The 72,089-nt window shown below is 32.7% G+C and overlaps 5 protein-coding genes, 2 non-coding genes and 1 pseudogene across 7 annotated transcripts; 1 reads left to right on the top strand and 7 right to left on the bottom strand.

Moving 5' to 3' along the window:
- Positions 1-2,174: 2,174 nt before the first annotated feature.
- LOC124911960 (putative protease Do-like 14) lies at positions 2,175-4,573 on the bottom strand. The gene is made up of 11 exons (XM_047452503.1): positions 4,440-4,573; positions 4,235-4,352; positions 4,052-4,159; positions 3,786-3,947; positions 3,577-3,701; positions 3,293-3,504; positions 3,118-3,199; positions 2,892-3,034; positions 2,699-2,819; positions 2,533-2,625; positions 2,175-2,393 (listed from the first exon to the last, which is right to left on the bottom strand). The coding sequence occupies exons 1-11, from the start codon at positions 4,455-4,457 to the stop codon at positions 2,274-2,276; spliced, it is 1,302 nt and encodes a 433-aa protein (XP_047308459.1). The 5' UTR covers positions 4,458-4,573; the 3' UTR covers positions 2,175-2,273.
- A 25-nt stretch (positions 4,574-4,598) lies between these two features.
- On the bottom strand, positions 4,599-4,669 carry TRNAG-CCC. The gene has a single exon. It is a non-coding gene; the product is annotated as a tRNA-Gly (tRNA).
- Positions 4,670-15,221: 10,552 nt separating this feature from the next.
- LOC124913182 (protein ANTAGONIST OF LIKE HETEROCHROMATIN PROTEIN 1-like) lies at positions 15,222-16,431 on the bottom strand. The gene is made up of 3 exons (XM_047453787.1): positions 16,156-16,431; positions 15,742-15,973; positions 15,222-15,673 (listed from the first exon to the last, which is right to left on the bottom strand). Exons 1-3 carry the CDS (start codon positions 16,429-16,431, stop codon positions 15,222-15,224), a joined length of 960 nt encoding a protein of 319 aa, XP_047309743.1.
- Positions 16,432-21,532: 5,101 nt separating this feature from the next.
- Positions 21,533-23,153, bottom strand: LOC124913181 (annotated as a pseudogene).
- An 11,060-nt stretch (positions 23,154-34,213) lies between these two features.
- TRNAG-CCC lies at positions 34,214-34,284 on the bottom strand. The gene has a single exon. It is a non-coding gene; the product is annotated as a tRNA-Gly (tRNA).
- A 3,188-nt stretch (positions 34,285-37,472) lies between these two features.
- On the top strand, positions 37,473-41,083 carry LOC124911918 (26S proteasome regulatory subunit 6A homolog A). Its single transcript, XM_047452450.1, has 10 exons — positions 37,473-37,691; positions 37,762-37,878; positions 38,234-38,341; positions 39,034-39,225; positions 39,327-39,518; positions 39,642-39,760; positions 39,877-39,964; positions 40,051-40,170; positions 40,616-40,756; positions 40,831-41,083. The coding sequence occupies exons 1-10, from the start codon at positions 37,575-37,577 to the stop codon at positions 40,906-40,908; spliced, it is 1,272 nt and encodes a 423-aa protein (XP_047308406.1). The 5' UTR covers positions 37,473-37,574; the 3' UTR covers positions 40,909-41,083.
- A 916-nt stretch (positions 41,084-41,999) lies between these two features.
- LOC124911817 (serine/threonine-protein phosphatase PP1 isozyme 9) lies at positions 42,000-43,778 on the bottom strand. The gene is made up of 4 exons (XM_047452339.1): positions 43,437-43,778; positions 42,805-43,364; positions 42,344-42,529; positions 42,000-42,246 (listed from the first exon to the last, which is right to left on the bottom strand). The coding sequence occupies exons 1-4, from the start codon at positions 43,624-43,626 to the stop codon at positions 42,223-42,225; spliced, it is 960 nt and encodes a 319-aa protein (XP_047308295.1). The 5' UTR covers positions 43,627-43,778; the 3' UTR covers positions 42,000-42,222.
- A 9,054-nt stretch (positions 43,779-52,832) lies between these two features.
- On the bottom strand, positions 52,833-57,138 carry LOC124912040 (malignant T-cell-amplified sequence 1 homolog). Its single transcript, XM_047452596.1, has 8 exons — positions 57,033-57,138; positions 56,271-56,352; positions 56,085-56,152; positions 55,910-56,007; positions 54,531-54,667; positions 54,322-54,389; positions 53,586-53,649; positions 52,833-53,253 (listed from the first exon to the last, which is right to left on the bottom strand). The coding sequence occupies exons 1-8, from the start codon at positions 57,041-57,043 to the stop codon at positions 53,236-53,238; spliced, it is 546 nt and encodes a 181-aa protein (XP_047308552.1). The 5' UTR covers positions 57,044-57,138; the 3' UTR covers positions 52,833-53,235.
- Positions 57,139-72,089: the final 14,951 nt, after the last annotated feature.

The following is a 72,089-nucleotide window of genomic DNA, read 5'->3' as shown; positions in this document are numbered from 1 at the left end:
CGATAAATAAAATTATAATTAATTTATTTTTACGTTAATTCTCGATAAATAAAATTATAATTAATTTATTTTTATGTATGTGATTTGATTAATTGATATTTATGTGTTTTAATTCTATTATTAAAAAAAACTCAATGCTTGTTATATCCATTAAATTTAAATATATTAATTTGTTTTTCATATTAATTTGTTTTTCTTTCTCATATGAGAAGAATATTATGAAGTTAAAAAAAATTATGTTAAGAAAAATGGAATAATTATACTAAAATGTTCCTAAAAGGAAAAAAATGTATTAACTAGTTTTTATCTTGATAATTACTTTTAATGAAAAATAATTGTTTAATATTTTATATAAAACAAATGTGATTAAATTAAACTAAATTAAATTTGTTATACAATTTATTATTATTATTATTATGTTAATGTTAAATCAAACCAAGAATAAATTGAAATCCTCAACCCAAATTATCTATAATTTATAAAATCGTTCAACAAAATCCAAAAGTTGGATTGAATCGGTAGATTTGAATAATGGTTGAGAGCCTAGGGGTGTTCAACCGGCTGATTAACCGGTTCCGGTTAAGACTGATTTTATCTTTTATTTTACAAATCGGTTAACCGACCGTTAATAGTATCGGTTTTATCGGTTCTGATTCTACCAGTTTTGGTCGGTTTCGGTCAGTTAACCGGGTTTAACCAAGAACTAATTAAGTAATAAATTATGAAATAATTTTTTTTAAATTATTGTTTGCAATTTCCTATTATATTATTTTCCATGGTTTATATTATATTATATTATAATATAATATATTATTATTATAATATAATTTATTGATATATTTAGAAATATATTATAATATATTTTAGAACTATTTTTTATAACTATTTTTATTTTGTTAACTTATAATTCTACGCTATTTTATCATTATAAAAATAATTTTACATATTTTAATGAAATTATTTTAGTTTAATTTTAATTTATTTTTGTAAAACATTTTATATAAATTATAGTGTTTTTAAAAATTAATTCTATAAAAATTAAAATTTAAAAATTAAAAAGATTTATAGATTATTAAATATTATTTATAAAATAACTAATACAAATTATAAAATATAAAAATATATAATTAAATTATTACCGGTTTACCGGTTAAACCGTTAGGAAAATAGATAAACCGAAAACCAAACCGTTTAACCGGTAAAAAACCGATAAACCGAAACCGCTAGAACCGGTTAACCAATAAACCGTTAAAATGAAACCGGTTAACTATCGGTTCGATTGGGTTACCGTTTTTTTTGCACGGCTCGACAACCACGATGATTCAATAAAAACCCTAAATAAAGTCCAAGAATTCTCTGAGCCCTAGTCTAGTCGAGTCGTATTGAACGATAATAGTTAAAATAAAAAAAATATACCTAATTTAATTACAACTTATAATTTGATATCTAAATATTTATGATAATAACTAAATTTTGAACTAAATTATAATATACATAGTTATTATCTGTTTAAATATAGAATTAATATTTGTATTTTCAAACAATTTTTAGGTTTGATTGTATTATTTTATCAATATTCTTTTGTGAAGAAATAAAATAGATGATCAAATGAAAACTACAATTTTTTTTTCTTTTAACCGATTTGAATAGTTTGTGGTATATTTTAGTATACAAACTAATAAAATTGATCATATATCCTACTTCATTTTTATAATCATTATTATTATATTTTTTTTCTGAAGTCATTTCTCTTTATTTTTTTGATTACAAGTGATTTTTTTATTATTAGATTATTATAATACATTACACAAGGTTATTGTACTATTTATTAGTATTATTATATATAATTTATTATTATATGATAAATTAAATATATATTAATAAAATATAACTAATTTTAATATTTCAATAATTTAATTAAATAAAACTATTTATTTATATTATATATATATGTATATTATTATATTAAATTTTATACAATCATTCAATAATATATATATATATATATATATATATTATTTCTGTTTTTATTTGAGTTATATTTTTTTTTCCATTAAGGTGAACTAGTTAATTAAAATCGTGACATTTTATTCTCTCAGTCATCTATATCCACTATATTGCAATAATAATTCTTTTTAATTATTCTTTTGTTAGCATAAAAAAAAACAAGGATAGAAGTATCAAATCAATATTCCTTAAAAGTAATTGTTGTAATCTTTTAGTTTTTCATACCAGACTTTTCTTTGAATCCTTAAAAGAGAGACAAACAACATTTACACACTGGGATTTGCCTCCTCAGGGATAACAGTCAAAGTAATAGAATTCTCACCAGCTCTTCTCATTACAACTGCTTTTAAGGGTATCCCAACTTGATCTCCCATCAGGTCAACAATCTGCACCCATCAAAAACCACACCCAACCAAACATCGTGTTTAAAGAAAGACCAACAAGTAATAAAAGTGGAGACTCGTAGGCTGGTAGAGCACATGAAATTCATGTCCTCAAGATTATGGGTTTGAGTCTTCACAATACCTCTTTGATGCTTCCAACAGGCTTGCCATTGAATTGAACAACAACATCACCTGGGAGAAATCCCGCTCTGTCAGCAGGTGAGCCTGGTGTTACCTGTTCACGCATTTCCAAATAAACAACACCAAATTGGAAGAATATTATGAAAGCTCCAAAGATCCATACATACCATAGGTACAAGGACACCATTAGTCACATCTGGGAAAGAGTCGTCCCTTTCCTTTAGTTGAGCAATAATCATTTCATTAAGATCAATCATTTTCAATCCAAGCCAAGGTCTCACAACCATCCTATAAACAAACCCATCACATTAATCTATTTGATCAATCAAAACATGTTTAAAAACTCTATACACATTTTACCCTCTTTTCTTGAAATGTTGAATAATTGTCACAACGGAATCAATTGGTACAGAAAAGCTCAATCCATCAGCAGCCCTTATTTTCATAATGTTCACACCTACAACCTCACCATCAATGCTTACAAGAGGTCCACCCGAATTACCCTATTCAAACACAACATGTTTCTTAACTCTTTAAAACTGTAATCAAATCATATATAATCGATGGACATCAAAGTTACACTCACAGAATTAATAGCACAATCAGTCTGTAAGTATTCCCTCCGCATTCCTCCAATACCCAAGTCGCTGCTTTTGCGATCAACACAACTAATAGGGAAACAAATTTTACAAACGAATCCTCAAAAAGAGTACCAGCAAGCCAAATGATGAACTACAAATAGTTAAGATTCATAAGAATACCTCACAATACCAGCTGTAACAGTATTCTGAAGGGAAAGAGGACACCCCATTGCAAGCACCCAATCTCCAGGACGAAGGTTGCTTGAAGTGCCAAGTTTTGCAGATGGAAGCGGGGTTTTGGAGTCGATCTTCACTATTGCAATATCAGAGTGCAAGTCCGCGTTGATCAATTTTCCTTCAAATGTCCTACCATCTTGTAATGTTACATCAACCTGTAAAAGAACTACTCTTAAAGCTCATACAAAACCAAATTAATTAATCAATCAATCTTTACACTGACTGACCTTCCCCACTTTGGTTGATAAGCCATGATGACTCACAACCAAATGAGCGCAAGTCAATATAGTACCATCAGAATCGATTATGGTACCAGAACCAACACTCTTTCCCAAGGTAACTCCGTGTAAATCTGTAAAATGAGAAACCCTTTTAAAGATCAAACACCAAAAACTGAAATGTCAACTTCTTCTTTCAACAGGTTCACTATAAACACCTTGTGAGACAGACAAATTAACTACAGCAGGACCAGTTATCGCAGCAGCATTGGCAATTGAATCTCTACTGAAGCACCCATTACAACCTTTAGCTTCTTTGCTCGTATCTGCAGGTGGTGGAATATCTCCTCCAGACCTAGAGAAAAACAATGGCACATTTCCTGCCATTACAGAACCATGTATACATATTGAAGATGAAAAGGGTTGGCTCAAGATGAGTACAATAATTAAAAAAAAAAAAGATAACCTTTTTGAAGAGACCCACCTGGGGAATTAAAAGAGGGATGAAGAAACATTGGTCCCCAAGTTCTCCATGGCCACCAAGATGGATGATCATGCTTTGGGATAGTAACAGAAATCCATAAGGATGGTCCTAAATGAGCAGAATAGTGTCACTGTCGAAATTGTAGAATGGTGAGACAGGTGAAGATTAGAAACAAGTATTTACTTGTTGGGTCTGTGTCAATGTTTGAATAGAAATAAAGACCGGATCCAGCAGCAGCAGTAGAAGCAGACAAAACGAGAGATCGAAGAAGAGAGCTTTTGTTGGATGTAGGAAACCACTTCTGTGAGTTCAAACAAGAAACAAACACTTAGGAGGAATAGCGAAAAGCAACAATCTATGAAAAGAAGAAGAAGAAGATGAAGCCTACCAGAATAGTATTTCTCATGGTGAAGAAGAAGGATGAATCATGAATGGGATTCGATTCTACCAGTGAAGAAGAAGAAGCCCTAATCAGAAGTTCCGCTGCAAGAAATTTAGTTCCAAGGTTTGGAATTTGGATTGATATTAAAAATGAACAAAAAAGAAATGCGCATCCGGGGAATCGAACCCCGGTCAGTACCGTGGGAGGGTACTATGATACCACTACACCAGATGCGCTTGTTGGAGATCATTGATTCCATATAATTATTATAAAATTATAAAATATTATCTTTAAATATATTATGTAATTAAAGGCTGAGAGGGATAAGAATTAATATTATATATTAATTAAATAAGTCATTAAAAATATGTATTTAAAATTGGGGGTAATGGTAGGTGGAAGCCCTAATGTAATGACATAACTACCCTATTGGGTTAAATATGTGTTGCATTTATAATTTCTCAAAATAATTATAAAATTTGAAAGATTGGAGAATTAGTTTATTAATATAAGTTAAATGGAACCATCCAAATGTTTGACAATGTTTTTGATGTAATAAATATTCTTATTAAAAGAAATCTAAGAATTCCTAATTTTTTGTTTTTTAATTGGTTATGGCAATTTTAACTCATAAACATTTTGTAAACATTTCATTTCATTGAAGGTAAACATGTTATTAAGATATAATAAATTATTTGTTTTCTTTTTAAATTTGGTTAATTAGAGTGTTATAATCAAATAAATTAGACTAATTTAGTGATATATATAATTATATTAATTAATGATTTTTTACATCATTTAATTTATACATCAATTGTGACCGGACAATATTATTTTTATAGTATATATAACATAAAATCTTTTATGCCCTAATTTCAAGTGAAAATTTATCTCGCGCAAAGAGAGTAGAAAGTTGATACAAAGAGATTGATGAACAATGTTGACTACTTGGTCATGCTTAATGAATCGTAAGGTTAGAATGGATCTATGTATCATTGATGAATTTGTGTCTATATCTATTTTATTTTCTAATTTCACTTATTTTTCTTTTATTTTATAGTCACTTATGTTCTGGATAGACATTTTCACTAATGTGACGGATTTATTGAGATTCAAGAAGACTCTCTTCTCAAAAAAGAGTGAACCAACCTTTAGGTGTGAGTTTTCTTAATTTCTCCCTCAAGTTGATAAAACATAATAAATTCTCCTATTTCTCAATAACTTTTTTTTTATTGAATTGCAATTCATATTCATATTTAAAAAGTGAAATTATAAAAAATCATACGAGAGAGTTTGAGATCATATGTTAATTAGATAAGTGAATGATGACATAATAATTTCACATTTATGTTTCATGTGCTCTTAAACTATTAAATTGTTGAGTGTTAAAAAATATCTGATGATAATCATCTTTAACTTAAAATTGTATATTCATTCTTATAAGGATAACAATGACATCATTTGCAGGTTTTGAACGGAGTCAATCATGGAAACTCATTAATGAAAAGTCAAATACAAGATACAGGGTAAGAATATCAAATCTTTATTTTTCAATAGTTCTATGTATTTTATTGTATACATCTTTATTTCTTAAATTGTGTTACATTAACTTTATTATTCTTAAGATCAATGACTTTGGAGTTTGGTATAGTTTTAGTGATCAATGTTTAGAAAATACATAGAACTGTTATAAAATATTTTAAATTAGGCACAATCGATTAAGCATATAGCCTGCAAACACTTTAACCAGGCACAAAACTTGCGTCTAACGAGTTTAAACCCAAGACCTCTGAAGCAGGCTGAGGATATCCACATTTTGTTGCCGCTAAACTAGAAGAGGGGATATATATAATTGCAAATTTATCTTAGGACTTAAGAAGATCATTGCTAATCAAATTACAAGTAGTTGATCACAATGTAAATATAGAGATTGTATTATATTAAACCAATCCAATATATATCTTTTATGTATCAAACTTTTAAAATTAATAATTTTTGTATTATTAATTGTCTAAGTAGTTTTTAAGATAAACATATATTCATTCATCTCGGTTCAATTATCCCGAGTGCACATATCCTAACTCTAATTTCTCGCTCATATGAATTTTAGGTACTGTGGTTATGACTTGAGAGGAATATCTTCCCTCCAGTCTTCCTTAGGTTCCTTCCATATATGTATGTATGTATGGCGGGTAGTAAGAGTCTCCTTGACTCCACAGAAAGACACATATCAATGTGAACATATGTGAACATTTAAAGTGTTGATTGACAAGATTGAAAACATATTACAAACCGGTCACACTTTCGAAGAAATCACTTACTTAGTTTATAGTATTTCTTAGACCCTCTATAGTACTTGTCTTTTAATTGAATCACCTTATAATCTGCACAAAATCAGAAAGGGGAGAGATTAGACTATCATATCTCTAGACAGATCGATCCATTTGGTTATTTTATGTTATCAACAACAACCTGCTGCATGGATAGAAAGGTATGTTGATTTCTCGTTGTTTCTCAAAAAATATTTACTGAGCTACTTATAGTTTAATAATATATCCGTTACTAATATGATGTTAGAACAAAAACATTTTTGTTAACTGATGCAGGTGGAATTGAGCATTTAGAAGAATATGGAAAACGTAAAATCAATGAGTTAATGATAAGGTGTGAGAGATAAGAAATGCTACAAAATAATCAAACATGATAATCCCTAAACAATAACAGGCGGACAAGTGAAGGAATTGTGTCCTATAATTTAATGTGCAATGACTAAACTTGGATAGGACAAATTAACAGATATAATTTAATCCGATTATTTTAGGAGTCGTAGTGCTTTGCTAGAAGCCAACTACGATTAATGAGGTTAAACCTATAACTATTATAATCGGGTCCTATGAGGTCACACACTTAGAGTTGACAGACTAGATAAACGAGAAAGATGGTTAATTATTAATACATATTAGATATTATTAATAATAAGAAATATTATTTATTTGTGAAATAAAATAATATATAATTAATGGTTAATTATGGAGCTAAGACTAATTAATAAGAGAATACAAAAGGTAATAAGGCCATACTTTTTTGTTTTTTGTTGCCTTTTGATTCGCTCTCCTTAATTAGGTAATGAATTTTATTTAAGAGATAAATATTCACTGATTTTGCAAGAGACACGAGAGACGTGATAATAGAGAGAATTGTTCCTCTTTCAAAAATGTTTTTTTTGCCATATTACGGTGGTAACTTGTAAGAAGAAAAGAAAGAAATCATCTTTTAAATCTAGCAATTGGATTGCTTCTCCTTTGTCTCTTTCGTCCTAGCAGTCGAAAGTAAAGAGATCTAATCGGGCTCGTGTGGACCAAGTAGAGGAGCAACACGTGGGGCTCTCGATTATTCATTACTACCAGATCTGATCCGGTTCACGCATCAAAGGTATATTACTATAATCTATATATCATGATTCTATAAATTATGCATGGATCATATGATTAGATGTTTAAATTAGATCTATAAATTATTCCGCTGCGCACATCTAATTTACAACAGTGGTATTAGAGCGTCAGGTTGCATATATTGATAGGATCAATAAATTAACTGTTAATTTTGATGCGGATCTATATTGGTGATATAATTTTACATAGATTAAGATGTAAAACTATCTTAAAACTTAAGTCCCTTAAGAAAATTGGGGCAATGCCTTTCCGTGTCATGACCCATGAAGTTTATGGTTTTAGTTGGATAGGTTTCGCAAAAGCGAGGGTGTCTTTCCTCAACCTTAGGCTCCTAAGGATGAATCTATACGGGGATTCATAAACCTTGATACGGTTGTACCCAACAAGAGACCAAAAGACAAAGTTTTGGATCTTGAGGCATGGGGATGAATCCTACATTGGATGTGGATCATCAACCAAGAATTATAAGAAGTTATAATTAGTAATTGTTACTTACCTTGAACACACAAGACCTAAGGCAGTGCAAAAGTACGTTGGGGATTGTCTGTAATGGGATCTTGAAATCATTTTATTCATAAGGGACTATAAAAACTTGAATAAAATGTGCATTCACTTATTTTAAATTATTTAATTATAAGTATTTTGCAATTTTCAAACATAAACTGATTTGTATGTCATTTATATTTCGAAGAATATGTCGAACGATAATTTGAAATTCTCTCTACGCTCAATTGTTGAGAAAAACAAGCTAAATGAAACGAACTTCCTTGATTGGGAAAGGAATCTGAGAATTATTCTCAGGTCTGAGGGACGTGAGGACGTCCTAACTACCCCTATCCCTACTGTGACCGAAACCTCATCAAATGAGGAGAAGGCAACATCAACTCAGGTGAAAACTGAAGCATTACCTGTTACTTGCCTCATGCTAGCTGCAATGGAGCCTGAATTGCAAAAGAGGTTTTTGCATTCTGATGCTTATACTATCATAACTGAACTGAAAACGATGTTTCAGGATCAGGCAAGGATAGAGCGATATGAGACTCACAAGGCTATACTTGATAGCAAACTTGTGAAGAGAAAACCAGTGAGTCCTCATGTGATTAGCCTGACTGGGCTTTTCAAGAGGATGGAAAATCTGGGGACCCCATATGACCAAGAGTTGACCACTAATATTGTTCTTGGATCCTTACATGATGGTTTTGCACCATTTAGAATGCAATACCATATGAATGGTCTAAAGCATGATCTGAATGAGCTCCATAACATGCTTAAAAATGCTGAAGGCAATATTATTGATGACAAGAAGAAGGAAGTTCTAAATGTCAACAATGGGAAGGGGTTTAAGAAGGTGGCTAAGAAAAGGAACAATAACCAAGGGAAAGGCAAGCAAGTTGCCAAACCCAAGGGTGGTGAGAAGCCAAAGGTGGCTGTTAATCATGATTGTTTTTACTGCAAGGCCAAGGGACGCTGGAAAAGAAATTGTCCCAAGTACCTAGAAGACAAGAAGAACGGGACTGTGAGTTCCACTTCAGGGACTTAGAAATAAAAGACAAGTGAAGAAAGGGGAGATAGACCTGCGCGTTGGAAATGGAGCAAGTGTTGCTGCACTTACCGTATGAGATTTAAGTCTATCTTTACCTTCTGGTTTAGTATTAGAATTGAATAATTGTTATTATGTTACTTGCATTACTAAGAACTTTGTTTCGGTTGCTATATTACATTCTGAAGGTTTTGAATTTAGCATTAAAAATGGAAGTATTTCTGTTTTTAAGAATGATATTTTCTATGCGACTGCTCCAATGAGTAATGGACTCTTTGTATTGGATCTCAAATCAGAATTGTATAACATAAATAACAAAAGACAAAAATTAAATAGTTTGAGTGAGGCCTACCCATGGCATTGTCGATTGGGTCACATTAGTGCGAATCGCATGAAGAAGATCCACAAAGATGGGCTTCTAAAAGACATGGATTTTGAATCCATTGATACATGTGAATCATGTCTGATGGGCAAGATGACAAGGTCACCTTTCAAAGGAACGTTTGAAAGGGCTATTGAACTACTGGGCGTAATACATACTGATGTATGTGGTCCAATGAGCACTGAAGCTAGAGGTGACTATAGATACTTCATCACATTTACTGATGACATGAGTAGATATGGGTATATTTACCTTATGTCACATAAATCAGAGTCCTTTGAAAAGTTCAAGGAATTTCAAAACGAAGTAGAGACTCAAAGTGGCAAGAAAATAAAAGCACTTCGATCTGATCGTGGTGGTGAGTACTTGAGCCACGAATTTGATCATCATTTGAAAAAACTGTGGGATAGTAACACAGTTGTCTACCCCAGGAACACCTCAGCTAAATGGTGTGTCTGAAAGGAGAAACAGGACTTTGTTAGACATGGTCCGATCAATGATGAATTTTGTTAATCTTCCGGTATCCTTCTGGGGATATGCCCTCACTACCGCTGTACTTACACTAAATAGGACTCCGTCAAGAACTGTAGACAAAACTTCATATGAGATATGGACCGGAAAGGTTCCAAAGTTGTCTTTTCTGAAAATATGGGGACGTGAAGCTTATGTAAAACGTTTACAAACAGAGAAGCTTGCCCCAAAATCAGATAAATGCTTTTATAGGGTATCCAAAAGGAAGTTTTGGATATTACTTCTACAATCCAACTCAGCAAAAGGTGTTTGTTGCAAGGGATAGTGTCTTTTTGGAAAGAGAGTTCCTTTCCAACAAGTCAAGTGGGAGAAATATTCATCTTGAAACAGTTCAAGATGATGAAGAGCAACAAACTCAACAACAAAATGACATGGATGATGTCGATGCAGAGATGATTACTTTTGAAGGCTTAGGGCCTCATATCATCCAAGAACCGAAACAAGAGGATCTACAAACAGTTGTAGATCATGTTCCGGATTTAGTTATTGAACAAGTTGAACCCACTCGTAGATCGGAAAGGCCAAGGGTACAACCAAGACGTTATGATGATTTCATCTTAAATGTAAGCCTTGATGTTCTTATGCTAGAACATAGTGAGCCTTCGACCTATAAGCAAGCAGTGACGGGTCTAGACTCCAATAAATGGCTTGACGCCATGAGGTCTGAAATGGATTCGATGTTTGAAAATCAAGTATGGGACTTGATAGATTTGCCAGATGGGGGTAAAACCCATAGGAAGCAAATGGATTTTCAAACTAAAAAATGACAAGGATGGAAATGCATCTGTTTACAAGGCAAGACTAGTTGTCAAAGATTTTAGACAGATTCATGGTATAGACTATGACGAGACATTTTCACCAGTTGTCATGATTAGATCCATTAGGATAATCCTAGCTATTGCTGCATATTATGACTATGAGATATGGCAAATGGATGTCAAAACCGCTTTTCTAAATGGTTTTTTGGAAGAGGATGTGTACATGACACAACCTGAAGGTTTTTAAGATCCAAATCATGCTGGGAAGGTATGCAAGCTTAAGAAGTCTATTTATGGACTTAAGCAAGCATCCAGGAGTTGGAACTTTCGATTTTATGAAAAGATCAAAGAGTTTGAATTCATTAGATGCGAAGAGGATCCTTGTGTTTACAAGAAGTTTAGTGGGAATAAGGCAGCCTTCTTAGTCTTGTATGTGGATGACATACTACTTATTGGGAATGACATTCCGATGCTAGAGTCCGTAAAAGAATGGCTGAAGAAATGTTTCTCAATGAAAGACTTAGGAAAGGCCAAGTACATACTTGAAATTAAGATCTATAGAGATAAATCTAAGAGGCTTCTTGGATTAAGTCAAAGAACTTATATTGATAAGATTCTTAATAGATTCAAGATGCAAGATTCCAAGAAGGGATTTTTACCCATTCAACAAGGTGTATATCTCAGCAAGACGCAGTGTCCTAAAACACCTGCTGAGCTTGAGAAGATGAACAAGATCTCATATGCTTCTGTTATAGGATCTATCATGTATGCCATGGTATGTACACGTCTAGGTGTTGCATATGCTTTGAACATGTGTAGCAGATACCAATCAAGTCCTGGAGAAGCACACTGGAGTGCAGCTAAGAATATCCTGAAGTACTTAAGAAGAACAAAGGATGATTTCTTAGTATATGGGGGAGATGAAAAATTGATCGTACAAAGCTATACTGATGCAAGCTTTCAGACTGACCGAGATGGCTTTGAGTCTCAATCGGGTTATGTCTTTATCCTTAACGGAGGAGCTGTGAGCTGAAAGAGCTCCAAGCAAGGTACTATAGCAGATTCTACAATAGAGGCTGAGTACATTGCTGCTAGTGAAGCAGCAAAGGAGGTCGTTTGGATGGGGAAGTTCCTAGATGAACTTAGTGTTGTTCCTAGCATTTCAATGCCTATCGACATCTATTGTGACAACAATGGTTCCATAGCTCAGGCAAATGAACCGAGTTCGAGCTCCAAATCCAGACACATTATGAGAAAGTATCACCTTATTCGACACATCATCACTATGGGTGACATTAGGATGTGTAAGGTGCATACTCTTGACAATATTGCAGATCCACTGACCAAACCTATGCCTAGGCCCAAGCATGAGAGTCACACTAGGGCTAAGGGTCTCAAGCACATTGGAAAATGACTTTGAGTTTGCTTTTGTATTACATTATATATTTATGAGTGTTAGACACCAGTTTTATGTTTGACTTGATGATTTTATGATATATGATATTTCATCCTTATTTATATTGTTTTATCGATATTGAATAATATGTCCAAATAATTCATTATTAACAAATGGGATCACCTTAAGTGTTCTGGTGAATAAAACCCCACTAAGTGAAATGAAGTTTTGAATTATTAAAAGTCTATAGTTTGAAATCATCAAATGGACATAGATGATTTTATAAGTTACTATATTGTAAGTTGACTGATAGCGTCAGGTTTCATGGGCTATAAGGACATGGAGATGTCTAGTCAATTACATATATGTGTATGGATGATACATGTAAGACTCACCCACCTTAAGACTCTCCAAAAGAGATTGTAGAGTTTTAAGTTAAACCATGTTTAGTAGATTCCTCAGACATGAGTATGTTGTGGCCTCACTTGATGATTAGTATTTCTTTGACACTGTTAAACGCTTTCCGTAAAAGGGAGTTATAAAGGCAGTAGTTGGGATTGCTAAAAATTGAGTGGGAGCCATAGTCCTACAAGAATGGAGAAGTCCTCCTACTTCATGTATACTGTGATACATTGAACAGGAATGGTGTCTCGGCCACTTGAAGAGCGAGAACTGAAAATGCATGGCCATGCTCGGATGGATTAATATGAATCATCCGTTTAATTGACAGTTCAAACTCAGAGTTCAAGAAACATATTTGATAAAATGTATGAATGTCACCATATCATCAAATAAGACATTAAGAGACAAAGGTATCTTATATTGCACACTTGTTTAAGGACAAGTGGGAGATTTAAGGATTGTGTCCTTTAATTTAATGTGCAATGACTAAACTTGGATAGGACAAATTAACAGATATAATTTAATCCGATTATTTTAGGAGTCATAGTGCTTTGCTAGAAGTCAACTACGATTAATGGGGTTAAACCTATAACTATTATAATCGGGTCCTATGAGGTCACACACTTAGAGTTGACAGACTAGATAAACGAGAAGGATGGTTAATTATTAATACAGATTAGATATTATTAATAATAAGAAATATTATTTATTTGTGAAATAAAATAATATATAATTAATGGTTAAATTATGGAGCTAAGACTAATTAATAAGAGAATACAAAAGGTAATAAGGCCATACGTTTTTGTTTTTTGTTATCTTTTGATTCGCTCTCCTTAATTAGGTAATGAATTTTATTTAAGAGATAAATATTCACGGGTTTTGCAAGAGACACGAGAGACATGATAATAGAGAGAATTGTTCCTCTTTCAAAAATGGTTTTTTGCCATATTACGGTGGTAACTTGTAAGAAGAAAAGAAAGAAATCATCTTTTAAATCTAGCAATTGGATTGCTTCCCCTTTGTCTCTTTCGTCCTAGCAGTTGAAAGTAAAGAGATCTAGTCGGGCTCGTGTGAACCAAGTAGAGGAGCAACACGTGGGGCTCTCGATTATTCATTACTACCAGATCTGATCCGGTTCACGCATCAAAGGTATATTACTATAATCTATATATCATGATTCTATCAATTATGCATGGATCATATGATTAGATGTTTAGATTAGATTAAAACATTTTTGTTAACTGTTGCAGGTGGAATTGAGCATTTAGAAGAATATGGAAAACGTAAAATCAATGAGTTAATGATAAGGTGTGAGAGATAAGAAATGCTACAAAATAATCAAACATGATAATCCCTAAACAATAACAAGCGGACAAGAACATCCAAGAAGGAGAAAGAAGGTCACTTAACGAGAACAATAAAGGAGGAAAGTCACTTCAAACGGGATACCAAGAAAGAAAAAAAAATCGCTGTAGAAAATATCACCGATCATTGGTCGAGAACCACTACTCATGGGGAATAACAGCAACACCGAAGAAGGAAGTCCGCACCTAGGTAAAAGAAATAGGTGGTGATGAATGTGAAAGAAGTGGTCATTTGAGTACTGAAATAGAAGTGAGAACAATCCAAAATGAGAATATGTCTCATTGGAGAAAAATTAAATAAAAGAAAAAGAAGTGATGTGTTGTTGAGACATCCTTACACATAGTTTAGTTTGATACTCTTGGGCCTCATTTGATCTTTGGGTTATTGGGATAATACCCAGGTTTTATCCCAAACCCCAACAATCCCATCACAACTCAAATCAATCATTTTATTAATTAAAATACCAAAACTACCCTTTAATTAAATTTAATATTATTTTTATTAATTATCTTAAATAAAAATTAAAACCCCATATAAATATAACTATAACATATCATATTATTTATCATAACATTTAAATTTTAAATAATTCAAATAAATAATTAATTATACTAAAAAATAAAATTTATATATTTATCTAACAAATATTAATTAATTTATAAAAATATCTCATCTAAATTAAATATTTATAAACAAATTTATTCTAACTTTATTTTTTATATAAACTAACTATAAACCATAATTTTAAATAAATATATTAATTAATTTAAGTTCATATTTTTTCAATTTAATAAAATAAAAAAATATTAGAATGTAATTTTAAAAAAAAATATTGCAACTCTAACAATCTTATATAAACTCATTTATTATCAAAATTTTATTTGTATTCATATAATACACGACATTCAAATAAAAAAAAGTAATGACAATAAAATCTTAAACAACCCATATAAAATTATCATTTATTCATGTCTAATACAATCATACACTTTTTTAGAAAGCTTATCTCGAAATTGATCCATTTCATTACGAGATAAAACATTAGGCGACAATAAAATATCATCGTCTACTAGTACTTCAGTGTCATCGTTGGGGTTATCATCCACTATGACTTCTATATTATTCTTCCGAACAAAATTATGTAAACCTGCAGTTGCTTGAATTATTTGAAGTTGTTTCTTAAGATTAAATTCACGTAATGATTTTCCGTTTGAGATAATTCGCCACTTATTTTTCCAAATTCCGAATGTCCTCTCTATGGTTGATCTTAGCGAAGAGTGTTGCATATTGAACATCTCTTTTCTCGTAGAAGGAAGTACTCCTCCGAAATGATGAGGATGGTAATTTGTTCGAGGATATGGGGCTAAATACCCTATTTGATTTGAATATCCAAAATCAACTAGATAATATTTTCCTGTAACAAATTAATAATTAGTTATAGTATTATTTACAATAAACCTGGTATGTGTTTAATTAACGTACCCGGGAGTGGATGTGGAAAAAGATATTGAGGAGTATGTCGTGCTATATCAAGCACCGTTGAGTCGTGCATTGATCCTTCTGCACCAGACACAAAATAAGTGAACATGAGATCATGGTTACATATTGTTATTACGTTAGTGGTTGTGTGCCCCGATCGTCCACGCCAACAATACGAATTTTCTACTTTAGGATACACTTCCACGTGAGTACCATCTATAGCACCAATGCAATTCTGCACATATGACAACATAAATTTGATAATTTCTTACATAAGACAACACATATAAAATTTAAAAAATAAATTGAAACCTTAAATTTTTGACGTAATGGTGTTGTTGTAAACTTTGGATGTATAATATTTTGATCAATCGGTTGTATCTCAGCAATACTTAGTCGATGAAGGGAATTTAGTACCATTGAAACGTATCGAGATACTGTTTGTTTAGAGTGACCAAATGTTATTCCCACACAAGACATATTATGACCATGTGCTAAATATTGTAAGGTCATCACCACTTGTTCCTCAACTCGAATTGAAGATCGTAAGATATGCAACCCATACACTTGTACAAGTTGTTCTATAAGTAGTCTAAGACAATGAGTCTCCATTCTAATCATGTTTAGACATTTCTCATTGTCAGACATTATCACTTGTACAAGTTCCATACCTCGAGTAGAAGGATCCTTCATTGGGCGTGTTAATAAATAATTGAACGTGTCTCCCAATATCTCCATCAATAATGTTAAGAAAGATAGATCATATTCGTCTAACTCTTATGGAAAATTAGAATGATCCATTTTTTCCTGCAATGTAATGAAAATATAAAAATTAAACTATATAATTATAAAATACATTCATAGATTAACATATATTATTAATAATAATATATTAATTATAAAGGTGACACATAATTAAACAAAATACTTAAATACCTTAAAAAAACTCATACATAATTAATACGATAGTGGTTAAATAACAAATACAACAGATCAATAATCCGGTGGTGGTGGGTAAGGATAGTATGGTGGAAAATTAAGGTCACAGGGTTGATGACTTGGGAGATCTTTACTCATTGTTCCTGGACGAATATGTTTATTTTCATCAACTATGAACCGAAGATAGTCTAATTGTTCTTCTTGATCATCAATTTCCAAGAAACTAACCATTAGATCTGGAAGGGCACTGAAAAAATTCACTCCAACTCTGTTGAGCTTTGATCTGCTACTAATTTTGTGTACTTTAAGCATTGTGTCTATACACTTCTTTATAGAAGGTTGAGACCCCACCGATGGATTTACAGAACCGTGTGCAAACTGCATACTATCATTCGTGTATTCATACGGTTCCGATATATTCATGTAGTCAGATTTCTCTTTATGCTTATCTTTCTCTTGAAAGAACATAGAAATTACTTTTTTGCAAGGAGATAATCATGCGTTCTTCTATTGGGGGTGCATTGGATGAACTTGCTTTTCGTTTGCTCCCTGAACTTTCATAATTAGACTCCGTACCTTGGCTCTGGTTACCAACAAGTGGGTCATGAAAACCTTCATCAATGGTTTTATCAGAATCGCCAGACTACTCGTCTATATTTAATGCATGTTCCATATTTTCACCAGTAGCAGCACGATGAACCCCCAATTTTTTTTCCAACAAGTCATAATCTGCTATTTGTTTGTTTTTTAATTGTAATAGCCCTTTCCAATTCTAAAAAAAAATCCAATAAAATTAGAATCCAATAAAAATTTATTGTGGATTGACTTTCTAATTTCAATTGAAATATTATTACCTTATGTTCTGCCCACCATTCGTTTGAGGCCGTAATCTCTTTTGTGTCGTTGTTAAATCCGATTCCAGTTGATTTTCTAGCCCGGCATATCAAGTTCCATATTTTTTTTTATTCTTGAATTGGTTTTTGAATTATTCATTTGTGTGATAAATTCGAAATCTCTCCCATAATCTTTCAGCCAACATTTCACATGTGGGTTTCCGAAGCCCTCCTTCTACAAGTTTTTTATTCTCTTTTTCAATGACTAATAGTTCAAGAAAGTAGGTTGCTCTTTCGGGACATGCTTCCCTCTTCACAGTATTTGGAGCAATACCTTGCCACTTTGACAAACTCATTTTCCTAACTGAAAGGAAGTTATTATTATAAAATCCAGCGGGTAATATTATCTTCATATACTATCATATCTATTGTACCATATATACATCATTTATATAACTTAAATATTCTACCAAATAAATACACCGATATAATAGATACATGTATTATTCTTTTTCTATAACTTAAATATTCTACCAAAACAATACACAGATTCATATTCTTTTATAAATTACTTCATTCATAGACTATATTCATATTCTTTTATAAATTACTTCATTCACAGTAAGTCACAGACAGCAGTATAATTATATATAATAATAATAATTATAATTATAATTTCAATTATTATTATTATTTTTTAATTAGCTCATTCACAAGCAGTAACTAATATATGTTTAAACAAAAAAACTCTTTTAACGGAAATCTTACTGATCAGCATACAAAATGAAATGAAAAGCAGCACTAATTAGTATATGTTCAAACTAAAAATCTCTCTATTTAAAGAACGGTACTAAACCGCATACGAAATGAAAAGCGGTACTAATCAGTATACAAAATAAAAAGCATATGAGAACAGAACAGAAGACTAACCTGGAGTTGCAGCCGTTCACCTGGAATTAGGATGCGACGAAGATCTTAGATTTTTTTTAAATGAGTTATTTCCAGGTAACTACAAAGTATCAATGATCAAGTTTATATAGGGTTGATGAATGATGAAAATTGATCATGAAGGATGAGAATGAATCTTACCTGCTTCATATTCGCTGAAAATATTCGCTAAAAATATTTACTGATTTCTGATCAGATTCCTGATAAAGGTTGAGTTGAAAACTGATCAGGTTGAGTTGAAGGAACTAATCGGTTGAGTTGAAGGAACTGATCGGTTGAGTTGAAAGAACTTATCGGTTGAGTGAGTGGAAAAATCAGAGGAGAAAGGAAGATCAAATGGGTTAGAATAGAATCAGAATTATATCTGATTCAGATAATGAGATCAAATGGAATCAGTGGAATTGATAATTGATTTGGGTTAGAGAGAGAATCTGAATTATCTGACATTTGATAATGTATTAGTGGAAATGAGATTTGAGAAGAGAGGAGAGGATAAGATAAGATAGAAATAAATAAATAATTAGAAGGGTAAAATTGGAAGAAAAAAAAACTTAGATTTTTACCTAATTTGGTCAAACATGGGTTTTTAGAAGAAACCCAGTCAATATCCTGATAACCCAAATATCAAACGAGGCCTTGAATCAACCATTTTAATAATTGGATTTTTTTAATGATTTTATTTTTTATTTTTTTGGTAATAGTGTTAATTATTTTAATTTTATTTATTTAAAATAAATCAAAATAAATATTTTAATATTATAAATTGGGATGTAAATTTTTAGTGCGTACAGATTCATTGCACCAAAATTTTAAAATAAAATATATTTTTTTTTAAAACGGTATCTTATCGACATAAGAAGATCACAAGCGCGTGACTCTTGACACATATCACCAATGTGGCTGCCAGTAGGACAATTTCTTTAGCGAGTCCTCCTTTTTCCTCGGCTAGCCAAAGAACTAGATCCTCAAGAACAACAAGCACAACTCGATTTTCAGGAAATCCTACAATTCTTTTGGATGTATTGTCTCGCGATTGGAAAGAAATTAAATGACCACCTCGACATTGAGATCTCATTGGTGCAAATAAGATTTTACAAAGGACAACAACAAATCATCGATTTTAGATGGGAAGATCGACGAACAAAATAATTAGAAAAATCAAGAAATCTAATTTTCGATTAAATAATCTATTTCTACCACACGAATATTCTAATGACCGGAATTGGACAATAAATCCAATGACCCAAATCAATTGATCTAAACACACTTGTGGATCTCCAATTTCATTATATATGAAGTTCTTGTAGTCGCTGAAAAGGGGGAAATCAATTTATTGACATAGTTAAGGTAATAGGCTCCCCGACTAGTATAAATAGACTCATACATTCTATAGGAATCGTCCCCTCAAAAGACAACAACTAAAATTGCCCTGAGAACAAGCTGTCATTTTCGTGTTCTTAAAGTGTTTTTTAGATTTTTCATTTTTTTGTGAGAGCTTGTTTGATTGTTTGTTAGGCTTTTCAAAAGTTTTATATAGCTTCTAGGAAACATTTGGAGTTCAGTGTAAGTCTCCATTCAACCTGTAATTCAATTTATGAACAAAATTTTATTTTGAATAAACTTGAGTTTGTGTTTGTTTAATTATCGTCATTTTCTACCATTTCTTGATTGTAATATGTTCCTTGCATGATTTGAAAACTTTCGATCGAATTAGATTTCTTCAATTCATCATAAGTAAAAAAACGCTCAATTTTTGTTTTCTCAATTTTTGACTGATAACTCCTTGTTTGCAACCGATGTCGGAGACCCACTCCCGCTCTGGTGACTCATGACCTGATCTGATACGCCTTAAGCGGGAAATTTGATCAAATGACCCTTAACTCATATTTAACCTCAAAAATATCAAATTTTATTTTTAACCTTTTTTATAAAAATTTCCCCTTTTTACTCTTACTAACATTTTTCTTTTTTTTTTCTTCTTCTTCTTCCTTTTCATTTTCCTTTTCCCCCCATTTCTCCTTCCCAATTTCTCCCCATCTCTACCCGACGACATTGCTCCAGCCCCAGCCGCCGTCCCCCTATCTTCCCCGGTGACCTTGCTCCAGCCCCAGCTACCGTTGCTCCCTGAAATCACAAACAGGCCGACTCCCGACGATCGCCAAGCTCCGGAGACGCTGAGCCCGACGTTCGCCCAGCATTACTGAGGTTAGTAATGCTTAGTTAGTTCTACTCCCCAATGATTTTTCCGTTTTTTGCATGTTGAGTATGAAGTTTTATGGTTTAGGGTTTTAGTTTAGAATTTAGGCTTTAGTTAGGGTTTAAGGTTGAAATGCTTAGTTAGTTTTATTGTTTTGGTTTGAAATGTTTTGATCCGAGAAGTGTAGTTTAATCTGAATGATTTGTGAATGGGGCGTGGATCGTGGAGGTGGGCGTGGGGGTTGTGCGAGGGCGTGGGGTAGTGCGTGGGTGGGACTTGGGCGTGGGTGGGGCGTGGATTTAATTGCAATTTAATTGCGTACTACGCAATATGTAAAACGAAATTAATAAATTTATTAATAAGTGGGGATAGCTGAGTTGGGTGTGTATTAGTGAGGAAGAAGAACAAAGGTTATTGCTTCTCTCTCTTGGTCCTTTTGTCACAAGAAATTCATTTGACCCTGATGAACTTCTTGACTCTTCCGTCGAAAAGATTGGAGATCAAACGGTATATTATCCTTACAACAACCCCTAATCTCATGTTTATCAACAATGTGTTACTAATTACTACCTTAATTTTCATCATCATGATGCAGTATTACAAATATACCCTGGAGACTCCATATGCTCTGACTGGCTCCCATAATCTAGCTAAAGCAACTGCCAAGGGTAACACTGTCATTCTGTTTGTGGTCAGTGCAAACGATAAGCAGTGGACGCCGACCAATCAGAATACACTCAGAACCGTGCTCGATTCTTTCCTAGTCTAGGGTCGGTCAAGGTGTAATATTGATCATCCATCCAAATACCAACTTAACTAATATATATATATATATATATATATATATATATATATAATGAGGATTTTATTTTTCTATTCACAAATAAGCAAGATAACAAGAAAGCAAGTTTGTATTATTATTATTATTATTCTGTAAAAGTAAAAGAGAACTCTAGATTTTACATGAAAAAATTATAAGCTAACCATCTAACTCTAAGTATTAACATAATTAAAAAAAATTAACCTTGAAATATGGAAGAATACAGGAATAGGTGATGTGCTTTAACACTGTCCTTCAACACTACAACAAATATCCGAAATTGGGTCTTGAATCCTTCTGCATTGGCGGACTCCCAAAGGTTGACAAGCACAGACACCACCATTGTCGTGTTCGAATTGAAACCCATGTTTGGTTCTTTCATTATGTTAGTAATGTTGTTGTTAGTCTCTAAGAGGGGAATAGGAACAGTACTACTGAGGAGAATTCTCTTATTATGCAATGTCTCAAGCTGTTTGGAGTTGTTATGGCTGTAGCCTGTGGACGAAGAAGAAGTATTTACAACAGAGCTAGCAGGATTAACCATGGCACCCGGGACTGGAGCTGCATCATACTGGAAAACTTCTTTGCACATTCCAGAACTCAACAAAGGCCCTGCTACAATTCAACCAGTCAAAAGTTTGCGTTAAGACTATTCATGTAAAGGGAGGGAGGAAACCAGCAAACAAAGCAAAATTAACCCAAAGCCAGTTTATTAAGTGGAGTTTAGAAGATAAATATTCATGAGTTTTCTCAGTAAGTATTTATATGTTGATGAGCAATGGCTTCAAAACTAGTCATGCCAAACTAATACTTTGAGGATTGATGGCACAACAGACACATACATGCCAGAATTTTGGCCAAAATCTGTAGTGAACACTAAATTTTGGGATGAAATTTGAGATACTCAACCCCAAATGAGATGACTCAAACCAGATATGACCCAAAGAGTTCCTTTTTAGGGTCATTGATTGAGCTAATTAATACCAAGGAGACTACAATATAAAGACAAAATAAGAAGTGTATACACTAATTATTGATAAAACTACTTACATAAACATAAATAAGCTTTTCTTGAGATCAACAACCCAACCTACAATTACCCCAATGGAGTAAATAATTCTTGAAAAGGAAAATGAGGCATTGGAATGAGCCTAGTTTGATATTTCCACGATAACCACTTGCATAAGGCAAATATAGTAGATCAATTTACATGTATTTCAAATTCATGGCATAAAATATTACCAAGAAGGTGGCGTCTAGAACTAAGTAAGTTATGGCCGGTTACAATCGGGACCATGGAAAATAAATATTACAAAGAGAAAGAAAGTTCACTTGTTCCGTTGGGTTTTTCAAAACCCCCAACTATAATCAAACATGATTTCATCTATTTTCCCATAATTACATGACTCAATTCATCAATCAACAAGTATTAAATATCTCATATTTATTTAAAAAAAAAAAACCCCTCTTTTAAGACTTTTTTTACCATAAAAAACATATCCTCAAAATCTCCCACATTTTAAATACTTGATGAATTGTTAAAAAAACTGATACTGAACTAGGTCTATAGACAATACTCACAGAGAATAATTGAACAAGGAAATTTTAGGAATTGAAGCACAAGGATGAATGATAGTACCTGAAAGGTCTTCTTTGAACCACTGTTGCAATTTACCATCGGCAGTTTTTGGCTTCAAATGGCTCTTCACTGACCTTCAGATCTTCAGTCTGACGCTCTCCCAACTGAGCTATCCCCGCTTATTAATAAATTTATTAAATTCATTTTACATATTGCGTGGTACGCAATTGAATTGCAATTAAATCCACGCCCCACTCAAGCCCACGCTCCACGCCTCACCCACGTCCAAGCACACGCCCACGCCCAAGCCCACACCCACGCCCAAGCACACGCCCAAGCCCACGCTCCACGCCCCACCCACGCCCAAGCCCACGCCCCACCCACGCCCAAGCCCACGCCCCACCCACGCCCAAGACCCACGCCCCACCCACGCACTACCCCACTCCCTTCGCACAACCCCCACGCCCCACTCCCAAGATCCACGCCTCATTCACAAACCATTCAGATTAAACTACATTTCTCGGATCAAATCATTTCAAACCAAAACAATATAACTAACTAAGCATTTCAACCCTAAACCCTAACTAAAGCCTAAACCCTAAACTAAAACCATAAAACTTCATACTCAACATGCAAAAAACGGAAAAATCATTAGGAAGTAGAACTAACTAAGCATTACTAACCTCAGTAATGTTGGGCGAACGTCGGGCTCAGTGTCTTCGGGGCTTGGCAATTGTCGGGAGTCGGCCTGTTTGTGATTCTAGGGAGCAACGGCGGCTGGGGATGGAGCAAAGTCGTCGGGGATGATAGGGGGACGACGACTGTGGCTGGCTGGGGCTGGAGCAATATTGCCGGAAAGATGTTGAGAAAATGGGAAGGAGAAATGGGGGAAAAGGGAAAGGAAAAGGAAAAGGAAAAGGAAGAAGAAAAAGAAAAAAAAAGGTTATTAAGGGTAAAAAGGGACATTTTTTATAAAAAATGTTAAAAATAAAATTTGATATCTTTGAAGTTAAATATGAGAATGACCCTCTTTCTAGGGTCATTTGATCAAATTTTCCCTTAAGCTCTATTTCTTTTATAGGTTTGATTTATTTTTATTTTTTTTGTTTTAATGCCTTTAAATCTCAAAAAATATAAAAAGTTTTAAAATAATAATTTTAACAAAAATATTTTTTTTAAAGGCGTTTGGCTCATTTCAAAATTTTAATTTTCTTTTTATGTCCACAGTTGAAATTTTAAAACCCAAAAATTATGAAAATAATTTTTTGTGTTCACAAAATTATTGCGTGACCATACAAATTTAATGTTCTTTTTTATAATTATTTTTTTGATTTTCACTTTTTTATCCATCATTCAAGGCAAACATTTATGTTTTCTAATTAAACATTTTTAGACCGGATAGGGTATTGATTAAAGTGCTAAAATATTTTTAAAAATAATGCCAAAATATACGAAGGAGAGACCTTTATTTTGGGATGGGCACGTGAGACGTAGTGTTAAGGCTCTTCCCCACGTGCAACTAAACACTGAATTCCTAAGATTTTTTTTCTTTTAAAAGTGTTATTGTTTTATACACTAATTTTTATTTTCTCAATTTGGTGAGAAAATTAGGTAGCTACTCTTGAAGTCATTTTTTCTAAAAATTCTGATTGATTTATTATTTCATTTTAAAAATCGAAGATGATTTATTATTTATTTTCTTTTTAAAATACATATTGGGCGGGTGATTTTCAAACGTGTACAATGTTGAACATGACAAGTTTTGATAAAATAAATGATGGAAGTTCATCTTGAGTTCCCATAGTTATAATTGGTGGAAGGTTTTAAGAAAGTAGACAATAAAAATTTATTTAGGGTTTTTTCGGGTTAACCGTTGTTCTGAAAGAAGAACACACTATGTTTGTGACAAATAAATGTAACAATTATGTTGAAGTAATAAATAATTGTTAATTTTGTTGAGAAAAAATTTAATCTAAATACACGATAAAAGAAGATATAGAGATATAGTGGTAATGAATAATAAAAGAACACAAGATATAACGAGGTTCGACCAGCAATGCCTACATCCTCGGGGAGTCGTCCATTCTATTGATTTTCCATGAAATAATGGTTCAAGTAACCCTATGTTACAATGTCTCTATTTATAGGAGTCTATCAAAAGCCAAAAAAATTAAACAACTACTCCTAAGCCCATTAAATGTTTAAAGTCAATTACAATATATAAACTCTAATAAAATATAATCCCAAAACCCAACAATCTCCACCTAGGGTGAATACCGCGCTTATTGGGATGTGATGAATAAATTACAAATTCAACAATCTCCACCTTGACGAATTTCATGTCCCTTAGGAAATACACGATCTGTACTCATCAATCTTCACCTTGACAAAAGTCAAGCCATCAAGAAATAAGTGGGATCAACACTTCAATCTTCACCTTTGCTCGAGACATTCATGAGATAATTTTCCGTACCTCCACTTTCACTCAATATCCCTTAAAAGAATAACAATATACATCATCACGTATATCGCGTCATCAAAAAAGTTATAAGGCACACATCAATCTTCACTACTCGAGCCATTCACGAGATAAATCATTATACCTCCACTTCCGCTCAAAAACCCTTAGAAGTTAAAGTCATAGAGTTTATAACACCAAATAAATTTGGGTAACCACGTTATTTCAACGACGAGAGACATTCAACAACTCTTCCCAATCTTTGTTCATACCAGTTGACATATGCGGAAACTAGAATTAACAATTCTTTATTATGTCAAAATAATCTTTACCATTGTTTGCCACAAACTGAGTGTCTTATTTTTCAAGTCCAACAATTGATTGAAACCAAAATACCGAATAGACCCAAGGCAAACTTTTATCGTCTACTTTTTCAGTATCAAATATCTATCAAAAACTAAGGACACCCAAAATAAACTTCCATCGTCTACTTCCTCAAAATAAAATATCGATTGAAAACGAGAAGACCCAAGACGAACTTTTATCGTCTACTTCATAATAAATAAATTAGGCTATCACGAAATCTCTTTTCTCTAGTTTAAGATCTGACAAAGTATTTGTCACCCATCTTACTTGAACGTTGCATACTCAACCAACTTGAATTTCATACTTATCCTTGAACAAATTAGCTTGCAATCTTCTAATTTCTTGAATCCAAAAACGCCTAGCAATCCAAGAATATTATTTCAAGATTCACTTTCTCTCTTCAGTTGTCTTCATCAATGCTTCAAATGATCATCTATAGTTTCTCTGAAAGAAATCGAATATCCTTCCATTTGAATTGATCAAACCTCTCACCTAGCCCCTTTTTCATGACTAGGAATCTCATTCAAGATCTCAATCATTTATCAATAAGATGACAAATCAATCATCTCATTCATCTAAACTATAATCCTTAATGTATAGACAATTAAGATAGAACAAAAGAAGTAACAAAATCGTCACCTTCGAATTAACTGAGTCTCCCATCTAGCCCCTGTTTCATGATTAGGAATCTCACTCAAGGTTTTATTTATCTTCTTACATTAGAAGATAATGCAACGATTTCTTCTTTATTCGTTTGAGAGTGGCTCTTAAGATGTCTCCATCTCAACTTATAAGTGTCTTTAACTAGTCTTCCTCTTTTTGGTCGTTTAATCATATTGAGTGTTAATTGGAATTGTGTCAATCCTTAATCACCCACCAACTCAATGCATTCTTGCAATTTGGCCCGAAGAATTTCCCTATCAACATGTCGACAATGTTATCATCAATAAACATCATTTTGATAACAACTTTTCATACTCGATCATATTTTTGTCAAATGTAAAGCACATAATCTCACCACCGTCTTCATCTTGATTAGCTTTTCCAATAAGATAAAATGTCATAACCAAAAAGATACAAAAAATTTGTCCCAAATAAGTCAAATAAAACTAAAATAGGTAGACACTTTAAGCCCTAGAAAAATAAACTTTAAGATGTCCAAACCTTGATCCGACCGTTGAAAATATAGAGGAATGAGTTACCAACCCTCTCGATAAAATCTCAGTGTAATCGGACTCCGTTTGAATTTCCAATCGTCAGTTTGATAAACCATGCGCGGCTGTAGGCGAAAATCTGCTGCTAGATTTTCTCTCTACATCTCTTTTTAATTTTGACTTCTTCAATAACCGTTTTCCAAAGAAAAATCTATCCAAAATTATTTTAGCCGAGAATTTCTTCAAGTCAAAGCCCTCAACATAGTGAAATAATGTCATTCATGTATGCCAAGACAATAATTGGTTATAATAAAACCTCAAACTAATTTTCAACAAGCATGAAGATGTATCGTTTGTTCTCCACATTCTTCTAGCCAAATCCTACATAGAAAGAATCTAACAAACCAAGTATATGATTAGTGCACCATCAACTCATACCTTAGAAATTATCATTCTTAGTAGCATCCTTGATGCATCAACACTCACTTGACAACTTCGCACCAGCACTTACCGAAGTTACCAAACAAACCAACTCACAAGGTTTGATGCAAATCCAAAATCGGTCGTTATACACACATATCAAAACCGCACTCTTGCAAACAAACATTAAAGCCATCCGCTTTAATTAGAAAACACTTACATGTTGCATCAACTATCTTCCATAACCTATAACAATGAATAAACACTCCACCTTCTTTTTCAACTCCAATTTTCAATCTCCATATTGACGAATATCAAATCTCTTAGTAGATAAGTCACAAATCTCAATCTTTTAGAAATTTAAGTCAAATAAGCCTCAATACAAATCCAAGATCAAAGCATACAAAACTTTGAGAATTTGATTAAAATTAAACAAGGCTTTACTAATGAAAATTGGAATTAAATAAGTCTTAAAAACCTAATTTATGAAATCAAACGAGACTTAAGAAAAAGTCTTAGTTGAAAAAGTCTAAATTGTTGACCGCTTCTTCAAAGATTCTTGGCTCCTTCTCTTTATTTTATTTTATATTATATCATAATATAATATATATATATATATGGAATATATATTTTTTTTTTCCTTTTATATTTTAATAGACTATATGTTCTAAATTAAAATAAGTCAAAAAAATATAATTTATCTTCTTCATTCTGGTGTCGATGTCTACACGACGACTTTTCGTCACTTGCACCCATTGGCACATTCGAGAAGAACAAAAGACGCATTGTCTTCTTCTCTCTTCTTCTCAAGACATCATCACCCAAAATAAGAAATATTTTAATGACAGTTGATATCTCACTAGGAATTGAAGATTTCGACTTAAATCTTAACAGCAGCTAATTCTTCTGTAACCAATATCATTGTTTCAAATAATCAACAATATTCAACAAAAGCACAAATATCCAACAATTTCTTCAATGGTGGTTAGGGTTTCTATCATATCTTCATAAATAGATTAGAATAAATATTCTCAAAATATGCTCCGATACCACTTGTTAGAAAAAAATCTAATCTAAACACACGATAAAAAAAGATGTAGAGATATAGTGGTAAAGATTAATAAAGAACACAAGATATAATGAGGTTCAGCCAACAATGCCTACATCCTCGGAGAGTCGTCCATTCTATTGATTTTCCATGGAATAATTGTCCAAGTAACCCTATGTTACAATGTCTCTATTTATAGGAGTACATCAAAAGCCAAAAAACTAAAAAACTACTCTTAAGTCCATTAAACGCTTAAAACCCGTAACAATATATAAATTTTAATAAAATATGAGTCCAAGACCCAACAAAATTTGGTTTCCACGTATGTCAATCGACATAACCAGCTATTGTGAAGAATTGTCAGAAGGATCACACCGCTAAAATATGGTTGTTGTCCAAATCATTTTGATGTTATAAACTCATAGAAATTGTAATATGATTATATTATTCAAATACATTGTCCACTATGTACATGAATAATATAATCACCTTAAATATCTTAATACAAACCAAGCAAAATTCTATTGATAAAACTTATCAAATATATTTATTTATTTTTATAAAAGATTGTATAGTTAATTGGACCAATAATAAATATTAGATAATGTTAAGACTATTTTTTTTATGAGAGTGTAAATGATGAAAGTTTTTGTTTTGAGTATCGCGGTTGCAATTAGTAGTTGGTTTTGAAGAAATAGACTAGGAATGTTTGTCTTGGGTCTCCTCGTTTCAATCAGACGACCATTTTGAGAAAATAGACAATGAATTTTCGTCTTAATTCTCCTTAATTTTATGATCTTTAACTAATGGGAAATGATACAAAGCGGTAAATTTGGGCGGAAAAAACATAGGGAATGACATGGCATGGTTACGTGTCAATTTTAATTAAATTCTGTCTTCATTCTTCCATTACTTTTTTCTCTCTCCTAAACCCGGTTATCTCTTCCCGTTTCTTTTTTTCTCCCCTGTTCACACAAAGTGATAGCTCAAATCCTTAGACTCACTAAAAATCATTTTTGATTCATTCTTCGTCCGAAATCATTTTCGATTCATTCTTCGTTCGATTCGTTCGTTCTCGCACCCGTCGTTTATCCCTTATTTCTGACTTCCGCTTTCGACCTAACAGAAATATTCATCCACCGATTCTACCGCTTCAATGTCTTCCGGCGCCGACCGATCAGAAAGGTTACTTTTATTTGGTAGATATATTGTTTTGTATAAATTCTTTGTTTTTTCGTTCGTTTTGTGTATATTTGAAAGGTGTATCGAATGTATTGATAATCTGAAATGATTCATTGTAAGGATTTAGCTGCTTTTGTGTGGATTTTCTATATAAATCATTTGTTTTTTCTTTGTTTTGTATAGATTTGAAAGGTGTATCAAATGTATTGATAATCTGAAGTGTTGATATGTTTGAGAAGATGATGCTCCTTCAATTTTTATGTATTAATTGAAAACTATTGTTAAACTTCATCTTAAACCTTTGATATTAGATGAGATTGTTATTAAATTGAGAAATAAAAGCAGACCTACAAGATTTGAATAATAGAGAAGGAGTCAGCATTAAGTAGTTTTATCGGTCGGTCAATCTGAAGGATTCAATGTAGCTCCGACCATCAGCACGTACAATATCAAGTGTTAAAACTCAAGAGAGATAAAGTCAAAAGAGAGATGAAAAGATATTGTTAAAAGGTGGAGCAGTAATAAATTTTTTTTTTTAATAATTTTGTTTTGAAATCGATCTCACTTGTTGTTAGTAGAGCTTTCCAGATTCCAATTGATAAATAGCATTGCAAAGTACATGATCCTTAAGGGGGAATACAAGACATCTTATATTTGGCATGACTACTAAACTTGGAAAGTACTACCCATTATTTGCACCTTAACCTCAATATCAACAAACAAAAAATTACAAATATTACGAGGACATTAACGTCATGATGGACATTCAACAAATCAATCAACCTTTTAATGGTGGACCAACAGAGAAAAATAATATAAGAACCCATGATCCCAAAAGACAAAAGACCTCTATTTACATCATTCCAATCCCAATTACTGAAGCAATATAGAATATGTTGACATAAACAATCCGACAAAGAACAGTCTTACAAGAATTCAAAACCATAAACAATGTTATCTACAATTTAATCGCAAAAACTTCCTAGTTAGATGAATAATTGAAGATAGATGAATCAACAAAGGTGACTTGAGTTCACCATTCCACTAACATCTCCACAAATAAGGATATATGAGTCTATTACAATTGATTTTGGGCACATTCAACTCTGATTTGTAGAACATACAACTGGTTCTATTACAACCTAACCAAAAAAGAGTAGATTAATACAATTATAAGCAATAGATCCTATACAGAAACAATAGGTCTACCAAATAAAAGTAACCTTTCTGATCGGTCGGCGCCGGAAGACATTGAAGCGGCAAAATCGGTGGATGGATATTTTTGTTAGGTCGAAAGCGGAAGTCAGAAATAAGGGATAAACGACGAGGTGCGAGAACGAACGAATCGAACGAAGAATGAATCGAAAATGATTTTGGACGAAGAATGAATCAAAAATGATTTTTAGTGAGTATGTGGATTTGAGCTATCACTTTGTGTGAACAGGAGAGAAAGAAAGAAACGGGAAGAGATAACCGGGTTTAGAATGAAGACATAATTTAATTAAAATTGAGACGTAACCATGCCATGTCATTCTGTTACGACTTGTTTCGTAAGGTGTGTTTTGGGTTCAAGAATCAAGTTCTTGATCTATAAGACCGGTGGAAATTCTACAATCAAATGGCAGCGGAAGGTTTTCAGTAGAGAATTTGGGGGGGAAGGGATAGAAGAATCAAGGGTGCGAAGAGAATTACTGTTGGTCTATACCAAACAGTCCATAATAATAATAATAATAGACGAATAGGGGCGAAGTCACATCTTCATCATTCTATTCATTGTCCTTGGGGAAGAAAGATCAGCCTTATATAGGTGATGTCTTGCCCCAAAATATTCAGTTACAACAATAACTAGAAAATAACAGAATTCGGTTTGTAAAGTAGAAAATGAAAGCAAAACAAAATAATAAAACAACAAAACAGAAATCTGGCCCATGTGCACCATAGGACCGAGACCGGGTGTCGAGAAAGGTTGCTGGAATTTATTCTAGGACCGAGACTTGATTTTAGACCCTAGCATTATCTCCCCCTGTCGCCCTCGACGAAAAAGACCGTGGTCTGCAGAGCCTCTAATGCGCATGCTCAATATTTCAAAGAATTCGGTAGTCTAGGACCGCATTTCTTAGAAGCCTTCGGTCTTCTTGCTCCACGGCCAGTCCTTCCTTCGGCCCAGCACGCCAAGTGCAGCAAAAGGGTCATCTTTTTCCGGGCATACTCTAGAATGTCTTCAAACAACCAAGCCCAGTCATTTATCCAGACCAGCAACACATGCTCAACAACATAGCCATGTCTTCCGACTACCTTCCTGGCTGGTGTTCGGTTGTTGGGTTGCTGGGTGAGCCCTTTGAATATTTTTTGGAAATTTTCAGGAGCGTCTTCCAAAACAAGTGAAACAGTTTGGCATTCGTTTTTGCTCTTTATTTGTACCGTGGCAGCAACATTATGATTTTCCAAGGCCTTTTCTAGCTGGTTGCCTTGTATTATATTGACCCGCGACCGAGGGGCACCTTGCTGGACCGAGAAAGTGTGCAAGATAATGACACGTTCGTCCCTTGTCTCAAACACCAAAGGTGGGTCATAAAAATCTGATTCTTGGACGAGTTCTTGAATGCGTTCTTGGACTTCTTGATGATTAAATGGGGCCATGAACAATCTGGATTTGCACCTATAATTGGGCTCCCAATTATCATTGCAAGTGTAGCGCTGGTCTTCCTTGGGATCGGTCGTCCGGTTTGTGCTCGGCCAGACCGTGTTAACAATGCAAGGCGTGGGCAGCAGCGGCGGTTTGGCGCTGTACAAGGGCCTGCGACCGAATCGCAGCAAGAGATCTTTCTTGAATTTATGCCACGTCACTACTTCCATATGGTTGTGATTCCGCAAATATGATTCATGCCACGTTCTTGCCTCTTTTAAGAAGTGAGTGCGGACAATGTCCAGCTTTGTGGCATCATTCGTCTTGCTCTCCCTAAATATTTGCTCGGCAAATAAGAGCCAGCCCTCCAAATCAGTCCCATCAAATTCAGGAATATCAATATTTGTGAGCCGGGTTGGAGGAAGGTAGCAAGAAGCAATATTATAGGGTCGGGTGCGGGGATTTTGACCATTATTAAACGCACCTTTTTCAATGGTTGTCAAGCTTTTTCCAGCAGCATACCTTCTGTCCATATTTTGTTGAAAGGCATTGTGCAAGGCAGCCTGTTCGGTCATATGTTGTTGCTGCAGGGCAGTATTCATGGATGCATATTGTTGGGTCAGCCCTTCGAGTAGGGTTCTAAGATCATCCATCTTTGCTGCTATCTGGTTTCTTTCATTTGAGAATCGTCTTGCTCTGATACCAAGAATGTTACGACTTGTTTCGTAAGGTGTGTTTTGGGTTCAAGAATCAAGTTCTTGATCTATAAGACCGGTGGAAATTCTACAATCAAATGACAGTGGAAGGTTTTCGATAGAGAATTTGGGGGGGAAGGGATAGAAGAATCAAGGGTGCGAAGAGAATTACTGTTGGTCTATACCAAACAGTCCATAATAATAATAATAGACGAATAGGGGCGAAGTCACATCTTCATCATTCTATTCATGGTCCTTGGAGAAGAAAGATCAGCCTTATATAGGTGATGTCTTGCCCCAAAATATTCGGTTACAACAATAAATAGAAAATAATAGAATTCGGTTTGTAAAGTAGAAAATGAAAGCAAAAAAAAATAATAAAACAACAAAACTGAAATCTGGCACATATGCACCATAGGACCGAGACCGGGTGTCGAGAAAGGTTGCTGGAATTTATTCTAGGACCGAGACTTGATTTTAGACCCTAGCACATTCCTACGTTTTTTCCGCCCAAATTTACCGCTCTGTATCATTTCTCTTTTGAAAATATAAACTGTGATTATTCGTCTTTGATTTAATTGATAGAAAATATTAAAGAAGTAGATAAATGATAGTTCACATTAATAAATTTAAGCTGTTTTTTTTTAGATTAAATTTGTTTAGAATCTTTTCAGATTTAGTCATTGTTATTATTAAATAGTAAAACACTCCATTAATAGAAAACAAATAAGATTATGTTAGGTATCAAAGAATTGTAAATTCTAATATGTTAAGATGTCAAAACATAACATTTGGATCAGTTTTGCTATAAAGCAACATGATAGTCCAAATTCATTTGTTTTGTAAAGGATTAAGAGGAATGCACTACATGGAGAAATATTAATGGATGAGAAACTTAGAAGAAGAAATATTATGTGGGCTAACACATGCCATTGAAGATGAAAAGGAATGGCTCAAGATCAGAACAAAAATCTCAAAAAAGAAAAACAAAACTAAGATGATAACCATTTTGATAAGACCCTAACAGATTTTGTTTTCTAAAGGACTAGAGGAATGCACTATTATGTGGACTAACATATTCCATTGAAGATGAAAATCAGTGGCTGAAGATCAGTACAAAAATCTGAATAGAAAAACAAAAATGATAACCATTTTGATAAAGCTCCCTAACAGATTTTGGATTGACTTTAAAAAAGAAAGAAAATAGAATTGCGCATCCGGGGAATCGAACCCCGGTCAGTACCGTGGGAGGGTACTATGATACCACTACACCAGATGCGCTTGTTGAAGGAAACATTTAAATCTATTCTTTTAGACTTTGAAAATTAGGTGATGGTAGAAGGAGATGAAGGTATTTTTTTATGATGAAAATGTTGTCCAATAGACGTGGTATTTGTTTCATATTGGTTATTCTATAAATTTATTTTAAATTTGTCTCTAATGAAATAAAAAATAAATTATTTGAGTTTTTAATTTATTAAATTATTGTAATATATTTTATTTAATTTTTTATAAATAAGTCGAAGGTATTTTATTTAATGAAATAAGTGATTTGATGATTAAAATAACAGTAATGTGATAAAAAAACAAATTTATAAAAAAAATTGAATAAAATTCTAAAATATTTCAAAAAAAAAAAAAGCTCTCAGTGGTACTACTCTTAGAGTATGTTTGATCTCGGAATTTTTAAAATTATTATTATTTTGTTCCAAATATTTTTTAAGGAAAAAATAAGTTATTTTATATTCGTTTAAGATAAATTATTAATATATACACTTTTTATAGAAGATTTCGATGTTATGTCAAATGTTTCCTCCAATCTGAGGATGTCTTACTTTTGTGAACCTTCTAGAGCAATATACTTAATTTCAGGGGCGGAGCCAAGATGAAAAATTATTTGGAGCTGACTCCAACTTGCATATCAGATTTAACTTTTATGCTTCAATAAAATTTCTACGATTATTAGAAGATGGAGACTCGTCATGCCCTCTCAATGCACACGCTTGCAAAGTGAGCCACCGAGTGCTTTCAATAGTTGCTGTAAGCCGTAATCTGTTATTTTGTTTTTCATCTGAAGACTATGCATTCAGTACTTTGTCAATATGACAAAGATATTCATTAGATTATTAAGATATTCAACTGCCCTATTATGTGGTGAAATATTACATCATATATGCATAACAAAAGAGCATCTATCCCCATCATTAACTCGCTTTCAATTTTTGAATCCATCTATTGTAAATGTAGGTTTATGGGGTTGTTTATGTTCGAACAAAAAACATAGGAAACAAAAAACAACATCTTTCAAAGGAGAGTATTCTAACCAAGTAAATTTCTTAAACCAATGACTTTGAAATCGTCGATTTTGATTTCCAAATTTGGTCGGCAGGTACTCATCCTTAATAGGTTGATATGACCTCATCTTAATATAAGCTCGTCTAATTTCATCCCTTTGATTAAAAGGATATTTCCATATCGGAATACGTAATGCTGGATCAAGTTTAAGAGAACTTATATCAACATCAATTTTAGGAGATTTGTTAGATTCTTGAACAGGGATATCAAATTCTTTATTTAAATACCGAATCAAACCAATGTAACTATTTTAACTTGTTTATTAACATTAATTTATATTTTTTTATAAATTTTTGAAATAATTTAAAATTAATAAATATAAAACACTATTATTATTTTAATTTTTATATTTTACCTTTATAAATAATTTGTATTATTAATTATATTGAAATAAATAAAAAATAATGTATAATTATTATATAATATAATTTTAAAATAAATAATATTATTATATGATTTACATTATTTTATTTTATATTTTATTTATATAAATAAATCTTATTTATATATTAATTAAGTTAATTTTAAGTAAAAAATTTAAATACGCAATCTAACTATTTTTTGGCTCTAATTAGAGAAGTGTACATGGATTTGGATCATTTGAAAATCTGATAAGGCTAGAATTTGAGCCTCCAAAGTGCTTATCTTTCATTTCTTAGCACAACCAAATTAAAAATAAACAAAATCTCATAGGTGTCTTTTTAATAAACTAGTATGTAATCCGTGCATTTGCACGAGTAATGATATAAAAACTAGAAAAAAAATATTTTACTCTCACATATATATTCAAATTAACCACAACTCTCGACCCGAAACACTTAAAAAATTAAACATCATTATATATATATATATATATATATATTAGTTACAAAGTTGAACTTATATGGTTAAAATGTACCGCGTTCATTAAATTTGGTATTAAATTTAGAAATAAAGTCTTATTAACCTAGTTGGTTAAATGGTTGTACTTGATTTGTTATGTTGCAATTTCGAAATATACTTGTAACATTTTTAATTTTATTTTTAACCGTTTTAAGTATGTAGACGGGTCAACTCATAATCCGACTCAAATATCAATTTACTCTCATATATATCTAAATTAATCAAAGTTCTCGACCGGGCAATCTGACACTTTTAAAATTAAGCATTATATATATATATATATATATATATATTAGTTAGTTAAAATGTTGAACTTATATTGTTAAAATGTTCCACGTTCATCAAATTTTGTGGTAATTTAAAAAATAAAGTTTTTTATTAGCACATTTGGTTAGAGAGTTGTACTTATTTTTGTTAGGTTGCAAGTTCGAAATACCTATAACATTTTAAACTTTATTTTTAACCGTTTTAAATTTATGAACGGGTCAACCTGTGATCCGACTCAAATATTCATTACTCTCAAATATATATCCAAATTAACCACCACTCTCGACACCGGCAATCCGAACACTTTGAAAATTAAGCATCATTATATATATACAGGACCGGCCCTGGGTAAGACAACATATGCTGCATAGGGCCCCCAATTTTATAGGTACCCCATTTTTTAATATTTAATAATATTATATTATTAATATTAATTTTCCTTTTTTTTTATCTCCTTTAATATTAAATATATATTATAAAATTAATTTTTTTTATCTCCTTTTTAATTCTTCCCTCCCTAAGATATTAATTATTTATATCTCATTTTATATCATTAAAATTATTATTTTTTTACTATTTTAGGGGCCCAAAATTTAATATATATATATTATATAACTTTTTAAATGTTTAATTTTGTTATAATAACTATAGAATTGTCATCAAAAGATTTTAGAAAATCAAAAGACAAAACCATTTAGTTATTTTAAGGCTTAATTAGACCAAATCTAATTGCTAAATGTATTTTAAGAAATCTTTTATATCTATTTAAAAAGAAAATGAAAAAAAAAAATTCATATCTAATTTTAAAAATTAATAAAAAATTGAAATAAAATTAAAAAAATACTATTGATAATTTCTCTTCTTTCTGGGCTGGGCTTGAACACTTGTTATCCAAAAGAATGAAAGCCCAAACCAAAATCAAGAATTGTTTTCTTCGGCAACAAGAAGAAAGAACTCACTTTGTTGAAGTTCCCTTTCGTACTCCTTCTTCTTCTTCCCATCTCCATTTCTGTGGAACTTGAAAGGAATCAGGTGTTTTTTAACTACCCATCATCTGATCGATTAACATGGCCACCGCCATGATGGAGGATAGCAGCTTCGAAGAAGATCAACTTGCTTCAATGACCACTGAGGATATCAATAGGGCTTCTCGTCTGCTTGACAACGAGATACGAATTCTCAAGGTGGGTAATCATTAATGTTTTTACTTTCTCTGAATCCAACTTTTTTTTTTCTGAATTTGCTTCGTTACAGGAAGAATTGCAGCGAACAAATCTCGATTTGGATTCGTACAAAGAAAAGATTAAGGAGAATCAAGAGAAAATTAAGCTGAATAAACAACTTCCTTATTTGGTCGGCAACATTGTTGAGGTAATGTGATGCACTGGGTTTCTTTCCAAAAGATGATAGGACTTATAGTAGATGATTTAACCTAGAACTAATTCTGACTAGATTTACTCTTACTGTTTGACCAAGTTTATGTTGTTGATTCATGCTCGAATTGGTATCATGTATCTTATAAGGTTTTGCTAATTAGATTGGTGGATTCTTTTAGCATTTTAATTTATCACTGTTTGGAGACCAAGGTCTATGATTTTCATGTTTATGAGTTTCTTCCTTTGCAACTGGTCCATTATCTTCTTATGAGGTGTATATTGTGCAGACCCAGTTCTAGTTATTTTTGATGTATTTAAAGGTTTGACTAGATTGTCTTGTTTTAATATAGATTTTGGAGATGAGTCCTGAAGACGAAGCTGAAGAGGATGGTGCTAACATCGATCTTGACTCACAGAGAAAGGGAAAATGTGTTGTGCTCAAGACATCTACACGCCAGGTAAAGAAACTGCCAGTAACAAGCTTATGGCATTAACTTGTCTCTTCTATAGCTTTCAGGCCAAGAATGAATATATTGGTCTTTCCTGTCTTGGCTGAAAATATGCGATTCAGGTTGATGACTGATAAGTTTGTTCTGGGTACTACAGGCAGATGCATTTCAAGGTCCATTAAGTTCAGATCTGATAAAGAATGAGTTAGAATACTTGTAGGAAGTTGGAGTTTCACTTTGCTGAGTTGCACTAAGAAAAATAAATCTTTACAAGGCATCTAATAAGAGGTTTCAGCAAAATATTCAAACCTAATAGGGAAAACTATAAGTTTTAACTTATCCATTGGATATTATATTGACCCCTTTGAAATACTTCTTATTTTTTATTCTATTTCTCAATCATGATTCAGATAAAGAATCAAAACTGGAATATATTTGTGAATGAAAATAGAGATTTTAATAGAGATAAAAATCAGTTGATAACATAAGTGTTTTGAAATGAGGCATTATGCATGTTGTACTAGTATCGTGTTTACATAATTTTTTATGCCAATGGTGGGCATCTATCATCTTCTTTTAGATTTTACATAATAAGAGAAGGGTGTGTATCTAATTGTGAGTTATCTATTATGTTTTGTTTATTCTCATATTGGCAACCTACTTACTTTCTTGCCAAACGATTTGTTCTATATTGGCTGCAGACAATCTTCTTGCCTGTGGTTGGTCTAGTCGATCCTGACAAGCTAAAGCCCAGTGATCTGGTCGGTGTAAACAAAGACAGTTATCTAATATTAGATACATTGCCATCTGAGTATGATTCAAGAGTTAAAGCCATGGAGGTTGATGAAAAACCAACTGAGGATTATAATGACATTGGAGGACTGGAGAAACAGGCAAGTTTCTAATTCTTTGAATTCTAGAACTGCATTAGGATCTTATCTGCTTGATATTTATTAATTAACGACTCTTCCCTTCTTCTTTGAAATTTCTATAGATCCAAGAACTCGTGGAGGCTATAGTTTTGCCATTTACACATAAAGAGCGTTTCAAGAATCTAGGAATTAGACCACCTAAAGGAGTCCTCCTGTATGGACCTCCTGGAACTGGGAAAACTCTAATGGCACGTGCCTGTGCAGCCCAAACAAATGCTACATTTATGAAGCTAGCAGGTCCTCAACTTGTCCAGGTGTAGTTTTTTTTTGCTAACTTCTTCCTTCTTCATGAGCTTTTGATCATCTTTTTTCATCTCATTGAGGATTTATTTATGACCATGTCAATAGATTCAGGCTAAGTAGTTTTCTTATTACAGATGTTCATTGGAGATGGAGCGAAGCTTGTTAGGGATGCTTTTCAGCTTGCAAAAGAGAAATCTCCTTGTATCATTTTCATTGATGAAATAGATGCTATTGGTACTAAACGTTTTGACAGGTAAAAGGGTTTCTTCGATTAGAGAGTTTTTAGTCCTGGTAAATTTTATATGTGGATCAAGTTGTATTATAGAATTATCATTTCTGATGCTTCCCATCTTTTAATATATTTTTCAGTGAGGTGAGTGGTGATAGAGAAGTCCAGAGGACTATGTTGGAGTTGCTTAATCAGCTTGATGGATTTAGTAGTGATGATGGTATTAAGGTCTGTTATTTTGTTTTGAAGAACTTAAAACACATATTTTTTTTGTTCCCTTTTCTTGTATCATGCAGATACTTCATTTTGTGCAGGTGATAGCAGCAACAAATAGAGCTGACATTTTAGATCCTGCACTTATGCGTTCTGGTAGGCTGGATCGTAAGATCGAGTTCCCACACCCCACCGAGGAAGCCAGAGCTCGAATCCTACAGGTCTGTGGGATATGAATATAGAATACTAATGTGTATGATGAAGCCCATTTGAAAACACTTTCTGGAGCTGGATCTGAGTTTGGACGAGAAAACATTGATAAATTTATTTGGAAACACTTTTTTTTTGGTCAAAATGAGATAATATTATGGAACATAACTTAGTTAGACATATATTCATAAATTTATTGACGTTTTCTCATCCCAACAAGTATTTCCAAATGAGCATGATTCTGGATTAAAAAATGTTTGGAAATTAAATTTAGTTAGATACACATTCATATATTTAGATAAGTGTTTCCAAATGAGCATGATTCTGGATTAAAAAATGTTTGGAAATTAAATTTAGTTAGATACACATTCATATATTTAGATAAGTGTTTCCACATGGGGGATTAATGTATTGACAAACGAGTTCTATGCTTATTATTTACTTTTGGAAATGTAGATCCATTCAAGAAAGATGAATGTCCATCCGGATGTTAATTTTGAAGAGCTTGCCCGATCAACCGATGATTTCAATGGGGCGCAACTCAAAGCTGTGTGTGTGGAAGCAGGCATGCTTGCTTTGCGACGTGATGCCACTGAGGTGAGTTTTTCTCTATTGTATTATTGATGGCTATTGTTAGCGAAAAGGAATGTTATGTGAATTGCAATTTGTAGGTGAACCATGAGGACTTCAATGAAGGCATTATCCAGGTGCAAGCCAAAAAGAAAGCAAGCTTGAATTATTATGCATAGAGAGAGGTCTTATGTTGGCTGCCTTTTTGGTGGAAAACAACTACTCTTTTAAAGTTTATGCTTGAATGTTTAGACTATGTGGTATCTTTCACTATGTACTTGTGTTTCTTTCCTTTTGTTCACTAATCAATTTGGAAACAGTATGCCATTTCTTTAATTATAAGGTTGGTTTCACATATATATTATTACATTCAATTACTATCTTCAAGACATTCAGTTTTTGATATTATTTGTTCTTAAACAAGCTCATAATCTTGATTTTATGTAGTGGTGGGATTGGAGTAGTAACCTTAGGATTGAATGTCCAATCCATAGAAGAAAATGAAATCATGGTTAAAATTGCTTATCAGAAGGCTTCATTTGGAAGTAATTTTGTATTTTTATATATGGATTTGAATGATAAATGATTTTGAGGAGAAATGTGATTTATATTTGATAATGATGTTTTTAGTAGAATGTTCAAATAATTAAGTTGAGCTTGGTTTGATTATATTAGATGATGATGGTGTGATGATTGTCATTAATTTTTTTTTGTTTGTCAATTTTTGATTATGAATTATTATTGTTAAAAGATAGTGTTGTTATTATTATTATTATTGTTATTTTTATAATACAATTTTCTTAAAAAGTATTTTTATTCTTTACTAAACTTCTCTAAATTTAAGTTTTGTTTCACAATATCTCCCATTTCTCTTTTGTTTTTCAAGCTAAATCTTTCTTTACTGTCTAGCTGTAACTAGGAATGACATTCTGACAGTTATTTTTTCTACTACCATATTTTTTTTAATCTTTTTTTATTATATTATTATATAGTATAATATTTTTAAAATTCATATTATTTTTAAAAATTAATAAAAAGAAAAATATATTAATATTGTTATAAATTTAGTTGTATTTATCAGTATTTTGTACCCTTATACTTTAGTTATTAAGTATCTCAAATTTTGCCTTTTTAATATTAGCCTATTGAGAATATCTAGTCAACCAGGTAGAGAAGATGATTTTTCATGATGATACAAGAAAATATGTTTTTTTAAGAAAAAAAAGGATAGAACATGGACATTGAAAATTATAATCAAAATAAAAAATGATTTACAATTATACTTGAACAAAAATTGAAAAGTTAGTAATGATAAATTGAAAATCAAGAGCAAATCGAAAAGGAGAAATTAATACATCAGATAAGATACAAATCATCGCGACAAGTTATTTTAAAGGGGTGAAATTCTTACTTATATATATTTTCTAAGGTAATTTCTTCAAGGGATTGTGGAGGTACTGTTGTGCTTTTCCTTCCTTCCTAATATAACATGTTTAGGCCTTCCCAATTTTTGGAGGCTGTTTAATGAAGGAATGATGAAGAAATCATTGAAATAGTCAAAAACAAAGAAACTGAAATTTGTCATCTAAAAAAACAAAAGAAAAAAAGACTCACCTTCTTAAGAGGCTTAGAACTTGTGCCTGGCTTCACATCTGCTTTGAGTATCTGAAATGCGCAAACTAACGACTCGTCTACGCTCAATAGCGCCCCAACGTTATCAAATTCTCCACCGTAGTTTGGAGCCGAAAATATGGTCACTAGCCTTCTTTCCGCGAAAAACTCATATCCATCCTCAACCACCTGAGTTCACTTAAATGCATCCTAACATTATTAATCAATTTGTTTTCTTTTTAACTCTATACAAATATTGTTTATAAGAAAATAAAGACAAAAATGATCATTAGGTCCAAAAATAGTTTTAAAATGTGAATTTGAATATGAATAGGATATCAAATATACCAATGGTAAGTTCTTTAAATTTATCTACAAAATCGACCCAACTCGATATGCTATCACAGTAAAATTTATGATCTAAGAAAACCCTAATTGGATTAGGAATGAATCAATATTATTACCTGGTGACCGCGGCAAATAAGATCCAAATCATTCTTATCAAGAAATTCAGCAACAATATCAGCACCAAACGTGCATGAAACTCCTCGATCACTATCAGACCAACCATCAATTTTAGGATGAGGATCAGACCACAACAAATCACAAAGAAGACCACCATCTGGAATTTCCGTAGGTCTAGGAAGTTCTTTGATCTGATTTATAGTATGTAGCTCTGGAGATAGACCTCCATGCATGCAAAGAATCTTATCATCAACAAGTGCAGCTACAGGCAAACAATTGAAGCAATCTGTGAATATCTTCCATAGCCTAACATTGAATCTTCTCTTACATTCATCATAAAATCCATATATCCTGTTTATTTTTGCATCTTCATGATTTCCCCTTAGAAGATTCACCTTGTTAGGATATTTGATCTTGTAAGCCAATAGTAAACATATTGTTTCCAAACTTTGCTTTCCCCTATCTACATAATCCCCGAGGAATAGGTAGTTTGCAGCAGGTGGGTAACCGCCAAACTCAAATAGCCTCAAGAGATCTTGATATTGTCCATGTATATCACCTTGTGAAGGAAAGGAATTGAAGTAAATTGAAAATATTCAAAGGAGTGAATTGAAAATCATACAAAACTAACCACAGATACGAATGGGGGCGCGGAGCTCAAGAAGGTTGGGTTGAGAAAGGAAGATTTGACGAGCATTAACACAAAGTTGGCGGATCTCGCTTTCAGAGAGCTGAACCTGTTTGGATCCTTTACCTTCAAGAAGCCTACGTATAATATCATCTAATACGGTTTGATCCATCGTCCCCTCCATTGTACTCATTGAATTCGCCGATCACAATCTTCAAATTTGTCAAACATCAGAAGAAGAAGAAGAAGAAGAATTAAACAATATTATAATAATAATAAGAAGAAGAATTGTTGATTCATCTTTCTCTCTGTTTCAAATAATTCCAATTCTATTTTTCACTTTATCATTTCTCCCTCTCCTCCGGTCTTTCTGCCAACTGCCTATGGTTGTTGTTGAAACCTTAAATATATCTCTCAACCCCTTTTCGAATCTTAACCAAACGACCAACCATATATTGTTTTTCTTATTTCTAAATTGTAACATAAGTTATTTTTTTTTTTTTTATAAATAAAATGAATTTTTATTTATTTATTTATTTAAAAAGTTAACACAAATCCTATAATAATAATAAACATTACACTCAACTATTGAGTTATTAATTATTAGGATTTGAATTTAAAATATAAGTAATTTGATTACTAATAATATAATATCACATTTTTTTTATAATATATGTACTTTTTATTATTAAAAAAAACCGACTTTAGATATATTTATATTATTTAACAAGAGAACTAATAAAATTGATTATTTCAATCGATTAAAACGACGTTCGTGGACTAAGATAGTTTAAGTGACAATAGTAATTTTTAAAAGATTAATATCACGTGTTCGATTCTCACTTAAAAGACCTTAAGTTCAGGATAAAATTATGAATGTGAAGGTATGTTAACTTTCTAATATAAAATATTTATTTTTGAAAGTGACTTGTACAACTAGGAGTGGGTCGGTACGTTATACCTTAATTTTTTTTATCTATATTGTAACATCTAAAAATGGACTACATCTTAAAGAGTTTATTCGGCTCGATAGTTACCTTCTTCTTGAATCCCGGGTGGGATGAGAACCAAAATGATAGGTTACACTAGAGTCTAACTTAATGTCGATTTCATTCAATCATGTGGCTTACCTTCCTCTCGAACCTTGTAAAATAAAATTAGAGTACGACTTCATCAGAAGTTGTCTCGTATAAAATGAAGTGAAGAACCGAAAAATGATTTAATGATATTGATTAGACTATCTTTGACTTTTTAGAGTTGTCACCCAAGTATCTATTTAAAAAATTGGGAAATGAAAATATTGTGCATACTCGAACGTGAATAAAAATAACTCTGATCAAGGTTGGGGGCTTGGTTACACGTGAGAAAGGGTGACAACATTATGTCTTTTGTGCCCATCAAATGATGATCTCTATTATAAACTCTTGGCCATTTTATACAAAATATTTCTTTTACAATTCGTTTGTTTATTCCACCATAGTACATGCGTCTAAGGATAAATCCAAACATAATCATGCGACTAAATGTTTGTATCAAAATATTCCTAAGGTTGTGATCAATTTTTTACATCGAATTGCTAATTTGAAATTTTTTTCTAGGATCTCCCTTTTGAAAAACATTGTTTTGAAAAAAAGTCAAATGTGTGAGGGGAATAAATTTTAAGGTTTAAAAATTTTAAGCTTTTAAAAAAACGAGGTTTTGTAGACAACTCCATAACTTACCATCATGTCGAATCTGGAAGAGATTGAGAGTTTTTTTTAAAGGGAAGTATGTCATAGGCCTACTTAAAAAAAAATCAATTTTAATTTTCTCACGACTTTAGAGTTGTCACCTAATTTATAAAAGAATTAGGAAAATTAAGAAAAATGTGTTCGGCGTTTGGTTACGTGTGAGAAATAGTTTTTTAGACGCTATGTCTCACAACGCCCATAATATCTCTACTAATTAACTTTGGTCGTTTTTAATATAAATTATGCTTTACAATGTTTTAAAATATTTTATATGCTAGCCTAGGATCACATAATCCACCAATGTTCATGAAATAAAGCCAACAAAACCAAAATGAAAGCTTAAAACCTAAACAAGACACAATATATGAAAAATATGCACAAGGACCATGGTTAGCCTCCACGACTACAAAACCTCAATTTTAGCCGAGGCGTGAACCTAACTCGATCAGAATCTACACCCTCGGTCGGTCCTCGGTGCTCAGGTGCATTCAGCGTCGGTCTTTGGTCTGCAGCAGCGGTCCTAGTTGCAACAAACAACATCGGTCATGGGTTAGCCACGGGTGTAAGAGCTCTCGGTCCTAGGTTAACATCGGGCGTAGGAAATGTAGCCATCATTAGGTGCATCCACCCGGTCCTAGGTTAGCCATGGGTGTAAGAGCTCTCGGTTCTAGGTTAACCACGGGTGCATGAGCTCCTGGTCCTAGGTTAACCACGGGTGTAGGATCTCTCGGTCATGGGTTAACCACGGGTGTAGGAGCTTTCGGTCCTAGGTTAGCCATGGGTGTAGAAGCTCTCAGTCTTGGGTCCTCAGTCCTAGGTGCAACAAGCTTCAGTCCTCGGTCCTCAGTGCTCGGTTCTCGAGTGCGGAAATTATCGGTCATCGGTCCTAGGTCAGCATCAGGTGCAGAAATGTGACGAGAAGCAGGTTCATCCTCTTAGTCCTAGGTCAGAATCAGGTGCAAAAATGTGAACAAAAGCAGGTCCATGCTTTCGATCCTAGGTCAGCATCAAGTGCAGTTTGCGGGTCCTAATCGTCTCTATAACAAAATACATGCTCTTCTTCTAGTTTTCAATATAACCCTAATGTAACTAGCTTTTGGTGATTCAAATGGATCCCAATTAACATAAAAATTCTAGAAATTTTATTAATTTATAAATAAATATTTGTATAAACAAAATTACTTAGATCTAATCATTCATAAAATATAAAATTAAAAAATCAAACTATACAAATGAGGTAAATTGTATTTTTCTTTTTAATTTTAGGGTTTTTTCTTCGGTCAAGTGACCTTTTTATTTTTATTTTTAAGAATTCCACTCGAGTTAAACCTAATCATATTACAAATAATGCAAAACATTCAAGACCAAATTTATTTTTAAGTTTATCACATTATACATGATCAAGAGTGGTTTCAATTTTATTTTCGTAATAATTTTAGATTTTAATTTGAATTTTGTCCAAACATTTTAAACATAAAATGGTTATATTAAGCTCAGATGATATTTATTTTTAAGTCTTTTAAATATATATTGACCGAGAGACTTTCATATGGCCGACTTTCATATGGCCAATTATTGGGCCGAATTTTAGTTTTAGAAAAGTTATAGGTCAAACACCTTTATTTACATTAAATTAACTTTCTGTTTGTTTGTTTATTTGTTTAGTTATGTTTTATTTTATTTACATGTTAAATTATACTATTATTGTAAGCATTAAAAATCTAATAATCAATTTATAAAATTAAAGTAATATTTTGATTTATTTTTGAATAAATACAAATCAAAATAATTAATCTCATGGCCAAAACCTAATTAAAACAATTAATTAGAATAATTATTGTGATAATTAAAGCCTAAGTAATTAAGAAAAATGATCAAAATAAGAAAATAAAATTATTTGGAGTAAATATTGTACTCATTTATCATAAAATAATTTTAGAAAAAATTAAAAGATTAAAATAAATAATTTAGGATGAAATGAGGTTCCCATTTTATCCCCCAAAATTATTTATTTAACCCTAAAATATGCAAAAATAAATAAAATAGTTAATAAAATATTTTTCATATTTATTTTAATATTTTATGTATTTAAAAATATCAAAATTAAGCCAAAATGATGAAAGAAAAATCAATTTAAACAAACCCTTAATGTTTTAAAATAAAAACAAAATTCACAATCCAGTGTGACCGAAATTGTGAAGATCGGCTGGAGCAAGAAACGTTAGTCATGACATTGACGGAACGCTCGATCCCCAACGGACTGCTAACGGAACGCACTAAAGCGCATGAAACGACGTCTTTTTATGCGTCACCTTCGTCTTCATCGCCATCGCCAGAGGGATTAACATGAAGATCCATCTTTGATTTTTTAAGGATGAAACTTTCTCCATAGTCCACATTTGCGACTGATTCAAAAGATGAAATGATCACCCTACTTTAGTGATCATTTCTGCTACTTCCATAAGGGTGATTCATCCCTATATCGTCAAGTGACCTGAAGAACAACCAAAACGCCATTAATGACTTTTGGTTGATTCGATCCACTTGAAGTCTCCACCGACTTAGGAATGCTATAAATACACCCCTTATGTCATTCCGAAACCAATGAATCTACTCTTCACCTTCAAATAGAAGAAAAAAATCCTCCATTAAAGCTTCAAGTTTTCGGATTTTTTGAATTTTATGTTTAAGGCCTTAAATATTGGATATGAGCATTCCAAAAGCTTCTCTTAGGATCAAGGAGTGTTCTTCAATTGTTAGTAAAGTTCCAATCACCCTCTAATTCATATTTACAGTTTGAATTTGAAATTTTTATATTTCAAATTGTATAAGTATGCTTTCTGTTTATGGTTTTTTATAGTTGGAAATCGTACATATGATCATGAATTTTTTGGATATGTTAGAAACAATCAATCGACTTAAAACCAAAAAACCCAAATTTAAATTTTAAAAATAAAAAAATGTATTTTTTGTTCTTAGGGTAATTCTCTTGAATCTCCGCTCAAAAAGCTTCTCAACATGATTGTAATCATGTTGGGCAACTGTTTGTAACATGTTTGATCAAAATTAAAATTTTCAAAATAATTGTAAATTTTGAGTTCTTGATTTTGTCAAAACGAACCGTCAGTGTTCTTGTTTTGGTATCAATCAAATATATGAGATATAAGAAAGCTATTGGATAACTCCTTTATTCTCAAAACAACTTTAAAATCATTACCCCATTTTTTGATCACAAACTGTTTTGAACGATTTGATCATCAACCAGGTTGATTAATACCTTGAGATAATGATTAACATGTTCTTAGGAGCTTTGTGAAGCTACCCAAACCCTTGGATCAAAGAATCCAAACTTAATAAAATTAAAAAATCTGCAACATTTGTGTTCTTGAGGACTAAGAGGTCCGACCAACACTCATCGGTCCTGACCAAGACCTAGGACCTAGAATTTCAACATGACCGAAAGGTCCGACTGGTGTTCTTGAGCTATGACCGAGAGGTCCAATCGATGATGTTTATATCCATGACCGAAAGATCCGACCTACGACCAAGAATTCCAAAACCTATGACCGGGAGGTCCAAACTCAAGATCGAGAATTCCTATACTCAAGACCGAGAAACTTAGCCTAGAGCTAACCTAGGACCGAGAGGTTTGCACACCCAGACCAAGGAGCTCATCCAAGTACTAGGAGTCCTTGACACCTAGACCGAGGGACTTCGGCACTCCGACCGAAGATCCCAAGCCTCGACCAAGAGGCTCCTCCACCTAGACCAAGGGTTTTTAAACCCCAACCCACAAAAACAAACCCAAGGCCTAAGACTCCGTTCCTAAGGCCTGTTTGGTTGCACTTTTCAAATTCCAAAATTAATTTTGTAATTTTGGGACTTCAAATCATTTTTTAAAAATCCTGAAAAATTAGAAAATGCTTTTAAAATATTTTTAGGATATTTCCACAAACATATTTTGATAAAGACTTGTATGAGATTTATGTTTAAACCCTAATGCTTTTAAAAATGACTGATGTTCTTCAGGTATTTCCCCTAAGTCAACGACATCAGCAACAAGTATCAGCACTTTAAAGATTTATGTTACCATATTTTAAATAACGCACAAACCTTATGCATGTTTAGGATCGGAATAATAATCGGTAAAATAAAACGTGATACAACTGATTTCAAAAAGCCAAAAGAAAATTCCTTACACACAAACTGAGATTGAAATTCTCGAAACTCGAGCTTTTCCACGAAACACGAAATAAGAGGGTTTTTCCCGGGGTTACAATTATTATTTACATATTTACAAAACAAATAATTCATAAATTAAAACCCAAACACAAGAATTTAAAAGCATGCAAAGATGGAACCAAACGGGTCTTAGGACTAGAGTCATGAGGGTCAAATCCGTTTTTGTCGGTGGGGGACCGAAGAGACTTAGTCTAGACTGAGGGAGCTCTCGATTGGGGTTCGAGATACGCGTTGAAGGACCAGAGTCCCTAGGTCAGGGTGCCAAGGACTCTCGATCCTTGGCTGAAATTACCAGTTTATGTGTAAAAACATATCGGTCCTAGACTAGCCTAGGGCTAGGTTTCTTGGTTGAGGTGTAGGATCCTCTTAGTATGGGGCTAGCTATAGGCTGAGATCCTCGGTCCCGGGTTTGGGAAACTTGGTCCCAAAATTGGACCTCTCGATCCTAAGATTTGGGAGTCTCGGTCCCAAGTCAGATTTCTTGGTCCTAGATGAAAACCCTCGGTCGGATTTCTCGATCATAGCTTAAGAACACCGGTCTTCGGGTTCGGTCCTAACTCAAGAACTTTAGTCATTGGTCTCGGTCCTATATTGATTTTTTCAATCCTTGGTCTCGGTCAGGAATGAGGATTTCCGGTCCTACCTTTTGGTCCTCGGTCCCATATGACTCGGTCCAAGAACACCAAGTGTTCTTCATTTGGTTCAAAGTTATAGGTTTACAACTTTTAATACATATCATAAAAACGTGATCGGTAAGTTGTTATTAACTCAGCTGGATGTAAGGATCACAACCCCTAATCCTAGAACCCATCAATCGAGCCCTAAGACAATCAATTTTTCGAAATGATTTATATGGCAAGATTTGGGAACTTTTGAATTAGGTCATCTCATGGCCTAATTCTTGTTCCAACAACTTCTAAATGGTGTTTATAATCAAACATGACCAAAACAAGAACATCAATCAAGCTCTATAACAAGTTTCAAAACTGAAATTTAAAATTTTATTTGAAAATTATTAGTTTGATAAAAAATGATTGAGATTTATGTTATATGATTTGAAATTCATCATAACATGTATTCAAACATGTTAGGCAGTTATCTAAATCAAAAACCAAGCTCAAAAGCTCAAGAACACGAAAATTAAAATTTTCAATTTTTCAAATCAAATTTGAGTTTTTTTATTGGTGTTGAATTGATGAAATTTCTTTCGATAGAAAGCTTGTAAATCATCTGAGGATCGATTTCAACTATAAAAAATACAAAATTGAACAATAAATAAGTTCAACTCGATTGAAATTGAAAATTTTCAATTTTGAATCACAACATGATTCACAGGTTGTTTGGAAGCTTACTTGTGATTTGAGAACACTCCTATAATCTTTATGAGGCTTTTTAAAGCTCTGAATCAAAGCTTAGAACACCGAAAAAGTTTCCTTTAAAAGAAGTCGTCGGAGCTCCTATGAAAATCTTCGAGCAGGCTATGATTGTTGGATTCTTTTCGATGGATTGAAAGAATGATATCTAGGGAGTATTTATACCCAAGCTAGGTCAGTTTCGAAGCCGAAGCCGAATTCGTATTCAATTTGACTTCTGAAGTTCGTCATCTGCATTTCTGTTTTGTCTTCGTAAGCCTAGTTCTAGAGTAGGATTTGAATTCATATCCTAGGTGAAATGATGGCGATGGAGAGACGTGCACATGGACAAAATTTGGAGGGATAAGGATGAGGAACGACGGAGATAAGGTTTCTAGAAGATCGTCGGCGTCGAGCGCGATTCTCTGGCGTTCGGCTGTCTTCGTAAACCAAAACGACGTTGTTTCATTGAAATGGAATGCGCCGTTGAGATCCGTTGGCGGTCCGTCAATGCTAGGTGTTCCGTTAGCGTTTCAACTAACGAACATCTCTTAATCTGCTATGACCCGGGCGTGCGTCTTCTCGTCTACAATCGGCTACGCGGGGCGTCCTGACGCGTTGGATGAAGACCAGGTGCTCATCCGATGGATGAAATTCCCGATGTAACCGATTTCCCGGCGCGTTGCATGAAGACCAGGCGCTTATCCGATGGATGAAATTCCCGATATAATCGATTTCTTTAATTTTGGACACACTAGATTATTAGTTTTTATTTTTAATAAAATTGTTATTTGAAATCGAAAATTTAACCATTTCTTTCATTTTTTTTCATCAAATTAATACACAAAACTATTTTTAAAAACATAATAAAAATTATTTTCATTTTATTTTATTTTTGAGTATTTTGGGGTATTTATTTAATTATTTTAGGCCATAAATTACACCTAACTTATAATCTAAAATTATAATTAAATTATTTTAACCATTTTTGGGTTTAATTTGGATAAAATAAATACAACATTTTAATCCCAAATTATTTTAATATTTTAATTATCACAATAATTAATCCTAACTTAATTTTGACCTCTTCCTTTGAATTAATTGTTTTTTTTTTAAATAAATATATTATTTTTAAATTATAAATTGAGGTATGTCAAATTTTCATGCTTAAATAGTGAAATAAAATAAAATATTTAAGATTTATATATATTAAATAATACTACAGTATAATTATATTTTAATATAAATTTTAAAATTATATTTCTAGAATTGAATCAATGTTAAATCTATTTGGAAAGAAAATGATTTTTTTAATTATGGAGAGACAAAATAAATACATTAAAAATTGAGCCTTAAATATGTTTAAAAAATAAAATAAATTTACTAAAATTTGGTATATTAATTAATGACCATTTAATCTTGTTAAAAATTTGATGCATGAATTTAATTTCTAAAATAAAAATTAAATCACATATTTATAATTTCATTAGTCATTATTTATTCTCTTATAAGTTATATATATATATATTATTTCGTATATATTAAAATTTTAAATTTAATTTATCAATAATTTTGATACCGATACACCATATAACTTATGAGTTAAAATCTTATTAATATGAATAATATGAATATGAGCTACATTCTTATTTTTTATATTACCAACGATATTATAAGTAGTATGTATATAAAGATATACAAGATTAGTAAGATCTAACATTTAGATGATTCGTTTAAAAAAAAAATATTTACATAATTTGTATAAAATCAAAATTATACAGAAAATTTTCAAAAAGATTTGAAATAGTAAGAATAGTTTATATAAAAAATTAAAAACTAAATAAAAAATATTTAAAAGTAATATAATTGTTATTGAGTGACTCCCAAAACAGTAAATATTTTTTTGCTAAGATTATGATATACAATTTTTGTTAATGTTTGAAGAAAAGATCAATAAACCAATGTCAAATGATAGACCAAAAACACCATTAACCAAGAAAGTAAGGTTTTGAGCATAATTTTAAAAATATAAAGTTTAGGGGTCAAATTGTAAACTTTAGCATCCAAAGCATTTGTATATAAAATGTACATTAAAGTATTCAAATGTAAAAACATCATTCAGAATATATTTTGTTGAAATTAAATACCAAAATTATTCTATGATTTAAATAAATTCAAAATAATTTTTCCACCAAGATTGTATTTAAGCAAAACCTAGCATTCTTCAAACTCATGAACAAATATTAAGTAACTGGCCACTGAAAAACATCCCTGTATGTGTTTGACAAACCACTTTTATGCAGAAGCCCATGTTTCTGTATTCAAAAGACTCAAATTGAAGTGCAATATCCAGAGAAACCATATCAGCTCAATCACAGATTCCAAATGAAACAGGAAACCGCTGCACAAGAAACCATCAATCATTCATTACTCGAAACTCGAAACGCTCAACTCCGTCTGCACAGCATTTCAAGTAGCTCAATCCAGATGCTCCATCTGCACAGCAGCATTTACCAACAATTTCTTACAACATTCTCGTTTTCGATTTTACATTTTGTCACATTGACAAAATCCAATAAAAATGAATTTACACTAAAAAATCCAATCACACTTTTCGTACCAAATACAAACAAAATTAAAAATTACTTTCACATTGTGACGGTGATTTTGACAAAATAATACATTTTAAAAAAGGCTCATTATAGATAGAGATAAGAAGGAAAAAAAAGAAGCATTTCGGGATTCAAAATGTTCATTCCTATATCATACAATGAGCGAAGAGAGTTTTCTTTAGCAGAAGAAAAAGAGGACTAATTATAGCATCATACCTTCCAAAGGCCATCATTCAGATAATGCATGTTGTCCACTCCAATTCCCTTGTTGATGTTTTTTCTGAAGTGATAAGAATTTGTTTCATAAGTCTATAGGATACTACTACAAAAGATTAAGTAAACCGTGCTACTTGAAAGATTGTATCATCTCCCACTACAAAACTGATTAATGAACTCCAGGATGCAGATTTTAAAGCCACTGGATGAATGCTGTTGATCAGACTTTCTCATAATAAATAGAGAAACCAGTATGCTACTCACAAGAACCTTCAAATTGTTCTGCTACATAACTCTTTTATATGCTTAGGCAAGACAATCTTAATTGGTACCATAATTTTAAAAAAAATATATTAAACAGGTCTACAATTCTTAAGAAACACCTAAAATCAAAAGAAAATCACCCCAAAAAAGTTTAAAGAACTATGTGGGGAAGCTCCCGCTTTTTCCAGTGCACCTTTTAATAAAATTGGCTTCTCCCATGAACATTTTATTTAACATAGAAACTGGAAAATTTTTCATTTTGAAATATGTTTGCAGATCTGTTACTGTAAAATCATAACATGGAGAAATTTCAACTTATGGCACTAGAACAAACAAGTGGAAAGAATGTGTAAGACATCTCAAGATATGCTTGCTGATGAACCATGTCTGACAAAAGGATACTGAGAATATATTTACTATGTACTAGACAATTCTCAACACTATTTTATCAACCGCAAGGATAATAACTTACATATCTTTTGCAGACATTTTTGTAAATCCAATAGCAAGAGCATGTTGCTTTCCTTCAGCCATAATAGCCTGATAGAATGCAAGTTCAAACATTAAAATTCACAAAATTTCTTTATTATGTAAAATCCAATAGCAAGAGCATATCTTCTTCTTCTTTTTAATAATTTACTATTATTATGTAAATTGAATATCTAGAACAAAACTTCTTACAACAGGAGTGTCTGCCTCCACATTTTCATCCAAAACACCACCAGGAGATGTAAGCCCTGGACACATAATATTGGCTCCTGAAAGGACAAATCTGATAGCACCCCTATCCACCTGTAGTTTCTTCATTATGTCTGGATCTGCAGGAGGAAATAACAGAGGATGCTCAGGAATTTTTGTGTCAATCCATTCCAAAGAAATAAATCAACTACAAAAATGAGATTTTAATTTGCTTTTAAATTGTTGTTTCTCAAATAGTTAATCCCGTTGTGCATCAGGTGTATTTGGTGACACTTTGGCACTCGTGTTATTGCATTGCTTTTATCGTTAGGCTTAAACGACTCTAATTTATATAAAAAAAGCTAGCTAACAAGTACATTCCCATTACACTTGTATGAATAGCTGTTATTTCACTCCAACATCCATTCCCTCTCAATTTACAGCCACAACTCGTTCTCCAAGGTAGCCAAAGATAACATTATCTCCCATCAAAACATATCACTTTTTGACAGTAACTTAAATTAACTTTAATGAAAACCATTTACTGATTTACAACCATCATGAAAATAAGGCAGTGCTGAACTTTTACAATGCAGGTCTTTTCCTTGTATCTCTAATTCTTTCTGAAAACTTAATGCAAATTCCATTTATTTCTCCAACTGGCATGGTCTTACTAAGCACTCACAAAACAGTAACAATTTTACATTGCCTTCCTTGAACTGTGTCAAGAAGTATCAACCACTGACGAGTGCATTACAATGGGGGAAAACCTTTGACAGGTCAGTTTGCATTCCGGGAGAGTTAGGTTTATCAGTCAGATGTCTCATTCAAAAACTAGAACCGACTCAAAAGAAGATAATTTTTTTGTGCATACAGCACAGTATTATCACAAGCTTTCTGAGACAGACTAATATTATCTCCACTTAAATTAAAGCCCACACATAACCTAGCAAACATATTATTTCGGTTTTAATAGATTTAATGTCAGTGACACACCTTTCTACACTTTTATGAGCAATTTAATATGAGTGGAACAAAACGGTGCTCGTGCTTAGTATCTGTCACGAGTTGATCGAGGGTGTAGCGAAAGGATCATGAGCTAACATGTAGAGGATTGTAGCCTTAGGTTATTTGACACTATATAAAGGAACAGTATCCTAGAGTAGCCGTACATATGATTTTAATAGTTTGAATGACTGGATTTGTATTCTCCTATATTTTCTAGATCTCATCCCCTTTCTCTCATACCCCATCTCCTTGTTCACGTTGTAAATTATAATCTCTATTATCCATTGAAGTATCAATATTAAACTGTTACAGTATCACATTTGAAATAAGAATGAAATATAACAGACATCTCTCGAGAAAGTGGGATGATTTACATTGATGGAGAAGTCGCAGAGTAGGCATATACGGTCCATCACGTATGTTGAAAAACAGTGGAACGTTGTTGATAACGACCAGATTCAGATGGTTTTGGCTGAGAACAAAAAAAAATCAGATGTGTGGATATATGTGGATCCAAAGGAAAGGTACAAAGCCAATATAAGCTTATACCATTTAACAACAACAAGAGGGACTTTCTTTGGGAGCAAGTCCTCCAGTACAGGTTCAAGGCCTGGGTACTGCATCGAAAGCAACATGAACAGTTAATTCAGCTAATACCAAAAGCAAAAATATAGAGCAACTGACATTAGAAATGGAATTATTACAGAATGACATCACTAAAATGGATATACAAACCTCATCGGCAATACTTTGTCGGATCCTGCGTTGCACTGATGCCTTAACCTGATTTTGTGCAGAAACCTCTTCACTAGAGAATCTACAAAATATCAAGATTATATAGAGGGAAAAAGATACATATATGTACATACTAAGGCAGGATATACTTAAGGTTGTCGAATACAAATACAAATCCAAACCCAAACCCAAACTAGTCTTTTCAACAACATATGGACTGAAGAATGAATGTATGGAGGGGGGATTTTTAAGCCTTTTATTCTTGTGTTTGAAGTTATTTGAAAAAAATCTGATACATACAATGCTAATACTTGTAGTAATTCTTTAATCTTTCATTAGTAATGTGTAGTGTGCAAACAGAACATATAATCCAAAGCTAACATCTTTAATGCAGCTTAATTTTAGCTGGCACAGCTTTCATAGCAAAACAAAACAAATCAAACCAAACCAAACCAAATCAACTATGATACAAGTTCCATTTCCATGAGCTCATAATCTGAGAGGCAAATTCTTCACCGCCTGATGATTTACTATGTTTCAAATAATAGTCTTCTTCACCCTTGATCAGTTTTATATGTAAAAACTCAAAAAATGAGAAGAAAGATATTCTCTTTAGTACCCATATATCAGAAAGACGATTAATGTTTCTCAAAAACTCTCTGTGCATTTAAAGTCAAAGAAGAGGCAAATAACGGGGCATAAATAAACAGTGGAGATGAATTGAGATTATGTAAACCAACTAATGGAGCAGATAGGACTTACTTCTTGAACATCTTCTCCGTCTTCCTTCCTGCGATTTCTAGGGTTTTAACTTCGTTTTTAAGCCTTGTAATCAATCAAAATCAAGAGCAGTTGTGCTATGTAAAGAAATCAGTCAATAAGATAATACTTGTAGTTCCCGGGTCCGGGTCCGGGTCCGGGTCCGGGTCCGGGTCCGGATCACTTTGATTTGTTGGGTCCGATAGATACGGGTCTAAAAAACATTTTATTAGTAATCTAACCTTCTTCTTTTGGTTAGAAATTATAAAATAAAATGGGTTAAATATCAATTCATAACATTTTTTTAATTTGCATCATATTTATTAAAACATAAGATTTCAATAACAACTAAATTAATTTTTCAAAAATATATTTTATTATTTTTAATTTATTTAAATTTATAAAATATATTCAAATTTAATAAATGTATATGTATATTATTTTAAATATGTTTAAACTTTCAAATATTTGTAGGTACAAAGAATTCCCATATCACACATTTCATCCTTACTTTTGCCATTTGTGCCCTGGATTTGGGGGTGCTGTCTTTGGGTTTTGGGCTGTCCAATATAATAATAATAATAATAATAATAAATAACTACTCTATCTTAAATATAGATAAATAATATTTTAATGTTCATTATTAAAAAAAAAAAGTGGGCTTAGTAATAAGTATATATATTTTAGTTTGAAAATTTGTATGCACTGTCTGAGTGGGTGAGCCCATGTGGGTCCTCAACCTCTGGGTTCTCCAGTAAAGTTTTTTTTAACAATTATCTCAAAGTCATACATATATAATGAGTTAAATATATATAAATAATAATTTATTTATTTTGGTTGAACCTATTATTAAGGTTTCAGTGGATTTTAAATTTTGTTGGAATGCTATGGGTGTATTTTTACTCATAAGTTGGGCTTACCTCAAGATTGGTCTTGAGTCTGGGTCATGGACTTGTTGACATTAATTTAGTATAGTACTGTTAAAATCGTGATTTAACTCGTAAAATCGTCTGAGTTTACGATTCAACTTAATGAAATCGAATCACGAATGACACAATATCGTAAAAGTGTAAAATCGAAGTTGACTCGTTTAAAACACTGAAATCGTTGAAAACAAAAAAATCATAAAATTTTACAATGAACTTGTTCATAAGTTTATTTCTCTTTCAAAATAAAAAAAACATATACAAGCTAGTCTTTATTATTTAAAAAATAAAAGTTGTATTTTCCCTCTCTAAAAAAAAACACACAGTCGCTTTCTTTGGAATTATTCTTCATCTTATTATTTATTTTTTATATATATATATATATTTTTTATAGAGTCGAGGTTTAATACATATTCAAATTTTATGCCAAAAAATTAAAATAATATAATAATTATATATTTTTATCAAAAACATATTAAATATATAATAATATTAACTAGTATAAAAAATATTTTAAAATATATATTGAAAATATTAATATAATAAATTGTAAACGAAAAAATACATCATAATAGTTTTCAAAACAAAATTTTAAACATTTTTTTTAATTATATCTTTAAGAATTTTAATTTTTTACTTCTCTTGGTAGCATTTTCTGTAAATTACTAAGATTTTTAAATAATGCATCATCATCCATGTTCATTTGTTGGTTGTATTTTAATTTTTTTCTAATTTAATACAATTATTCAACCATTGTTCTTTATTAACATTTTTAATTTTTCATGAATAAAAATCAAAAGAGTTCTTCCTATCGTTCAAATTACTCAAATCGATTTCGAAGCAATGTAAATAAATTTAAGGGTATTAAAATGTAACTTCAAATATGATTTTCACAATCTTTATTTGTAAACTTGAAAATAATATAAAAAAGATAGTGATATAAAAGATTTAGAATATGAATAAATAGAAAATAAGTCTAATATTAAAAATAAAAAAAATGTAATAAAATATAATAAATCGCTTACAAATTGCAATATAGAGGAAAAACAACTAGTGTATTATTATATTATATATAACATGAAAAGAGAAATAAATAATATATTATTATATAGAGAAAAAAATAATATATTATTATTTATAATATAAATAAATACAAAATTATTATATTATATAAAAATAAAAATAATAATAAAATATTATACGATAAAATAGATAATTAATAATATTATATACTGAAAATTTAGAGCTGACAGTCCTGTCCAATTGCGGACTGCTGAGCTTGAGCTTGTAACTTACGATTACATCTTATACTTATAACTAATTTATAACTAAATAAATTTGATTGATACATATACACCTATCAATTTTATATATATATATTAGTTTAATATTAAATAAAATATAAATATATTTGATATATTTAATTTATTAAAATAGTATTGTTTTATATTACAATGTCATTGATGATGAGTGGGTAAAAAAATTTGAAAATACATTTATTTATGAAGTGAATTGAAATTAGAGAAAATGAATAAAAATAAAATCTTAAAGTACAATTATTTATAAAGAGGTTTGAACTTAGATAAATGAATAAAATAGTGAAAAAAATGAATAAAAATAGTCATAATGTTAATGATCTAGTTTGTTATTAAGAAGTTGGTTATTATCAATTTATTAAACATTTTAAATAATTTTTATTTATAAATTTTAAAATATTTTGAATGATTTATTATTTAATAATGAAATACTATTTATAACTAATTAAACTCTTACAAGTTTACTATTCGAGTTTGCCATGGTTCATCGAATTTATGCAAACTCTCGATTTTGATAGTCTTGCTTTAGTGGAGATAATTCATGAATTTGTTTGGCTGAGTCAACCCGAACCATGTACTTGCTGACCTTACTCTAGTGGACGTTACAATCGTGATGGGAGAACAAAAGTCTTGCCTTACTCTGGTGGACGTCACAATCGTGATGGGAGAACAAAAGCCTCGAGACTAAAGTTGTCAAAATCGAGAATTTATATAAAATTATTGACCAATTATAAACTCATAAAATTTAGAATTTACATAAAATCATAATTTAATTTTAAAAAATAATAGTTATATATTATTATTATATATAATTAAGTATTAAATATTAACTAATTTTAAAATTTTATATATTTAAATATAAAATTAATTAAAAAAATAATAAGAAGAACATTAAAAAATATATTTATAAAATTAATTATATTAATTTAATTATTTAAATAAATAATAAATTTTTTTAATCAAAATTATTTATAAACACATACAATCTTAAAAACTTATTATCTCAAAATTTAAAATTATAAAAGTTTGCTTATTTAAGAATTTTAAATCGTAAAATTTTAAAAATATTTAATATTTTATTTTATATTTCCCATTTGTAGTGTTCATCGGTGGCGCAGGCCTAGCTTTTCAAGTCAACATTTGTTTATGAAGAAGATTGGTTCATGACAAACCATCTATCTCACTACCCTTCTTAAATCTTCTAGGGAAAGAGGTAAACATTGACACTCATGATTCCATGGTGACATGGTGTGGAATAACCAGAATATAAGATTTTCTATGACTCTATTTAAGGTGGGACTTGAGGGGACATTTCTTTTGGGTGAAGTTGTGGAGTCTAGATCGTCATTCAATATGTCAAATTCAGTATTCTTTGGGTGGGGCGGCATTTTGACGGTCAACCGTCTGCGTTGGAGAGACATCACATCGGTTACGTTGTTGTTTTTTACCATTTACAAAGAGAATGTTCCTCTTATTCTTCTTCATTACCACCTCGTGAAACCCATTTAAAATCTATTGTGGAGTTCTATGCAAGTTACTTGGGTCATTTCGAGATCCACGACCAAGTTCTAGAATGATTAGATCGGTTTGTGTAATTTGATGTTCATTAACAAAATTGAGTTCATAGACCGCCTGAACTTGAACAAATTTGGGTGAATTTAAAGAATGTTCCACCACACCTGTGCAATCCAATGGGTTTGGCTTATATTTCAAGTACTATTGGCAAACCACTTATGTTTGACCCAACAATAGAAGGGTACAAGCGTGCATTTGTGACCAGAGTTAGTACCGAAGTACATCCAAGCAGCTCTCTTCCAATTAAGCTTTAACTTAAAGATAGATGGGGAAATCTGTTTGACATTGAAATTCAATATGAATGAAAGCCAAATCGATGTATATAATGTAACACTTTCACACACTCAACGAATAAATGTCTAGTCAATAATAATCTGAAATCGAAGGTCAATAATAACGTTCAGGCAGGTGGTATGATTGACTCTAACCAGGCTCAGGCTACTAGAAATGTGAACAGGTCTAAATTTAACAACAATGAACGCATTGATGATGATATGATGGGTAATCAAAAGCAAAAACAGATAAGGGTAAGGAAGAAGATAGGAAAAAGAATGAAGTGGGTAAGGGAACAAGTTGGACCTGATAACTTCGATCATATCGGTCATGTTCAAAGCATCGGTCCTAAGGATACTATTTTCTCGAGAATAGGTCCTATTCAAAAAACAATACTGGTGTTGGTCAGGGTATCGGTCTTGATAAAGTCGGTCCTAGCCATACCGGCCCTAGAGATTCTCATAATGCTACTGGTCCTAGAGTTACTCATCACACCGATCCTAGTCATATTGGCCATGATAGGCCCGGTCCTGGACTTGTTGGTCCCGAAACTACTCAAGCTACCGAACTTGCTACTGTCGGTCCTGATGAAAAGGGTGTAACCAATGTCGATCCTAGCTATATTGGTCCTGATACTGACATAAGTCCTATTATTACTAATGATACTATTACTGGTCTTAGCTCCACCGGTCCCAATACTGATCAAAGAACTGGTATTGATGCAACTACCGGTCCTAACTCTAAAGTTTCTGAAATTCAAAGATCTTTAGGACGTGAAATACTTGACTCATATGAAACAAACAAAATTGGGTTTAAATGCACTCTAGTATGTTCTGAAAAAGCCTCACACGTGAGTTGGGAGTATAATATTCACAGTTCTAAGAATGCAAGCAGGAACCGAAGAAGCAATGCCATCAGAATTCGAAATGACCCGATCCTTGGACTTAGAGCCACCTTTCGAGATTGTGACCAGGAGAATCCTGGACTAAAAACTTACAAACAACAAGGAAGCTCTTGAAAAAGGTCTGGGGAATATTGGGTTCAGCGAAATGAAAAGATCAAACCCAGAAGAAAACAAGTTGGTATTGAATAAAGCAGTGAGCCTTAGTTCTGAAGTGGGGCGAATTAAAATTGATAACAGACATGAATCTAGTAGCGAAGAGGTTCAAAGTCAGAAAAGACCTACTAAAGAAGAACAAACTGAAAATCGAAAACAAAGAAGAAAGATCCTAAATCCAGAAGCCACTAACTCTATCACGGGAGAAGATGAGATCTATGTGATACGCTCCCCACCCAATGACAACATTATTCCATATAATCAATCTGTAGCCATTGAAGACAGTGAAGCAAGTGATGTTTATGACTTCTCTAATGAAGAGGTTCAAGACAGTCTTGAAAGTTAGGAACCCCACACTTATATCCATTCATGAATATAGTGACATGGAACATAAGGGGTCTCAATGACCCCCTGAAGTACAAAGAAATCGAGAGGATTGTTGAGAACCAGAAGATCACTATTATGAGTATTCTTAAGACAAATGTAAAAAGCCGAAACATTAATAATTAAGGTTAACAAGATGTGTATTGATAGCAGCTGAGAAATTATTCACAATTCAAATGATAAAATAAGAAGAATCTGGGATAATAAAGTTGTTAAAGTCAGGACTCTCTTTTCTAATGATCAAACTATCCTGGTTGAGGTCAAAGAAAGAATCACTGGAATCGTCTTCAATCTCGCTATTGTGTACGGTAACAACTCAAGCACTAACAGAAAACTCCTTTGGAATTGTCTTAAAAACTAGATCGGTAGTGATAAATCATGAGTTGTCCTCGGGGACTAATACGTAACTAGAAATGAAACTGATCGTAGCCCAGAATCTAAAATCACTCAGGATATGATTGATTTTAACGACTGCATCAAAAATATGTGTTGTATTGAGCCTACCAATTATGGGAACTTTTTTACCTAGTCTTCTACAAGAATTGGATCAACCAATTTCCGAGAAGTCAACTTCACATTCTAAATCCTGGTATATCTGATCACTGTCCGATTAAATTGTTCTGGGAAAATGAGAAAAGGTTCAAGAAGTCCTTCAAATTCTTTAACTTTTGGATGGAAAATGATAAATTTAAGGATATTCTTAAGAATGTATGGTCCAAAGAAATCAGGGGTTCAAACATGTACAGAGTATCTGAAAAGCTAAGGATCCTGAATATTAATCTCTAAAGCTTTGACAAGAAAAAGTTTAGCAATATCTCCAATAGGGTTCTGATTGCAAGAGAGGAACTAGATGATGTTAAGAAAATGTTATCAAGGGATGATAGTAATGAACAACTCAATGAGGTAGAAAGGGATGCGCTCGAAAACTTCAGGAAACTGAGTCTGCTTGAAAAGAACTTTGTTTGACAGAAATCAAGATAGAGATGACTCTCGTTGGGTGATAAAAATACGGATTTCTTCTACATAAAATGAAAGACTAAAAACATGAGAAACAATATATACAGGCTGAAGAATGATGATGGCGAATATGTTCAGGGTTAAAAGGGTGTACAAGATCTAGCTATCAAGTTCTATAAGCAGTTAATGGGTACAAGAAAACAACATCAAAGTCACCTGAATAACTTGTATCAGATTATTGATAAGAAAATCTCTGCTGAGGATAGTCGAGAGTTGATAAGCGTCGTCACGAGGGTTGAGGTTAAAGAAGCTCTATTTAGTATTGATGGGAATAAAAGTCTGGGTCCGGATGGGTTCAATACATAGTTCTTCAAAGATAATTGGTCGGTTGTGGGTAAAGATGTTACTGATGGGGTTCTGGAGTTTTTCAAGAACAAGAATAATTTAAAGCAATGGAATACAGCGGTCCTAACCTTGATCCGCAAAACTACGGTACCCGAGAAAAAATAAGATTTCAGAAAAATTTCCTGTTGCAATGTGATTTACAAAATAATTTCGAAAATAATTTCTAAATGCTTTAAAAATGTCATAATAAAAATAATAAATATTAATAAATCTGTATTCATTCCTGGTAGGACAATCTCTCATAATAATCTTCTCATGCAAAGTCTTTTAAAAGGCTACGGGAAAAAGAAAATATCCCTTAGAGTGGCTTTCAAAATAGATATGAAGAAAGACTTCGACTTTGTTAGATAGGAAGCCATTAGGGATTTTCTGGTTGTATCTGTTTTTTCTATGATTTTTATTGATTGGATTATGCAATGCGTTTCTTCATCTTGTTTTGTTGTTAAAGTCAATGGAGTCCACGAAGGCTACTTCAAGGATGAAAATGGGATAAGGCAAGGAATCCTCTCTCTTCTTACCTTTTCGTAGCTATCATGGCGATCTTTGAGAGCATCTTCACGATGTTTAGTAAGAATCGTCCATACATCTTTCACCCTTTCTGTGAGGTAGAGGAGGTAACTCATTTATGCTTTACTGACGATTTGTTAATTCCAGCGCACGCAGATGTCAATTGCATTAAAACTATTAGGGGTGCATTAACATTTTTCCTGAGGTTACAGGTCTTACTATTAATGAAAACAAAAGTGTGGCATTTTATGGAAGCGTGAAGGACGAAACAAAACAGGACATATTCAACATCACGGGCATTAAGGAAGGCAACTTTCCCGTAAGGTACTTAGGGATACCGCTACCGCAAAACAGATCGAGATCTCACACTACAAGCCACTAATTGAAAAGGTAAAAAACACGATATCTGGCTGGACAACGAAGAAAGTATCTTATGCAGAGAGGATCAAGCTTATCAAAACTGTAGTCATGGCATAATTGAATACCGGGCGCAGCAGATAGTCATTCAAAAGAAGGGGCTAGATACTCTAATGAGGAACTTCATATGGGGCAGTAGCAGCGGCAAAGGATGAAAGAAAATCAAATGGACCGCTCTCTACAAACCGAAATAGGAGGGAGGCATTAGACTGAAGAACTACGTCAAGTGGAATAAAGCTCTAACCTTTAAACATTTGTGGGCATTGGAACGAAATTAAGAATCATTATGGATCAAATGAGTACACACAAGATTTATGAAACAGGAAACCAGTATCTGTATGCATAAAGTCAACGAAGGTATGAGTTGGTCACTAAAGAAAATTCTTAAATTGAGAAGTGATATTGTAGATCTTTACGACATTCCGCTAGGGGACGGGAAAAACACTCATTCACAAAGAGGAGTTCAAAAGTACACGAATCAGAAGGGACTGTGTAGTGGCGAAAATTAGAGATGTAAAAGACGGAAATTGGGACTCGCTCTTGAGAAGGAATTCAGAAGGACAAAGGATACTGGACCACATCAGTAACATACAACTCCAAGACATACCCAATATTCATGAATGAAAAGCGAAGGCTAATGGGAAGCTGGTCTCAAAGAGAATATGGGAGGTAGTCCGGGAAAAAAACGCAGAAAGTTGAATGAGCTCCTCTTGTATGGTCAACCAAGATCATTCCTCGACATCAGTTCATCCTATGGCTTGCTTTCTAGGAAAGACTTAGCACTCGTGATCGTATCAGTAAGTACATGAGCATCCCGGACGTGAGTTATCTTCTTTGCAACGGAATTGATGAAACCATTGACCACCTGTTTGGGAGCTGCAGTATAGCATCGGAGATGTAGGACATATTTTCTAAAAGCCTGGAGCTGATCAACTTCCCGAAGGAATGTAAAGAAATCAAGGTCGCAACACTACTCAAAGCCAAAGGAAACAGATTTGCAACAAATGTATTCAAGTGTGGCTTTGGAGCAGTAGTTTATAATATTTGGCAGGAACGGAATGCAAGAGTTTATGGCAGAACCCGAATGAGCGATGAAGAGTTATGGAAAGACATTGTCTCGGATTGCGGTGCCCTAGAGGGAACGTGGAGAAGAACTCCAACTACGAAGCAGAACTGAAATATTAGTAGGAATTGAAATTTACTGTTTACTGAAATTACTAGAATCAAAAACATTATAATTAGATAATTCATTTACGTTTTTAGTTTTTTAGATTTTATTCAGAATGTTACGAATTCAAAATCATTTTAAGACTGTCTATAACGATCTCTTAAAACTCGTGGATTTTTTCCCGTTTTTGAGAATTTTTAATGAAATTTCATTAAGTAGTTTTTTCTAAAAAAAAAACAAAAATTAAGTTTGAACATGTTAGTAACAAAGCTGGTCTTGTTATATTTTTTTTAGAACACCCTTATCACTATCTTCATGGAAATTCAAAATGACAAACAAGTTGACTCGGTCAAATGCATCGTGAATATTCTAAATAAACTACGAAGGAGATAGTTCGTTTCGACTTGGCTTATTGAAGTGATTTCACTGTTTTCATTCCTCTTTGGCTTCTTTAATTCCAATCCGGATCTTCTCCTACCGATTCCCGTGTTCCCCTGTTGCGGACCAATCAAATTGCAGCATTATTATTATATTAATAAATCAATCTGGGTAGGAGAAGGGGGAGGGATAATCCGGAATCCGGGTTTCATTCCGGGTTCACACCAAACGCCGTTAACGGAAGGGCCAGTTAACGTACGGAATTAATATATTATTCATATGCCATCAAAGATCTCTTCTCTCCGGGCGCCATGTGAGAGGGAAGAGTGAGAAGCGAAGGGAGCGAAGATTTCCCCGCCCAGGAGCCCTGACCTTAATGTAAACCCCCCAACCCACTCATGAGAAGACCGCTTGCCTGTCATGGAAATACACTTACCCTTGTATGTAAAGACCAAAATTACATTGAATTTATATTTCTGTTTATTAAATATTAATTCAATTTATTAAAAATGACATGCAGCGAACAAATCTTCGCTTCAATTACTTCATTCTAATTTTAATTTTTTATTATTTTTTTACGGGGAGACGCTCAGGTGCGAAGACTTATTCGCTTCAATTAATTTTAACATGACCTTCATGTAAACCCCCCAACTCACCCATGAGAAGACCGCTTTCCTGTCATGGAAATACACTTACACATGTATGTAAAGACCAAAATTAACATTGAATTTTATATTTCGGTTTATTAAATATTAATTCAATTTATTAAAAATGACATGCAACGAACAAATCTTCGCTTCAATCACTTCATTCGTTTTTTAATTTTTTTAATAAATGTTACGAGCATACGATTTGCATTATTAAATATCAATTCAATTTATTAAAAATAATATGCAGCGAATAAATATTCGCTTCGATTACTTCATTTTAGTTTTAATTTTTTTTTTAATTTTTATTTAAGAGGAGATGATTTGTATCGAAGAAATATTCGCTTAAATTACATAATTTATTATTTTAAAAAATTTCAATTTTAAATTTACGAGGATACTGTTTAAAGCGAATAAATCTTCGTTTCAATTATTTTTAACCCGACGTTCATGTAAAACCCCCTTCCCTCCCATGAGAAGACCGATTACCTCTCATGTAAATACAATTAATGAGGGAATTTACATGCAGCGAATAAATCTTCGCTTCAAATAATTATTTTTATATTTAAAATAATTTATGAATTTTTTTACGAGGATACGATATAGAACGAATATTTCTTCGCTTCAATTACTTATTGTTATAATTTCAATTTCCCGCTACAATCCCACTCTACATCATTTTCATTTTCATTTACATAAGCAACTGTTCATATTCTTCTCTCTCTATCTCCCGACGATCATCAAATATTCAACGTTGAAACCCTAGAGATTTCTTCTATTCTACAAGGATTTTTTCTGAAAATGTCAGAAAACCAAGGCAACAACATGGAAGTGGATACCTTCGACTCCCGAGAGGTCGTCTTGTTAGATTTTAACAGCATAAACGAAAACGAAACTGCCCCAATCCTGTATCCAACGTCAACCCCCGCAATAAACCAGAGAGGTTGGTTAATCTTATTGTGTTTATATATTTTGTACTAATTTTACACCCGTTGATTCCATTTATTTAGTTGAATACTGATTTATGTTATCCCACCGAAAATAATGACTTCGAGGTTTAATAACTTGGTTACATATGAAAGGAAGAGGAAGAGAAATACGAAGACGAATACGAAGTCATCGACTGCTGAATCAGTTTCCACAGTTGCTGTCGAAGCTACTGATATTGCTGCAGGTACTACACATTTTGATGAGATTTTACCACCACTTTCCCCCCCCCAAAAACCAATGTTATTCCTACATCCACTCCACTAGTCGATGAAGAGTTACCAACACCACCCCCAGAAACCACTAATATTTCTCCATGTACTACACCAGTCGATGAAGATTTACCACCATCTCTCCAAAAAACCAAAACCATCAAAAAAAGGAAAGTGACATTTCTAACAAGATCATCCCCTCATGGCCTTTCTCAAATGATTCCTAAATTGAGCGTAGAATAAAGGGAAGCTGTGAAGCAAATCGGGTTTGGTTCTCTTCTTACATTGGGTGTCTCCACTTGCCCTGGGCATTTTTCGAGACACGTAATCCAATCTTTTAACCCGGATAAGAGTTCTCTAGTATTGGCCAACGGTGAGGAGATCCTTATCAATGAAGATCTCGTCCAGCTCGTGATGAACCTCCCTAGAGGGCCAATGAACGTAGTTGAGTCCGCTGGGGGGGACAAGACTAAGGACCCTGATTTTTTAATTTCTTAAGGGATTGGAAGACCAGATGGACCGGGAAAGACTCAAAAGCTCCTGAAACACTTTTTATGATACCCAAGATATTAAGTAACACAAGTACAGACAACGATTTCAAAATCGACTTTGTTGTCTCAAGTATTTTATGTCCAGTTCAAAATTCACGAGCCAGGTAAACATGTATTCAAACCTATTATATATCTAATTGTATTTGTGATTACTCACACATTTATTTTATTCATTCAGGTTCAAAATTCTCAAATCCTTAATGGATGTTGATAACATAAAGGAGCTGAACTGGTGCCACTTCACACTACAACGATTGGTTGAAAGTGTAAGAAGTTGGAAAGAAAAAACAAGTAAAGATAAAAATCCATATTTTGATGGACCTATAACCTTTTTATTGGTAAATAAATCCTCTCTTGTATATGATTTATAGGTATCAAATATTTACTAACATGTTTCCCATTCCTTTACTCCAGATTTGCTACCTAGATGGTGTTTTTGTGGAAGGTGTACGTCTGCCTTATGAAAGAAAAATTCCAATAATCTCTTGTTAGGATGACGTCACAGTGTTAGAGTTTACCACCTTAGAAGGTCGTGCCGGTGGTTTTGGACTGGGCAAGGCAAGGGCGCGCCTAGCAGATAAAGAACCTGAGAATCCAGTTGATTTGGTGGAAGTAAATGAAGACGATGATGAGGTATGTGGAAACAAGAAATTGACTCACATTTGTCTATAGTTTCTTGTTTTCGAGACTAATAAAATCTGTTTTTCATAATCTAGAGATGTTGACATCCAAAATCCTGCAAACTTTTAAAGATACAGCCTAACAGCTTAATTACCTATCAGGGGAGTTGGAGAAACGCAACATCTATCCGAAGCCTTTTTTTGAGGCTGGTTTTCTGAACCTAAGAGAGTCTGAAGGGTTCATGAAACACTTGAAGGTAGTGAATGATGGTGAGGTTCGTGTAAGTGTGGAAAATCCTCCAAGTGAGGCACTTGGGGACACTTTAGAGAGTGCGGGCTTGAAAATCAATAGTCCCCCGGTTGAATACACCTTTGAGGATGTAGTTGAGGACAATTAAGACAATCCATCAGCACGGGTTGAACTGAATGATTTTGAGGATGCAGTTCTGCAAAATGAAGAAAATCGCTCAGATCCTGTTGAACCGAATGATCTTGAGGATGCAGTTCTTCACAATGAAGCTCAGTCACTCCTTCAATAGAAAGATCTTGAGGATGTAGTTCAGGACAATGAAGATCAATCACTCCTTGTTCAACAGGAAGATCTTGAGGATGCAGTTCTACACAATGAAGCTTAGTCACTCCCTTTTGAGTAGGAAGAACTTGAGGATGCAGTTCTGCCCAACAAAGCTCAGTCACCCCTTGTTGAACCAAATGATAAGGGTGAACGGAAGGAGGAGGTTGAGGAACACAAAGCTCAGTCACCCACTGTTGAACCAAATGATCAGAGTGAAGGGAAGGAACAGGGCGAGGCTTCTAAAGCTGTTGAATCTTCTGAAGATGAAGATGATGGGGGGTACGCGTCAACATTAAAGACTATCCTAAGAGGAAGATCACAAAAATTCCTGTGCACCTTCGATCCCCTTACATGAAAGAGGTTGCGGATAAGTTGGACCACAAAATAACCAACAAGGAACAAAAATTGGCCGATTTTGTGTTTGCTGAAGACCTGGCTGCAAGGTAAGTTACTTAGCATGCTTTTAGAAATTTGAAATATGAAATTAGTTAGTTATGTTCTTCTAAATGAATCTATTTTGCAGTGACGTTCTGTACGAAGGTCCACCGGGTAATATCACCCGTCAACTATTTCAAACAATGAAACTGTATCAAGAAATTGTGAGCGAAGTGGTGGACGCTTGGTCCATAATTGTTCACTACAAATTCCGTAGGTTGCCAAGGCATGAACCACGAATAATTTGTTTTTCATTAATATCACATGTAAGTGCTTCTCTTGTTTTTGTGCTATGACTTTAATACTCTACCCTTATTTTGCAGGTTAATCTACAGTATGATTGCACCCTATTTTGCCAATCCCTTGAAGAAGACATGAGAAACTACCATGTCACAAAAGAAGACTTCCTCTTCGCTCACCTGGTATGTACATATCCCTCAATTCTAAGTAACAAGTATGCAATCAAATAATAAATGTTTGTGTTATTTTTACAGATATTCCTACCTGTCGTCCATGCCGAACATTTCTTTCTTGTATGTGTGAATATTGCCGCTAAGCGAATCGATATACTAGACAACTCCGGTCGTCCGCATAAAATTAAAATTATGGACAAGTATACCACTTTGAGGAAATAACTCGATAGTTTTGGGACTTTCTTGGAAAGGCAAGGCCTAGAAACATTTGCTGAAAAAGTTATAAAATACAGGATAACGGCTCCAAAGCTGGACTAACAAGACAATACAAACAAGAAAGACTGTGGTGTATATTTAATGAGACATATGGAAACATATAGAGGAGCGGTGAAGGATTGGGGTATTGACATCAATGAAAAAAATGTAAGTGTTATACCATATGTTAGTCTATGACATTTAACAATTTTAGATGTTCTTATACTTTCTCTTGTTCTTTTGAAGGCCGAAGAAGTTTTGAGTACATTGAAGATCAAATATTTATACAGAATTCTTATGTCTGAGCACAATGTGAATAGGTTTAAGTTAAAGAAGGCAATTAGATCAAGATTTTAGAGATTTGTATATGTTATACGAAATTATACTTGTACAGTAATTCTTATTTGTAACTGGTCAATTGACATTATTGTACTAATGTACTTTATGGAATTATAACTTATAATTTATTGATGTTTGTTATGTCTTTTTGTACCCATATTTTTAAAATCAGAAACGAAGTTATCTTCGTAACTATATGTTTTCAAATTCATAAACGAAGATATCTATTTAACTATATATTTTCAAATTCCTAAACGAAGATATCTTCTTAACTATATATTTTCAAATTCCTAAACAAAGATATCTTCTTATGTTTTTTTGGTATAAGCCATATTTTTAAAATCAGAAACGAAGATATTTTCGTAACTATATGTTATTAAATTCATAAACAAAGATATCTTCTTAACTACATGTTTTCAAATTCATAAACGAAGATATCTACTTAACTATATATTTTCAAATTCCTAAACGAAGATATCTTCTTAACTATATATTTTCAAATTCCTAAACGAAGATATCTTCTTATGTTTTTTTTGGTAGAAGCCATATTTTTAAAATCAGAAACGAATATATCTTTGTAACTATATGTTATCAAATTCATAAACGAAGATATTTTCTTAACTACATGTTTTCAAATTCATAAACGAAGATATCTTCTTATGTC

The sequence above is a fragment of the Impatiens glandulifera genome, chromosome 8 (genome assembly GCF_907164915.1).
Source record: "Impatiens glandulifera chromosome 8, dImpGla2.1, whole genome shotgun sequence".
Classification (NCBI taxonomy): Eukaryota; Viridiplantae; Streptophyta; class Magnoliopsida; order Ericales; family Balsaminaceae; genus Impatiens; species Impatiens glandulifera.
This window is presented reverse-complemented; position numbering and strand designations above follow the sequence as displayed.

What these genes read in the sequence shown, in the direction of transcription:
- LOC124912040 (XM_047452596.1), bottom strand. An exon ending in TCTGCGACTTCTCCATCAAT is followed by an intron (nt 54,668 to 55,909) that starts GTAAATCATCCC and finishes TTCCTCCTGCAG; the next exon opens with ATCCAGACATAATGAAGAAA. An exon ending in TGGAGGCAGACACTCCTGTT is followed by an intron (nt 54,390 to 54,530) that starts GTAAGAAGTTTT and finishes GCATTCTATCAG; the next exon opens with GCTATTATGGCTGAAGGAAA.
- LOC124911817 (XM_047452339.1), bottom strand. Translation starts at nt 43,626, where the DNA reads ATGAGTACAATGGAGGGGACGATGGATCAAACCGTATTAGATGATATT. An exon ending in TTATTTGCCGCGGTCACCAG is followed by an intron (nt 42,530 to 42,804) that starts GTAATAATATTG and finishes AAGTGAACTCAG; the next exon opens with GTGGTTGAGGATGGATATGA. An exon ending in GTTCTAAGCCTCTTAAGAAG is followed by an intron (nt 42,247 to 42,343) that starts GTGAGTCTTTTT and finishes TTCATTAAACAG; the next exon opens with CCTCCAAAAATTGGGAAGGC.
- LOC124913182 (XM_047453787.1), bottom strand. Translation starts at nt 16,431, where the DNA reads ATGAAGGATCCTTCTACTCGAGGTATGGAACTTGTACAAGTGATAATG. An exon ending in TATCTCGATACGTTTCAATG is followed by an intron (nt 15,974 to 16,155) that starts GTACTAAATTCC and finishes TCATATGTGCAG; the next exon opens with AATTGCATTGGTGCTATAGA. An exon ending in TTTTCCACATCCACTCCCGG is followed by an intron (nt 15,674 to 15,741) that starts GTACGTTAATTA and finishes AATTTGTTACAG; the next exon opens with GAAAATATTATCTAGTTGAT.
- LOC124911918 (XM_047452450.1), top strand. Translation starts at nt 37,575, where the DNA reads ATGGCCACCGCCATGATGGAGGATAGCAGCTTCGAAGAAGATCAACTT. An exon ending in TTGGAGGACTGGAGAAACAG is followed by an intron (nt 39,226 to 39,326) that starts GCAAGTTTCTAA and finishes AAATTTCTATAG; the next exon opens with ATCCAAGAACTCGTGGAGGC. An exon ending in TGCGACGTGATGCCACTGAG is followed by an intron (nt 40,757 to 40,830) that starts GTGAGTTTTTCT and finishes TGCAATTTGTAG; the next exon opens with GTGAACCATGAGGACTTCAA.
- LOC124911960 (XM_047452503.1), bottom strand. An exon ending in TAATTTGTCTGTCTCACAAG is followed by an intron (nt 3,702 to 3,785) that starts GTGTTTATAGTG and finishes CTCATTTTACAG; the next exon opens with ATTTACACGGAGTTACCTTG. An exon ending in ATGGTGTCCTTGTACCTATG is followed by an intron (nt 2,626 to 2,698) that starts GTATGTATGGAT and finishes ATGCGTGAACAG; the next exon opens with GTAACACCAGGCTCACCTGC.